Source organism: Rhyacophila brunnea, unplaced genomic scaffold, assembly GCF_057557595.1.
Source record: "Rhyacophila brunnea isolate RB1 unplaced genomic scaffold, BYU_Rbru_1.0 scaffold_11, whole genome shotgun sequence".
NCBI lineage: Eukaryota > Metazoa > Arthropoda > Insecta > Trichoptera > Rhyacophilidae > Rhyacophila > Rhyacophila brunnea.
In genome coordinates this window covers 18,471,285-18,543,373 of record NW_028232763.1, presented here as the reverse complement: position 1 = coordinate 18,543,373, position 72,089 = coordinate 18,471,285, and the positions used below count along the sequence as shown (strand labels likewise).

At 30.5% G+C, this 72,089-nt stretch overlaps 2 protein-coding genes across 7 annotated transcripts; one reads left to right on the top strand and one right to left on the bottom strand.

Annotated features, from left to right (window-relative positions):
* Positions 1-4,977: 4,977 nt before the first annotated feature.
* LOC147078442 (uncharacterized) lies at positions 4,978-8,258 on the top strand. Its single transcript, XM_085960474.1, has 3 exons — positions 4,978-5,130; positions 6,468-6,644; positions 8,091-8,258. The coding sequence occupies exons 1-3, from the start codon at positions 4,978-4,980 to the stop codon at positions 8,256-8,258; spliced, it is 498 nt and encodes a 165-aa protein (XP_085816600.1).
* A 6,428-nt stretch (positions 8,259-14,686) lies between these two features.
* LOC147078441 (uncharacterized) lies at positions 14,687-54,485 on the bottom strand. Of its 6 annotated transcripts, none has more exons than XM_085959673.1 (13): positions 54,423-54,485; positions 53,478-54,144; positions 37,584-37,880; positions 34,406-34,741; positions 32,301-32,395; positions 30,536-30,749; positions 27,729-27,945; positions 26,735-26,875; positions 25,625-25,839; positions 22,816-23,057; positions 16,285-16,669; positions 15,182-15,302; positions 14,687-14,928 (listed from the first exon to the last, which is right to left on the bottom strand). In XM_085959673.1, the coding sequence occupies exons 2-13, from the start codon at positions 53,533-53,535 to the stop codon at positions 14,922-14,924; spliced, it is 2,328 nt and encodes a 775-aa protein (XP_085815799.1). In that variant the 5' UTR covers positions 53,536-54,144; positions 54,423-54,485; the 3' UTR covers positions 14,687-14,921. The 6 variants fall into 6 exon arrangements, with proteins under 6 accessions (XP_085815799.1, XP_085815780.1, XP_085815787.1 ...); XM_085959654.1 differs by having other exon boundaries at positions 14,687-14,909; XM_085959661.1 differs by having other exon boundaries at positions 14,687-14,909; positions 53,478-54,063.
* Positions 54,486-72,089: the final 17,604 nt, after the last annotated feature.

The window sequence follows — 72,089 nt, the reverse complement described above, 5'->3', positions numbered from 1 at the left end:
GTACATAACACAATGTGTAAATACAAAAAATATTAAGTATATAGGTACAAGGAAGTACACCGGATGAGTTTAGCAGACCCTATAAAAACAAAACCAATTAAAAGCAGAAATTTGTTTTTTATATAATACTATTGATAATTATTTTTTACAAGAAAATATACCTTTGTAAAAATACGTTGTTTCTATTATGCAGAAATAAACTGACCAACAATAAATATTTAAAATGATAAATAATAGGTTTTAAATTTAAAAAATGTGAATGACACAATTAGGATAAATCAATTTGACAAACTAACGCAGTATATTTTAATATTTTACTAACTGTTTTTGTTGAATTACGAGTTTATATGAAAATGTACATAAATTATGAAACATGAAATCTAATTAAATAATTATGTCACTTTGAGTACCTAGTCGAATATTTCACCACCGAAATAAGAATCATGTAACTTTTTCAGCAAAAGTTTTTATGAAACGATAACGTTGCGTGAATTTTATTCTTAAAAAATATAAAATCTCATTGTAGAAACATTACGAAAGCTTTGAAAAGTGTCATTAAATTAAGGTCACGTATAATTCAATATATCTTTAATATTTTTTAACTTTTAGGCCTTAAGCAGTAAACGTTAAGTTTTATTTTATGTATTTTTTGTAAAATTTAAAATCCATTTCACTGTTTTCCTCGTGACCTTTCCAGTATTTTCATATTTGGAGCAAATTATTTTCGATCAACGTTTGTCCCACTCTCATTTACATGTTTTCCGTTTGTGTCGTCTCGCTCTGCGCTCTTTGAGGTTTTCCCGCGTGAAAAAACATCAGAAGGCGCGAAGGAATAATGACACCAGTTCACGTTATGACGTTACGTAATTGGAATTTTAATTAAAAAACAAAGAAAGCGCTGGAAGGGGTGGCGCCGGCGTACCCCCGACGGGGGGCAGAGGGGATTGGCTAAAGTGTCACATCGTGCGCCGCTTTGACGCGCACTCACAAAATTTAATTTTAATTAATCCCCCCAGGTGACTTTGTCGCAACAAAAGTTACGCAAGTGCCTTTGCCTCTCTGCGAAAAGAGCTCATCACTAAAACGCCGTAAGCACCTTTAAGCATTGTTCCCTGCTGCTATAATAAAACACTCTTATTATGAACCCTTTTAAAAGTGTACGTTTTAAAGTTGTGATTAGTTTCATGCTTTTTTCTGCCGTATTTTATGCAAGAGTTTTTTCAAGCATATAAAAGGGTATTATGGAGCTAGTTTCTCTTGTGTTTAGATATTTTGGGTAGCGTGCGTACGGTTGAGCGTTTTGTGTCAAGTTGCAAGTATGATTAATTCAAATTGGAATACCAAAGTTTTCTTAGCAATGGTAAGTTTGTCGTCGAACCATTTATAATATTTTATATTCATAGAAACACGAAGATCTTCGCGTCTAACGATTTTTAGGGTTTTAGAGAAAAATTATTACCATTATACATGTATTATAAATCCTGAAACTAATAATAACTATTAATTTAAAATGCACACTGAAAATTTGATTTTCGACGATTTAAGAAAAGTCAATTTAAATTTTTATAGTTCCAATCATTATAAAAAACGCTGGGGAAAATGCACAAATTGAATCATTTTTTATAAGCCATGTTTATAACACTTTTGATTAAATCGCTGAAATGAATCGTGAAACCTAGTACAGACTTACAGTGCATAATAAGTGATTTAAGCTTACCTATGTTAAAACATTTAAAATGCTTTTTATATAAATGCCCATGCAGATGTGATACACTTGCAAATGACTAATAAGCTGGGGATTTATTTTACTATGTCCGGAAAGAATGACGCGTGGTCTCGTAGAGTGTTGTTTTGCTTAAAGTGCTCAATTTTTTACAACATGGACTATCTAAACTACATTTAATTTGCATGAAATATTTTCAGTTGTGAACATGTATTGAGTTTCAAACAAATGTCTGTGTATATTGTATATTAGTGTAGTGGCAAAAGTTTACAAACAATTGAATGATTTGATTGTGGGAAGGTGTATATCAGTCTGGAGGCACTAGGATTAAGTGTTGAATGATGATTATTTATATGATTTTCGTTATAAACTAGAAATGAATGTCCGAGATTCGAATATTAGGTATAATAGATATTTATTATTTTGTATTTAATTCATATTCACTGATGTTGGAATACTATATAATATATATATATATATATATATATATACTATTAAAATTTGGGTGTAAACACGGAGTCTATATACAACGAACTTCCCGATTTTTTATTAGTGATATTATTATCGATGTCAAATCAAAATTCAGAAATAAATATGCTTGCTACACTTATGTATCATATTCAGTGGACACTGATGCAATCATATAAAAAGTTCACATCCATGACGATGATGTATGTACGATGTGTTTATTATTTTACATTTAATATTGTATCTTAATCTTGATTTCATTCCTATTAACATTATAATCGTTACTATAGATTCAATGAACAAAGACATATATTAGGATGGAAACATCAAGCGGTGTGTTTAGTAGTTCCCATATATAATATTTTTTAGTTTTTTTTTTAACATATTTTTATTTATTTTTAATCAATAACTTTAGGTACCTAATCATTTTTATCTTCATGTCTAACATTTATCCGCATACCACAAATTAATGGTTAATGACCATCAAACGATACGAAAAATGTCCATGTACCTACCTACTTTTTAGAACGGTAACAATATATTAATGATTAATTAATTTATATTAAAATGAATGAATTTTATTAAAATGAATACTCTACCTACCAGACGCACCTACCGGAAAAATAAGAATCTTGCACTTTGACTCATTTTTTTTATTCACATTTTAAAGTGTTTAAATTTATAAATACGTATCTAAAAACGTTAGTAAGAAAAATAATTTTTATTTAAAGTCAAAATAAAACTATCAATTAAAAAAACGTTACAAAACGTGAATTCATTCAAGGATCGTATCTTCTTATTATATATTATTTTGTGGTGATGTTTATTATTAAATTAATAAGATATCATGTTTTTTTAAAACAAAAACGATGATATAATCAAAAATCTTTTCTATACGTCAAAGAAAACCTTATAATCTAAATTTTACTTATAAACGTGACCATAAAATGTAATAATAATATGGGATTTTATAATAATGTTAATATCTTGACATTTCGTTGTATTATCTACCACAAAATTGTAATGTTAATTCCTCAGTGATAGCAAAGTCCTTGATAGGAAAACAGTGTCAGTTATATATATATGAGTAGATAGTCAAAAGTGCAAAGTGAATAAGTTATAAAAATTCAAAACTGTGTTGAATTACTTTTGATTGCAGCATTGCAAAGTAATCATGTGGTAATAGGACGCAACATGCAATGTGTGCATTCATTCGCTGTACCTACATCATCATTCTATTCTATCGTTATTATGTGATATTTGTGTTTTGTTTCTGTTAAAACCGTGAGATTTTCCGTAATTAACCACTCGTAGATTTGTGAATACCTTATGCATTTGCAATGAATTCACTTTGTTATGATTTATGTTTTCCTCTGTAACAATTGAGAACGTTTTCAGCGTTGTGTGTACATCGAAATTCAATATTGGTATTGTCAATCCAAATTATTATTACATATTAGGTGCTATGTTCATCAAAATTGATTCCTTTGAGATGAGGGATTAAAAACGCATAATTAGAATCCAATGCACAACAAAAAGGACGAATATCTAGACATCAAACAAAGGCTTAATAAAATATGACTCCAAAGAGTATTTACTGATAAATTTCTTGGTTATATAGGCAGAAAAGAAAACAATAATTTAGAATGAGTCATCGTCAGTGGATATATCAAGGGTCGAGAATTCTGAAGAAATTATCGGAAAAGGCCAATCTCGAATCTCAAGAAATCAATTTTCCGAAATTTCAAGAATTTTCATTTGAGACATTGTTAGGTTCTAGGCTACGCAACACAACCGGAATTCAATCGAAAAAAATAATGGAATTTCTAAACTTCTCAGTAAAAATAACTCGACTTTTGTACTGAACGGAATTTCTTAAATATGTAGGTAAAAAATGGCAAGAATATCTAGTAATAAAAAAAATCGGCCAGAAGAGGTAAATTCGTAATAATGTGGATTTCTCGAGAATCTCGAGAAGTGCTTGGAACCCGGTGTCGAGAAGGACCTGCCTAAAGAACACAATAATAATGAGAATGGGTTACCTTCTGGGCGTGGCTGTAAGAAGGTATATTTCTCGCGTGTGGAGATAATGGGATAAACTATTGTCTATACCCGAGTTATATACGTAAACAACTCAAAATCTCAAAGTTTGGAGTTAATAATGCCTTGCGATGAAGAGAGGTTTCTTATTTATAATTGAATCAAAAAATATATCAAAAATATTAGCAATGTTTCAAAAACTCGAGAATTTCTGTCTGGGATTAATTATTATTAATTCATATAGGAATGTCTGGGTTCATACCGTGGTGAATCCAAAAAATCATTGTGCATTTTCAAATTACTTATCGTATAATGCCTACTTATCTATGACTACTGAAATCAACTAATAAAAAGTTAAAATCTTTCAAATAGTAACAAAAACCATTTATTTTTAATATCTTTCTTTGGTCATTATTTTATGTTACTTACTTATAATATTAAATTTGATAAAATAATAATATTATAATATATTTATGTATAAAATTATGAATAAGTCTCTCGCCTTTCCAAAAATTCATTATTTTCTGAATAAAGAAAATAATATTCTAATGTATATAAATTGTTGTAGGTACTTTTAAAAAGATTTTTTTTATGAAAAAAACTTTTCCAGATTTTCTTTTGACATCCGTCCATTGTGTTCCATTTGGCGGAAAGATTCAATAAAGCCATCCAATCGACCGCGAAATATTTGCAAAATACTAATATAATAATATTATTATTACTTTCTTTGTGAAAACGTGTTCCAGATGTGGACTATTGTGACGGTGGGTCTGGTGTCAATTGTATTGGCAGAGCCTCAAAGCAAGGACTACTTGCCCCCGAAGCACGGTACAGCGCCAGCTACTGCGCACCATCTACCGGCCGGCGGAGCGAGACCGGGGAGTGTTGACGGGCCCAATGTAAATAAAGTTGCCTATCATCTTTTATAGAAGGGTTGCAAATTATCCTATCATTATTGCATTGATAAAAACAATGTATGTATTACCAAGTTTTATATAGTTACAATAAATATCATATTTAATAGTATTATTATATAAATGTATCTCGGATCCAAAATATGTAGATAGTTTCTTATAACATTAATTATCTGACCCTTTTATAATTTTAATTGCCAACATGAATTAATTATAAATTTCACCAAAGGAATAAACCGTTATAACTTGACAGAGAAAATGAACGACATTTTATATTTGTAATTAAAAAACGCCATCCTGTTTTTGGCGTTTATAATTAGTTCCTTATTAAAATTTTGTTATTTGCAATTTTACGCGATTATTAATCTAATTCAGTAATACAATCTTACCGATACTTTGACAAATTATCATAAAATATAATAAATGCTGCGCCATGGAAAAACATCCCGTGAGTTACATGCGGCCCGCGGGTCAAGGATTACCCATCTCTGATCTGAATAGGAATGATGGATCTTTAAAAAATATATTATTAATATTGTTATTATATATTATTATATTAAACTTGCCACACAAATTTATAGCGTATTTATCTCAGTGCGACTCGGGAAAATCAATCTCAGAGTACACATTTGAAGCTTATAACATTCGACGTAACTGTAATGCAAAGAAAATTTCGCTAATTAGAATTATTAACATTTTTCAGTTTTATATATAATTATTTTTATGTATGAAAGCTCCGACTACAGGTTTAAATAATGATTTTCCTTAATATTTTAGCATTTCTTTAATACAGAAAATATTTTTTACCGGTAACATTCCCTATTCGTGTATTTAATTCTATATTAATTGCATATTTGTGAGCTAGGTGCATCCGGTATCATATTAATATGTCCAAAAAATATTAATGTGTCGGGGAAAATACAGCTTAAATTTTGTCAGCCGTTTGATGTTTGCTATTCGGCGTTTTGGTTTAAGTAATTTTATTTCAGACACTTTTGGTAGGTACAAAACCTACACTTCCTAACTAATTTTCTATAGAATCAGAATATATTGACACAAAGCTCGATATATTGACACAAAAAAATCAATTAGTTGATCCAAAGTATTAATTTTATTTACAGTGAATAGTTATAATAAAATGAGAACCTCCTTGTTAACTATAAGTAATTAAATAAGTACCAGCTGCTTATAGTATCATATTCATTTCAAGCATGAATTTATTAAGTACCTAAGCAATACATTTATCAGTGATTAACTTAACTAACTTTTAGGTTACTAATCTCTACTAATCATTTATATTATGTGAAATTTATTTAACACAGGAGCCTGCAAATTATGACTTTTCCTATGAAGTCCAAGACCCGTCCAACAGCTTGGATTTCGGCCACAGTGAAAAACGCGTCGCCGATCAGACTTCCGGTTCCTACCACGTGCTTTTACCGGATGGCCGTACGCAGATTGTCGACTATGAGGCAGGCCTTGACGGATACAGACCACAGGTTCTATAAATAATATTTCTCATACATAGCAGTAAATAGTAACAATTTAATTTAATAATTAAATAACTAAATGCGCTTTTAATAATTTTTGAAGAGTTCGAATTCAAATAACTTTTAATGAGTAAATTGATTTATTTTTGTATAATATGTCATGATTGTGATATATTTCAGAGGTTCCATAACTTATTCAATTCATATGTACGTTTGATGAAGCCCAAGGCTCAAAAACTCAAATTTATTAGTACGTAATTAAAAAAAAATGTTTATATTGTCATAATATTTATTTTCTCCCCAATCTGATTACTGCGAACTATTGTGTATTTGCGTCATCCTAATTTAATTTGTATTAGGTACGTTAGTTGTGACGAGAATAACTGAATTGCAACATGAGACATCTTCAATATGATTATTTGATTTGTCCATAAATTATTTATGTGTTTCACCGTGTGACCACGGAATATATTAGTAGCATTATTTTAATTAACTTGTCGGTCCCGGGACCTCTATCAATTCGGGGACACTGGACTATATAAATCTGGCTTGTTCATGGGGGAATGGGACAACTGGCCGCCAGGACAATTGGACGCCGCACTGTCGTATATACGTATACAGAACGTAGACGAGGAATTTTAATCAGTTTCTATCTACTACTCAGTAGATTTAATTCATTTTCGTCTTAACATAATGTTTTTTATTGCGGATTGAGAATTACCATGCCTAAGGCTTTATATAAAAATAAAAAACTCTGTTTTCGTCGGAACTTAAACATAATATGCACGATTAAATCATTATTTACGTGTTCATATTTAAATTCTCACCAACTTTTAAATCATAATATAATAATTTAAGTATAAATAATAATTTTAAATATATTTTTAAAAATACCTATAAGTACCTAACGTCTATTTATTTTCGAATTGCGTGGCGTCCAGTTGCCCCGGCGCCAAATTGTCCTAGATCCGTTCATGGCGCCTTTGATACATCAGGATTTTTTCATGGTAATGGTAGCAAAAAAAACTAAAAATGCGCACACGCTCATTTACTTTTCCACGTTGATGTTTGCACAATAGTTATATACAATGGTAATATAATATATTATATAGTAATGACTATAGTGCGAGAAAAATTGTTTACAAAACAATCACAATAAATAAAATCATAATACCCTACTACATTAAAAATAAAGATATAATTTATTTTGCCTGTCGTTGGTTCGGTTAATCTCTGAATATAAAGAGGATTTATCTGCAAAGATAATAATATATTACAACACGGATACAATTGGGTTAAATAAAGGCTATTTTTGTTTTACAACTCCATTATTCAAATCGAAAGTTATCTCAAAATAAAAGTTCCGGCGGTGTTGACTCAACTTTTCAAAGCACTTTATCAGGTAACAAATTGTTCTTCCGGAACGCTAAATCGAATAAATATAAAATTCAACAGGTGAGATACGAAGGACAGGCGTCAGCGGGGGGTGGTGGCGGCGGCGGTGGCGGCGGAGGCAGAAAGGGAGGTGAAGGAGGGTACAATTACAATGCAGCGTCTAACCAACAACCCGTCAGGCAGCCCGCCCCTAAAGCAACCCCTTCACCTGTCTCCAAAACCACTTAGTTGACTATCAACCCCTATATCATTGCCTACTCAAACGTTTGATGTAAAGAAAAGATTATAATATTACAGTCAGAGATCTTTTATTATCTTTTAGAGATATTGTAAAGAGTTTTTTCTATATTTTTATAACTAGATATATATAAATATTTAAAAAAAATATTGAATTTACTGACGAACAATTTCATTAAGATTTATTAACTAACGTCATAACAATGTGCATTTTTTAAGTATTTATTTAACTATAATAATAAATAAACATTGCAGTTTATTAATTACCTACATATTATTATATCACGAACTTGTAGTATAGTAGGAATAGCATTACTGCTACAACCAAAAAGATACCACATTAATATGGGTTGTCCATATACTTTGAAGCTAACCGACAAGCAACCTATTTAAGTGATTTTATTAATAAAATATTATTGTTATTACATATTATATTAGACAAATTAAAAATATATTATACGAGTCGTGTGTATTACTTGCCTTTTAGTTATATGTGAAAGGTATCAAATATAATATAGATATTAATTTATTGTTTTTGAATCATTTGGTTACGTATATTATATTATAATATATTCATTATTATGGTAACATAACAGCTAGTAGAATCAGCGTATTTTGTACAATAACTCCCTTGTACGATACGTTTAATAACGATTTATTTTATATATTGTTAATATATTGTTCACCATTTTTATACCTATGTATTTTTGTACATGCAAAGTTTACATGATGTACACAAAAAAATATAATTTTAGAAACTCATTTCTACCTTTGAAAAAACAAAATAAGTGTCAAAATAAATTTACGATATAAGTACATAATTATATATATAATCAATAAAATAATAATTATAAAACTATTGATAAACTATCTCAAGTATATAAAATATCTCCTCTAGTCATCTGGATACCTCAAAAATGCCTTACCTCTTTGGACTTCTATGCTTATACCATAGAGGTATTAAATAAAGCTTATACGCTGTCTCACGTTATCAGTTGAACGCACTCACCTGTATTATCAGTCAAGCGCTGACTTATCTCAGCCACCGTCTCCAAAGTAGAAGGTCCCCAAGGTCCATGAGTCTTGAAACCCAGGGACAGACACTATTTTTTGGCTTTGTTAGATTCAACCAAAAGAGCTGCTGAGCCTGACGATTGAACCGATTTATTCAGGTGAGATGCCGCAAGTGTATCCGCCAGTTTGCAGTTGGATATGTTCAATTATTACCAAAGAATAATCAACCGGTCGCAGATTATAGACCTAATAGGATTGAAGATCTAATGAAATTAAGCCCACTGGTCCAGATAGCTATAATATATTATAGTATGTGAATTCGTTGAATATAATCAATTAATAATATGAATTAATTAGAGAAAGCCTTTCTGAAGATGGATGTATAAGCCTTGACGTAAATGCTTAAATTAAAGTAGAATTAACAAAAATATTGTTGTTTCAATACCGTTGTTTGAATAAGGCATACACATTTTATTTTAATTAATAATTTACAGCAAAAATTGACAGTTATCACCAATAATAAAATGTCGGATTTGACAATTATGATTCCACAAAAGTTCAAATTTTGATATATTTCACCTAAGTTGCTGTTTTCCTCAAAATGAATACATAAATAACTCATTCGATTTCTCTAAAAAGAAATTTACAAATAACAACATGTAAGTAACAAAAAAAGTTTCTATCAAAATTTACTGCCTACACGTCGTTGTCAGGATACACTGTCAGCTTGGTGGACTTAGTTTTCACGAGGTGGCGGAGAACGGAGCAGTCTGATCCCCGATCCTAGTACACATTTCCACGTCTGGGAATTGTACAGCCCTGGGGGAGGCCCCCGCGTGAAAGTTATTTTCTTCTCCGCTGGTTCTTCCTTTGTCAGCCAGACGCAGCTTTTATCCAGTAGGTTTTGTAAGACTTTCTGCGTGTTCTCTTAAAAACGTATTTGACGCTGTACTTGAACCTGTTCGTGGTGAACCACTTTTGTGATAAATCTATGCATGGATATTGTATATTATTAGTTATCCATATATATATATTAATATAATTAAATAAATAAAAAAACGAAAAAATACGTTTGTCAATTTAACTATACATCAAATTATCAGAAAATTACACAAATAGTTTCAAATTTAAATCATAGGACATAAATTTATATTATCATTCTATATAATAATCATTATTTATCACCCACGATGGCCGCGTGGCTAAAGCACCGGTTTATAGTGGCGAGGGTCCCAGGTTCGAATCCTGGGTCTGGCAAGTACACATATTGTTTTTCAGTTTGTGTATGAGTCAGAGTATGGACATAATAGGTTGAGCATGTGGCTGATATCCATTTCTCGTAAAAATAAAATCTGTTAATACAAACCCCCACTCTGTGGAGGCCCATATGATCCTATTAGGATCGGACATGGTCGAATATAATAAAATTCTACAAAGTAAATTACCATCATAAATCATCCGGTGTCCGAACTTAGAACTAAGCTCATCACAGAATGAAAAGTATCGAATGATATGTCAAATGTTAGCATATTGTGGCACCCTCACTCTGCGGACAACTTATAAAGGTGTTTTAGAATTTTTAAGTATAGTACTTATAATTTAATCAATTTAGTGGATCTATTATCTTCTTCTTCCGATAGCGTTATGGTCCAATATGAGTCATGGTCGCTTTCATCGTTTCCTCTAGTCGCCACGATTATCTGCGGTATTTATCCAGTTATTAACGTTGATGAGAACTCTTGCATTACTTCCCACACTTATCGATCTTACTACAGTTCATCTTTACTAACATCTCTTTTCATGAGCGAAATATTTACGGTACTGGTATGCGCTACATATGACCTGCCCAGGTCAGCAATAAGAGTTTTATGAAAGTTTAAATGTGGTATATTTTCTAATTTTCTCTATGTCTCATCCCCTCCTTTACTAACTTATGACCCCATATAAGATATGTCACAGAATCGTACAAGCTTAATCTCAAAACTGGCAATCAATCTACATATTTTAACAACTATTGTATTCATAATTACTCCCTTCCTATAATTATTATAGTAACCTCTTCGCTCGCTTCCTTGCACCATGCATATGACATTTTTATAAAAAACGAATTTGCTATTTTCACTTCTTCAAATAGTTTTTTTTTTATTATATTGAATCCTATGTAGATAATCTATCAATAACCTAAGTAATTTCTGTTATATTACTCTGACGTATAACTCAAGCTTTTAAATTAATTGTTTTGAGCAGGTATATAATATCTTTAATAGCGTACCTTACACAATGTTGGTGAAAAAGCATTGACAATTATGTTAATAATAGTTCTAGCGATGGAAATACTGCTTTTTGTTTATTTTTCTAATTGTTACCTTCTTTTGATTCGTATATCGATTGTTTCTCTTCTTGTCACTATTTGATAAATAATTAATATAGTCTCGTAATCTCTAAAGCATAATAATAGGCAAAGTTATATTGATCGGCAATAAACTTCAATACATAAATTTATTGCTTTTGTAGTGTACATACTTATCATATTTTATTACTATAATCATATTTTTCAGGGTTTCGCTAATGTTTATCGATAAATAATTATAAACGCATTCGATTAAATTTAATAGGTATAACCAAATGTAATTATGGGAAACACTGGATTAAAATTCGTTGTCAGTACCTACCCATCATCCACGTAATCTATTTAATTCTGTTAATTGTTTTTGCTTCATAAGCTATAATATTACAAATCAACTATTTACAATTAATTATTTGTACCTATCATGTCTCTCTCTGATTTAGGCATGCATCTGATCAATTGTATGAATTTATCCCATTTCACGGAAATTTTTCAATTCCGTAAATGAGGTACTTTTATATTCATTAAACAAATTGAATACAAGCCATTTTCAATCAGTTTATTTTCATTTGATTATAAAACTGATTATATAGCAGTATGCAGAGATATTTCATTTATTTCCGCTGAATATTTTATTCGACCTCGCTTTATTTGTTTGTGTATTTCGATCAATGATTTTTTAAATAAGTAACTAAGCATATTTTTTTAAATTAAACATTACAATATTTATGTAATTCTTACATATTTATATAAATATTCACTACCTGAGATTATAATATTACACTGTATCTGCAAAAAAATAGGTAGGTACTACAAAATATCAGTAGTAGACAATATTTTAAGCTTTGGCACCATTTAAAATAAATAGTATGTAATACTGATATTTTTTCCGTCGTTTTGAAACATAAGTAATATGGGAGGCGATATTTTTTATTTTCTTCCACAGAAATATCTTTTGTTAGTTTGGGTAATTTTTTTTACCATGTCCGATCCTTAGAAGATCACAATAGTATGGGCGTCTACAGGGTGAAGGTCATAATATTAATAAATTTTTGTTTTTACAAGAAATGGATGTTGGTGACTTTCTCAAACTATTAGATTCTTACTCTGGCCCAAACAACATGTGAATTTCACAGATCCGGGATTCATAAGTCAACGCGATAACGGCTTGGCCATTATGGCTGTAGGTACTTACTAATATAAGTTATTGAAATAAATCTTATCATATATAATATTATATATTGTATAATAATATATATGTAATCAATATATATCTTGAATAAAAAACAAACAATAATTTATATCATTAATAATATTTTGCTAACGCTAGACTCGTCTTTAAACAAAGTGTTTTGTTAATTTTGTTAATAGCTGTTTGTATGTAATAATGTAATAATTTATGATGGTATGTATTTTGGCCGATAGACACATCATCAGAACAGTACAAAGGTTATTTACTAGATTACTGAGATTAATGAGAATAGAACGGTTCGATGATAGCAAATAATGACAACGGTTAAAAAATATTTATTCGGAGTGATGGGTAACCCGCGAAGTGATTTTCGAATACAGGATGGTGACGTAAAATTAAAAATAATTGACAATGAAAACTATATAATAATATAATGTATACTTTAAATGTCAATACCAACCGCGAATACTAAAATTTTCATTAAGTATATATAATCGTGAAAATATTATACTTTTTTAAATGTGAATAGAAATCGGAAAAATGATATTGATATAAAACAAAAAAGCTTTCGACCTCGTTTCTGGACTTTTAATTTTGTGTATAAATGCACCTCCTCGCCCAATGTTGTTGGTATTTAATTTAGCTCTCATAAAAAAGGTTGTTTATTAGTGATAATATTGAAAGACCTCAGTTTATATTAGATGTGGAATTTTAATAGTGAGAGATAGCTTTAAGATAAGATTGAATTTATATTCAGATTACTTGATTAAGATGATCTTCAAGCTGTTGTTATGATCCCATTTATTATTATTAATGTCGACTGACTTAATATAATCTCGAGATAGACATTATGGACAACATAGATGAATAATATATTATTATGTACGTGATATGTTTTCTTAATGATACCATTCTAAATAAAATATCACTCCACCACAGTTACAATTTATAATCTGTATTCCTATAATTTATGATAAATTATTATTTCCCATAAAATGATGTAAAACTTTGGAAATGTTTACGTAGAGGCAATTCAACTAAAGGAAATGTGTATAAATTATCATAATTTTACTAATTTTAACCGTAAATCATAGTTCTTAACCGTCCTTTATGGCTGAGGAAGCTACCCGAAAACATAGTCGTTTTCTGAGCGACTAAAACTCTCCGTCCCTCACGGTCATCTGTCTCTCTCAACGCAGAGCTAAGGCTGCTACCAGTAAGCTTTTTCACTTCATCTCACCAGCATGCCAAACACTCTTACTTTGCTTCGCCTTCCCTGGTGGCTGCCCAAAGCCATCAGTCTCTCCAGGTTATCTGGTCCGCTTCGAACAATATGAAAAAAAACCTGCAGAATGCGTCTCAGGTATTTCATGTCGAGAGCTATTACTTTATCTGGAGTCTCGGGATGATTGACTGGCTCGTCCTGTAGTCTATCCAATAAACACAAAGCATTCAGGGGCCAAAACTACATTTCGAAGGAAATAATTAGCATTCACCCCTTTACCTATTATTCTCAAAGTCAATGACTCGTCACCAATGTTCGTACAAGCATCATTTTTGTAACAATTAAAATTACTCGATAGTTCCATATAGTGGTAAGAAACGTCATCACATTTTAGCAATAAGTGTACTTTCTTAATTCGGCTTCACATCTGCCTTTTCTACTAATGGTGAATCTTAGATATCGAGTTTGTCTAGTATTTCTAGATTTTGGATTGTATTTTCTGCAGGAAGAAGGTTAGTCCGATTAATAACCATTGTTATAGGAATAAGACCAAGTTGGTCGTATTCCTATTAATAAGCAAGTCATTTCTTAACTCAGTGTAGCAGCTCTGTAAATTACCTTTCATAACAATTATAATAACGTATAGCTACTAATTTATTTGCTAAAATACACACTATTTTTAATAATAAATTGTTAAAAAGCTAATTAACACTGTATTTTGGTCTGGTTTATGATGCATGAAGTATGTCGACATTTTGATCTGGCCAATGAACTCTTCGATTAGTCGTGAAAGCATCAAACCCCAAATTATCAAACGAATGATAGTCCTTTTGGAACTGGCTGTCCTCGGCAAAGCTTCTGTATCTAGGGAAAATATCAAGGACTACCATAGTATTATAATTCATTCAATCAATATTTTAAACATACAAGTATAATGCTCACTGAATACGCAAATATATTTTCATGTTTATTTTTAGTATATGCAACATAAGTGTATAAATAACTATATTAATGCATATAACTGATAATTTAATTTATAGAAAAAACTGTCTTCTTTTTAATATGATGACTTAATACTGATGAATAATAATTTTAATATAAAATAAAATCTGAAAATAAATTGAATTGTTAGTTACCTTTTGACGACAATCAAACAACCAGCTAAAATCAAAATCTGCACTAGTAACCAGACAAACGTCACTGTTATAAACAGGGCTTCATGAATGCATATCATATTGTGATTGGTTTTTGGAACATCTGAAATAAATATTTATTTTTATGTTTGAATACAAGTAACCAAAAATAATATCAGAATAAAATAAATTTTATATTAAAAAATGTTATAAATTTAATAGGTACAATCAATTAAGTATAAGTAAAAATGTATCGACATCTTTCTGGAAAAGTAAAATTAATAATGAAACATTCTTTCAAAAAATCAATTTTCTATGGAATCCAAAAAATCCGAAAGTTACACATTTATTTGATAGTTGCATCGATAGTCCGTAGACGTAAAATAGGAAAAAAATCTTTTGACAGATTACATTAAAAAAAAATGTGTAACCACCATAAATGCAGTTATAATAATGTTGAACAGCCGTAATGACAACAGTATTTAATATATTTTTGAATCATTAATTATTTTTCAAGAAATGGTATATTTTAGAACAACTATTTTAGTATAAATACTTGAGGTTGTTAATTCCAAAGTCAGTAACCTCTATCCCACCATTTTGAGATAATCGCAAAAAACATTAAATGCATTTAAGTTTGCAAATAATAGGAAATTTTCTTTTTAGAAACATATTAGTTCATAATCAGAAAAAGCGAATAGCAAAATAAAATATTCAAAATGTCATCTTGTTTAAAATTTGTCGTGAAATACAAAAAAATGGCGGCTGATAAATATATATGTATATATACAAATTTAAATAACAAATGGAATTAATTCGATTTGATATTTTATGAATTATACGTTGGGAAAATGCATTATTTTAAAAATAAAAATAGAGGTTACCGACTTTGAAACTAATACGGTCACTTAGTTCATTATACCCAAGACCGATTTTATTCTAATGGATATTTTCAATATTGAAAAATCTAATTTTTAGTAGATACTTATCAATTTCGATGAAATCGGTTTAAGGATTAATATCATATTTGTGGAATTAAGTACTTATAAAATTATAATTAAAACATTTTGGAGTAATAAAATAATATGATAAAATAATTCACTTACCAATCCCGCCAACGAGTATCTTATCATTTTCTCCATAGATCAAACTGTCAGCTGTAAAAACATCATTAGAAGCCACAATGAGAGAAAGCTCAAGCGGAATTTTCTTATCCGCCCCACTACTAATTTCTTTACAGATTTCTCTGGCCCTGTTTCCTGTCTCACTGCTAGCCACAACGATGTTACCATTTCTGAGGGACTTCCCCTCGCCCAAGAGAAAAGTGTCTAGGAATGTTATACTGGCATTTTCGTAAGAGGCATCGAAACTCTCTTCTGGTAATTTTGATAAGTTTCGCTCTGGGGAATTGGGATCATCCGGTTTTTCCAGTGTAGTGTTTGCGCTTCTCGATTGTCTGGCTTGGCCACCACGTTGAGTATCACACGCTATCTGTTTGAACGAGAACGTGCTTTAGTGATATTATGCTATATTATGTTGTTATTATATATTACGTTCTCACTGTTATCTAAGTATAGTGGAAAGGCAAAGTTTATTTGTAATAATTAATTATGTTAGTCACTAATTTTTTTTTTTTGAACATATTTTCACAATTTTATTTTTGGTACCTACGAGAACGATTTCGTTGTTTTTAAATAAAATAGTAATTTAACAATATAATATTTATAATATTTTCATTGACTCAAACTGAATGTTTTAGTCGACGGAGAATGTATTTTTATCAAAAGTCATATAAATAGTAATGATCAAGAAATCGAGCAAGATCCCAATAGAAATGCAATGTAGATTTTATTATAATTTTATATTCAATACTAAATTTAATAATTAATTTGTAAATTGAGGGTTTATTGCATTTCTTATAAATTTTACTGATAATTTATATTTGAAAGTGATCAAGAAAGTAAAAAGTAAAAATACATCTATTTTTAAAAATTTAATAGACAAATTGACTTTTTAAATATTAATAGACAAATTTAATGACTTTAAAATATATTATATTTGAATTAAAATTCACTATTGATTCTTTAGAAAATATAAATGTGTGCAATTTGAAATCCTTTTAATTTATATTGTAACGATTTTTGGCCATGTGACCTTACCTAATATCTATCTATGCATGATATAAATGAAAATAATTTCATGTTATTCACATTTTTATCCGTTAAAAGAATAGATGTTTTTTCATTATAGCGTGGCTATGCACTCCCTATTAAAAATATATCAATTATATTAAGTTATGTTGGTACCCACAGTCAGTATTTGCAATGAAATTTGCTGTTTCGAATTTATTTCATGTTTTATAAACAAAACGTAAATAACATATTATTTTCTTTATTTGTACAGTTTTATTAAATTTACCAAGTATACTAGTGACATCTCGTGCCGATACGAACACGGCAAATTATTGATAAGCAACAACTAAAAAGAACTATAAATTCGAGCAATTGATAGCTAAAGTTTTAGCAAAGAAGTACCTAAGTATCTATCTTAAGAGACTTGAATTATATTTTATGATATTATAAGGAAAAAAAACAATAATTTTACAGCTTTGGTAAGAAAATAGAAATACATATTTTCTAGGTTAAATAGTAATAATATAAACGAATAAGTAAATCAATGAATTTTCCACAACTGTCATTTTTTTTACTTTGAAACAAAATTGTACGTACCTCTTAGGTAACGAAATCTGTGTGTAAGTACAAACACATAATTGAAAATTATCTCTTATTTTACCTAACTGTATTATTGAACTGGGTACTTTTTAACTTGATATTATATTTTAATTTTCATCGGAATATTCAGTTACTGTAGCTTTGAGCTTTAAACTATATAATATTATAACTGTACTAATAGAACATCGTATTTATTATCGGTTACACTTTTTTTAATCATAACATCATTTCGCATACAAAATACCTTTCAGACATAATTAGATCAAATTTTGGCAATGTTCAGACCTGCGTTGTAATTGATTATATATGACGTCATCATTACGTATCATTTCACAAATTAAAATAAGGTGAAATATCAATAATATATCTGTATCATCATCATCAGCTGGGGTCGATCTACCGCTGAATGGAGGCCTCTCCTAGCTCCCTCCACTTTTCTCGGTCCCTAGTTCATTGTTACCAGATACATCTACTGAGTTTTATGAGTTCGTTTATCTAGCAGAATTTAAGGCATCCCTGTAGGCGTTTAGTGTTCCTTGTAATACATATATAATATTATGTTATATCATTACGGAAATAAGCATTAGTTAAACGGTAATTAATATATGTGCTCGTATTAACTTTTATACACATATTGGCAGATGACAAAATATCTTAATTTATTGAATGAAACATTCATGAGCTTCTTTTAGCACACATTGCGCATAAGCATGTTGCGCTCTTGATGTGAGCAGAATTTTGAAACCCGTTTCATGTTCGTTACACCACGATAAACGTGCGATATTAAAAATTGGAGACATGACGAGTATTGTTTATTTTCAGTTTTCTCCGATGATGGATATATCACACCGTGGTGTAGCCTTAACGCACAAAGACGGCAAAACGCCCCCTTACATCAGGAACCGCCCGCTATTCGTGTACTGGCGTGATTCCCATTTATCATTCACAGAATGTGAGTTCGATAAATCGTTTAAACTCGTTTGTTCGTTCTTCATTGTGGCACGTTATCATGTTATCCCCGCTTGTATTCAGTATTCTAATCTTGTCTATGGTTTGTTTATTTACGAATCGATTACAGCGCTAACGCTACATTTTCTCCAAAGCAACCCTTTCTGGAAACTTTTAACCTACGCATACAAGTGTATCATTAAATTTTATCAACACAGATTATTATAAAAAATGGTGTGACTGAATTTTATAAAAATGAATACCTGGATAATGTCAAATTTAAAATATTTGGTATATAAAATGAATATAATATATTAAAATAACGATATGAAAAATAGTCGTATAGAATGTTTTAATAGTTATTGTTGTATTAATAATGCAATTCAAAGCTATAAATATCCCAATACTTAAACACATAATATTTTAAACTATGTAGGTAAATAATATATGAAAATTAGGAATAATTTAAGCATGGGTTTCCAACCTTTTTTGAGTCATGATCTCCTTTTGCAATTGCCAAATAACTAAATGGCCAAGTTGCAAGATGTTTTGGTACGTTGAAAAAGTACTTGAAAAATATTTTACATTTTAGATTATTACTACAAAACATCATCCCATTTTTTTCACGTAAATATTTTTACAGTTTTATTCACTTCTCTTGTCGTTATTTGTCTATTTGCCATTACACTTTTCTATTATATTTGGTATTACTTGCACATTAGCAAACACCGCATTTTGGTTTCACTTTACCGACTATTTTTTGCACCGGTAACACTTTATATTTATATTATTCGTTACACAAGATATAAGTAAATTATTTAAGAAGTTAACGACGTTCAACGGAAATGTTAAAATTGTATTTAGTTTCAAAATCTACTCAAGTCCAAAATTGTTAAATCTTGAAATATGCCCATATCCGCACAGCAAAATATGACGTCAGAAACAAAAATGGTCGTTTTATTTTTCATCCAAATAGTGAGAGAATAGTGATAGAATAAAACATCATTGTATGTAGAATAGGTACTACATTTGTTTTTAATATAACCTAATTACAAAAGATTTACTTTTAAAACCTATTCAAAAAAAAATATTGAGTTTTAAGTGCATTTTAAACACTACCTATATAACTTTTTCAAGGTTGCTTCTACATTAAAAACTCGATAGGATTAATGTTAATATTTATTTCTTCATTTCTTATATATTAATTATTAGGCTTATAAGTCTTGTCCTGTTTGTCAACAATTTATTTGGTGCGTGGATATAGAGCAAGTTTTGATCATAAGATGCAAATATGAGTTTTATCAGTGTTATAATATACTATGTTCTAGCACTGATGAAGCAGTTTTAGTAATGATGTAAAAGCAGAGGTGTACCTTAAACAAATTGTTGTAATGGTTCTTCACGAATGCTGGTTCTATTATGTTCGTGTATCATGTGGATTAGATTTCTTACAAAAATTCTCACTAAGTAAATCATATTCTTGCTTTATGGTTTCTTAAAAATTAGGACAAAAGGTGACTGTCGCCGTGCTTATACAATTCCCGTCGAAATAGAATACCTAAATTACTTCGAAGGTATTTTAGCCATGCCAAATTCTTCCACTTACCATTAGAATATAAAATTAAGGCATGTTGTGGGAAACGCAATGCAACATTAACGCTTGAAACACGAAAACACTCTTAGCTGGAGGAAATTTTGCGCCGGAAAAAAGTACAGAGAAAAGTCTCGTTGCTCTTACTTACGCTGAAAAATAGGTGGCTGCAAGAAGAAAATTTAACGTTGTAAAGAAGTAAAGCGAAGGTTGGATGCAACCGACTCCTAGTTATAATTACAAAAGTTTCAGTTTTAGCTTAGAGTTGCTGTCTGGAACGGAAGACGGGCCTTGTATTGCCGCGGCCCCCGGTTGACACAACAGGCGGAAGTTAATTCCTTGACAATTCACCGGTTCGCCAGCGAGCGCAGTTCTCGGCGTTATTTTAAAAGTAAAGTTTTTCCTAGCGAAATTATTTCACTACAACTTTGCGAAGCACCATTCAACACGCTACCTCATGCAGTTAAGGGTTTAGTATGAATCACTTTCATGTGCGAGCGGCCTTTTCGTGTCGCAGTCGCTGATTAAAAGTTATTATGAAGTAAAACCGAGTAAGTTTATGTATTTTTAGCTTTATGCATCACCTAAGTGAAAGTTCACTGCCTTCCTAATCACACTGTTAATAACCGTATTGTGCAAATAAGTATATCACTCATAGAGTATAATAATGCGTCACCCGAGAAACAACATACGCAGCTATGTTGTATATATTTTATTAAATATTAAGTGTTGATTATTATAATATCAATAACAAACGGCAGCAAATATGGTGTACTGTATTTGCTGACAATTAAACAATAAAGTAATGTATTACTTTTTGATATTCAGAGACTTTCGGCGCATAGTAGTAGACACTATAATTATATTATAATTAAATTAAACTTGAAAAAATTGGATGACAAATCCAATTATGATTCCCTTATATAATATAAGCAATATAATATAATCCCTACAGTAATATAAATGGGGTCTTAGTTAAGTGAAATTAAACTCACTATGTGGAATGTTGAATGCATAATTATTGTTAACATTCAAATTTTAAAGTAAAAACAAGTGAAGCATCTGAAAATAAAATGAAACTGAGGGTAGCCTTTATACATTAAACCAATAGACGTTGTGTCATAAGATGAAAGTTGATATCGTCTCTGTTCTGGCAGAACACACTAACTGGAGAATACTAGTTTTGAGTAATTTGACTTTGAAGTTGTTAAAATGTTTGAAATGGTCTATCATGTGAGTTTATTAAGTAACCGTAAAAAGGATAACTTTAAAATAAAGATTGTCTATTTATTAAGAAGGTTTCCAGACGGTAAAGTTTGAAATAAGGAACATCTTGGTATAACTAACTCAATGTGTCATTTTTTCGAATTAGTGTCTTCTGCCAGAACAGTAACGATATATTATAGGTACAACAAAAATCATTGATTATTGCAGATACATCATCATCATTGCCATTGGAATTAAAACCTAACGTGGGTATTAGCCACCTTCGGGAAATACTTACTCTCGTTTTCCGTAAGCTCGCTCTACCACCCTAGCCTCAAGAATGTTGTGTCTCTTTCTATACAATTAACCCTCCGTTGTTTATGTCTACATATCCTTCAATTTACTGCAGTATTTATGGAAAATGAGTCGCTTCAGTTTCAATACAAGTCTTTGCATCAATTGCATTTCATGTCTCATTCTTACTGATTATGTCATCGAGTCAACAATGACAGAAACGCTTTCAATAAATATCGTCTGACTCGATTTATTTTAAGAGTGCCTAGAAAAGAGATTCACTTGATGGAAATTGAGTTTTTAATCATGACGTCTGAATCAGTCATGTTGCATGCGCGCAAAAGCTGGTATACGACTGTTTCGCGGGCAGCCTCTGACTTACATTTCTCAAGTCAGTCGTACATGAACGATGCATGTACACTCTGCAGCTCTGTTGAGGAAGAGATTCTTTGGGAGTTGGGTGTCTTCTATCTTTGAGATATAACCTACCCAATAAAATCACCTCACTTTCTCGCGTGAAACGTAAGAGGATCGTCGTACAATGCATATTATAGTTTGTGTGTACCTTCTTTGTATACGGCTCCTCTATTACTGCTACTATTCTCATTATATTCCTTTCAAAGTTCTCTGTTTTCTCTCACCTTATTTGCAAACGCTATATCGTCATAAATAAGTATTAATAACTTGCTAATTATATTAGCGTATACCCACCATATCTTAAGATTGCCGCGTTTTTATTTAATTATAATGTACTCGTAATACGTAAGCAATTACTAGTAAAACTTAAAATAATGCGCCTATATAATATTATGTATGTTATTATATATTTATTATCTAAAATCAAATATAATTGTTAAAGTCCTCACCATTTGACATCTACCAGCGCAAAATCGCACCATCACGTTGAACCTCACGACATGGGAGTTGGGGAAACGAAAAGCTCTGAACCGCGACGCCAGACGAATACCTCCCCCATATAGCCTGCTACGAGATAGGCTGGGAAAGTCCACCTGACCCGTGGGACATCCTCGCCCATCCACCAACAGGACTGAGCTGTCACCGAGCTGGGAAGATGCGACGAGATGATATGCCTGTATATCCAGTTCACCTAAATAGAAATTGGAATATTACACTTTGTAAATAGATAACGCATAATTGAAAGTAATATTCTTAATTGCTTTTCTTAAGTTAAGTTAGTATATCCCATTTAATTTTATATGTATCGAAGTGTTTTTCATACTTCATAAATAATAATGCTTAATATGATATTTGGCACATCTTTCTACATCTTTATATTCATAATTATTATAAAATAACACACTTATTATAAAATAATATATTTCGAAAAATATTGAAATCGAACGGGACTGAACCTAGATTCATTAGATTCCAACCAATGTGCTTTATTGATTAAACTATAAATGCCTTTATTTTCGGCCATGTTCGCCCCTTAGGTGGGGCACATGTACACGTACACTACACGGCACCTCCAAGAATCCTTGTCGCTCACCAGTCTTCTTGCGGCAACACAGGTCATACCAACATCTCGCAGCTCCGCCGTATACACTACATTATATCATATAGTATTAAGCGGCCTTTCAGGACGCCAGAATTCGTTTGGACCAAAGAGCAGTCAAGCCAAGTTGAAGTTTTCTTCTGGCAACAGCAGCACGTTGCCGAACCATCCAAAGTAGCCTTTTCACTGTAAGCGTGATGAGAGGCTGCTTGGTTCAGTTTCTCATCCCCTCGTTAGTCCTAAAGTCATACGCACACCTAATATCTATCGAAAACATCATTCTGTTCTCTAGGCTCAGTATACGGTTTGTCTAAGTCTTCGTGAGGTGCCATGATTCCTTCCATACAGCATCACCATCAGAATAAAAGCGTCCAATAGGGGGCATTTGGTTTGGTGTGCATCATACATAATTGTTCCAAAATGTAATACTTAAAACCTATGTGCCCGGAGTGTTGCGTCAATGTTGTTATTTTTAATACATATGATTGTGAAAAAACTGGTGACATAGATATAAGAAGATAGGTTAATAAACCATTTCTTTCATTATGTATGTAACATGTCTTATGAGATATGTTTATAGATGTTTTAGAACCTTCCATTACGAATAACAGTAATATTTTTTTATTACATATTAAATAGCTGAAAATATAAATTTTTATTACAAAACCTAAAATCATCATTGAATTGATTTGATCAGAAATTCCACATTTTAATACAACTTTATACAAGACAAAATATACTATTTCATCTGTGCACTAAAATATAATAATCGACATAAGAAAAAAATGTTAAAAAAATAGTATAGATAACAAAATAGTAGGTAATTAAAATAATTACTTACATAAGCGATAGAACTGCAGTACTTACAAAGTTTTCATTCGTAATATTTAATTGTATGAAGCGTTAAAAATCCGAACACGTTTCGATATACTCACCATTTTCATAGAAAATCTAATAAAATCATTTCAAACTCCTTTCAACAGTTATTTTATTTTAATTTACATAAACTATAAAATAAATTAAGAAAATTTTATTTGTTATTTGAAGTATTTACTTGATGCATAGTGTACGTACGTCAAATTAATGTTCTGTTGTCACAATATCTTAGAAAAAGAGAAGATATTATTGGATAAGTTTTTTTTTAAATTCTTAGTAAATATACCTACTATCGGCACCACTTGTGTAAATAAATTAATTACTAATTGAAAATGTGCTATAAATATTCACGATAAATATGAATTTTAAATGATATTTATTTATAAATTGAACACAAGCGTTTGTTTTTTTAATCCTAAAAGTAATGGCATACCCTTTATTGTAATTAATTAATTAATCCAGTTGGATAATATATTTATTTTAATATACTTTGGCTGGTCGATGCAACAGGCCTAATAATATTTTTTTTAATATTTCACGTTCAATATAAACATGTTATAATCATGGATGATTTCGAAAATTCTAAGAAATATACTTATTAGACAACATCCTAGAAGATGGACCAGGTGGGATTCGAACTCATATCATTCGGTGTCCAGACAAATATTCTTAAACTTTAAGCTATCGATATGTCTATGACATATGCGTATTATTATTAATAAGTACGCTATCTGATATTTCAAAATCCAAAATTTAGGATAGTCTCAAAGGCAGCTATAAATCAAATTAGCAATATCATTTTCTTGATTTAATTTACAAAAGTTCATATCCTTTCTTTGGTGTAAGTTACGTATGCTTTATAATAATATGAAATTGTTACATCTTAATAGTATGAATATTTAGAAATAAATAAAAAAAAATAAGTATGTAATAAATTTATAAACTTTGTGTGATTTTTTTAGAATTCTAGAATCTCTAGATTTCCCTAGAACAATCTTGGAACTAGTATATTTCAAACAACCATCTTTTGCTTTCTGGGCGAGACTTCTTACCACTGCATGCATAATACATTTTCTACACTGTCTGGAGGATTATGGAGAGATCTCAGTAGTATTTGTGGACTACAAGAGATAAAATGTTTAATAAATAATTTCATTATTTTTATGTCTCGGTACCAATTTGCTGTATTTCACGCTACGAATCATAGATGTTTTCAATAATGACAGTTAAAATGAACCACAGAAAATATATAATCGAACCCAGTGAGACCAGGACATATGTACCTGAGGTAATAGGTTCAGCTTCTATTCTCAACTCAATAGTTTCTCCAAGAGCTACTGCTCCTCCGGTAACCAGGTTTGTTTGTTCTTGTCCATCCGGTTCATTGATGATATACATCTTCACTCTTGGAAGACTAACTGATCCAGTTGTATTAATAATTGAAGATGCAGGGATGGGGTAAGACCCGTCAAAATATCCGTTATTAGTATGTGTTACACTAAAAAATTAAGAAATAATATTTTTTAATATTTTCCCAATAGGTTTTATAAAAATGGAAACTACAATTATTGGAATATTATTTAATTAGATTTGTGACCGTACCGAAGCCCAGTTTGATAGGTATAAGAAAGATTTTAAATTAAATATATATTGTTAACTTTCTTGAAAATCGATGTGTTTAAACAAAAATAAAGATAATAATCAATACGTAGCAAAAAATAATTTAAAAAATGTTAAAAAAAGATTTACAATTTAAAAAACATCATATAATTTGTGCGTTCAATGAAAACTTGATTTAATTAGTAAGTACATAACTACATATTGTTTTATAATAATTTTTATTCAATATGATATTATTACTAAATTATTGTATTTAACTATTTATATTGAATCGAACATTGGCACGGTAACAATTTCAAAGTTTAAATCGACCTTATTAAAAAAGGCTTAAATTTATAAACATTTCTGTTTTCTAGAAATATTGATGTTTTTTTTTCAAATAAAAAATCGTTAAAAATAAAAAAAATATGTACATTTTATACGTTTTTTTTAGATTATTTTTAATGAAAGTTATCAGTCACCCATGATTAGATTTTCATATTATGTTTATTGTATTGTTTCATCAAATATAAATTTATTAAAGTAGAAAAATAATTTCATCTAATTTATCAATTATTAACATTATACAATATTATTTAACAATATATTTATTTATGCATTCTAACCATTTAATCATAATAATGTACCTACATACTTAAAATAATCATGCATTTACATCCGCATACATTATTACTAGATGGTTATTTATCATAATATTAGACATATGCTCAAGATATTTGCAAAGTTTGTCGAAGTGTAAAGTGAGTTATACAATCAAGTAGGTAGACACTTACCTGTCATTTCCTACATTAATGGCGGCGCCCAAACTCAAGTTGTAGGCGGGGGCGGCCACACAGCCTACTCTGACGAATCTATCACCCTGCGCCTGGATAATGGGATTGTTTTGCACTACCAATAATGTGTACATCAAAGTTCTGAAACAAGGTAAATACTTCATGTCTATTAAGTACGATATTATTAACGACATCAGTTTTGTTTGAGCATACTAAAACTATTATAGTAATGAGGAAATGTAATGAAGGTAAGTAATTACTCACATAAATAAATTTATAACATATTACTGGTATCTAATTTTTAGAAATTATTATATTTTTAACAAAGGTGGAAAAAAGAAATATGTATACACATGGAGGGGTAGTTTCTCTATTTTGAAAAATTCTCACTGCGCGTAATATAAGAAATCCCACTGTTTTAGAAAATAACGATTAATAAATCACAATCACTGCTGACCTTTTAATTACCTCATTTAAATATCACGTTAATTATATCTAATGGCCAAGTGCTCCAAACGCGCCAGTCGCGGTGTTAGCACTAAATGAGTTAACATGATTAAAAAAATATTGCGGATGAAAAAAGATTATGTAGCTAAAAATCATTAAAAATCTGATATGACCAACAATGAGTTATGAGTGACACAATTACCTGGGCACATTACATAATTATACTTTAGATTAATTTAGATAGGGAACCTACTAGAAGTTTTTATAAAGACTAAAAAATGTTAATAAAATAATACCCACTGATTATAATACGAGTATTACCACAATCACAATAAGGTTGGTCAGGTTGACACGTATAATTAGGGCAATCAAAACAAGCAAATGTGAAACTTTGCTTTGAAAGAAACGATAAATAATAGCTTGACTAAAAAAAACATTGCATTTCTCGATTAACCCACTTTACTTCCCATGCCCAGAAATATTGTCTACGAAATGGCAACATTAACAGAATGAGGGGTAAATTCTCGAACAATGAAACATCCTTAACTTGTTCTGGCCGCCTTCTCCACCGTCGGCCAAAGCGTAGGCCTGGTTGACGCCGCATTTTCCGCCCTGGAAGGGCACTACAAGTGTCGTGGGGTGGAATTTTCCCGCCCCGGCCGCAGCACACGTGTCTGAGTACCCGCTCACGTACAGCCTTCCGCGGAACTCCGATCGGGGGTGATACGTCACAGTCATATCGGACGGGGTGCACTCCACGCTAACTGTCATTTAAAAAGAAAAAAAATGTTGGAAGCTAATTTTACAGTCGTATACATAAATATGCACACGTCTAACTGCTACATATTTATATAATATACCTATCAAGAGTATTGTTTTAACTAACAAAATAGGAATAACAGTAATGTGAAAAATTTCGAAGTTAGACATAATGGCAATTTGCGTAAGCCAAATATTATAGTATCATGTCATCACGTCTATGGCAAAACGTCTGAACAGAAAAGTATACAATTGAGTTTTCATATTATCGAATTTGTATTTTATATCAGGATAGAAGGCGAAAACGTGTATATTATAACAACGTATAAAATATTTACTGAATTTCAACTTTTATTTCATAATTATTACTATTAATGTTTTTACGGTAAAAATAATAGTTTTATCAAGAATTTTCATAGCGAAAATACTTATGAAAGGTTTTGTCGTGGACGCGACTATATCTAAGTATACGACAAAAAAAATATTCAAATTATTATACTTACGTGTATGAAAGCCTATTGTAACGTAAAAACAAAATATGCCTATTTATTGTATCCAAATCAAAAAATAAAATTTTCGGAACACTCTATTAACTCTATTAAAGACCATTAATGTTAATGTTCGCTGTGTGTGAAACGGAATCAATCGACCTTCTGATACACTGAATATAAGGTAAAGGTATTTTATTTTTTATTATTAATTATTTCATATGTAATATTGTAAAATGGCAACAATATTCTAAAACTTTTCTATAAAAATCGAATCGCATGATTTTTTCCTACGTCAATTTATTATGATTCTGCCTAAAAGTTATTCAAAATTTTCAACAATTTACACGAGAAATAGCGTGTTTTGTAATAAAAATATATCTACTGGCTGTATCGTTCGTTACCAATCGCCAAAAGTTGTATGCGGTGGCACGAAAAGCAACAGTGTAGCAATCACATTATTCAATGTAAAAGTATGACGATGTTTCGTTACACGGGCTCCCGTTTCATCCATATTTCATAACTGGGCCATTTATTCAAGTGCTTAACAGAACACTTGAATTATAATGGCCCGCCGTTATTTGGATTCTAAGAATAAAGGTAGGGAAATATTTATATAGTTGTTTCTCATAATAATATTGCCTAAACTTGCCGCTTGATATGCAAAACAGTTGGCCGCTGTACCAGAGTAATTAAAATTTGAGACACCCATTTATTATTGTCTGATAACGAGTTTTAAGATTCTTTAAATTGAAATGTTTGCATAATATCTTAAACGATTCCTTTCATTAAATGCCTTTTGTGGACAAGACATATTGCGGTCGTAAATATCCACAATTACTCAAATAAATAATAATAACAGATATTTCAAATCATACTTAATCATTAATTTAGCATTAAAAGCTTTTAGTTAATAGAATAATTTCTCATGCCAAATAAATACTTCAAAAGCATTCAAATACATTAATTTTATACTTCAGTTGACTGTACAGATTCAAATAGAAAAACATAAACTTTAAATAATAACTTAGGTACTTTCATAACCATACCCATAACATTTTGTTATGTTAGAAATCACTTAACAACCACTAAAATATTATTACCTACTGTTGATCTCTCTGTTGTAAAACTATTTATCATGTAGGTACATATTAAAAACATCCGTTAGAATATAAATGGTCTTGGATATTATAATAATTGTGAAAAGGTACCAAAGAAATTAAATTATAACTAAACATTTTGTGTGTGTTTGCTATTTCTAATAACCAATAAGATATTTGAAAGAAATCTAATTTCCTAATTAAGTAGCCATTGAACATTAATAATAAGATATTTTTTGTCTGATCCAGAACAAGATACATATATCTACAAACATATTATACAAATGTATTTGAACATTTTTGTTCCAACATAAATATTCGTGCAATATAATTTGTTTAACACTAACGCACGTCCATACTCACAAAAATTGCTATCAAATTAACTGTAGTTAACTTTTTACGAGATTACGACTCACTACTTCTGATGAAATACTATTTTTTTCCCCCAAACATGCCCACGCTTACTTGTATTTAGCACATGTTTTCCACTCGCTGTGTCATATTGTGAACATCCTGAATTAACAATTTGTGAAGTACTCAATGTGTCTTTTTTAAATAAATGAATATTTATACCTACTATCAAAAAAATTCAAATATTAAAACAGTTTTTATACAATGTTCATTTGGTCATGTAGTTGAATCTTGGTCTCTACCGAGCATTACACAAAACTATGAAGTCATTAAATAGGTAATTAATAATAATAAATACAGTGGTACAAATATTTAAACACTTACTGACAACGGATGATTCCTAAAATGGATCTTGCAAACAAAAAGTAAATAGTGACAGATGCGTAGTAAACATTTTTTACCTAAGTGAATACAATAAATGAACGAAATTACTAGTAGGAACTTGCCAAGTTTGTGTTATTTCTGTGTACCTAATCTACAATCAATATGAAAGTTTAATACATAATACCATTAATGTAATAAAATAACATAACATAAGTATTATTACCTATAAAATAAGTAATTAGGCAATAAATAATCAAAGTTACTTTACTTACTATTCAGGCATATAACTCTTCTGTAGTAAATGGCTCCGGATTTTTTTGTTAAAAGCCATGACCCATGTGTGAGTGTGTCTTCACTGTGTAGCAGACATGTCCTTATATTGGGACTATAGTAAGTTACGTAGAATTGATTTCTGTTTATTTCAGTCGGCATTGTAGTGAAACCCCTACAATTAAACTGGTTTTCTCTTTCGCATCTTACTTTGCACTGTAAATATTAAAAAGTGAAAACAAAAATTACAATAATTTTAATAATAATATTGTATTATATTATAATGTGTTTGCTACATTATATCAATAACAGAAATAAAACAAAGACATCGGATGTCATCATTCAAAAAACAGAATAAAACAAATAAAATTTTATTTAAAATTAGTGAAGCCTGTTCATGAATTTTAAAAACCGATCCTCTGTTACGTTTGCCGATTAAAACAGTTGAATAATATTATCCATTGGTCATTTATTTATGAGAAGATGATGGATAATAATAATACTTATAGTATTAGACACGGTAGATTAAATTTCAGTAGAAACATCTTTGCATTAATATTCTATGAAATCAATCAACCGTCTCCTATCGCTTTAGGATATTTCAACTGGAAGAGGTTATATAGATTATTTTAATTGTATCTAAAAACCGCGAATATTGGAACTTAAATAAACCTTGAATAGAAATACTGTTCAGTCGATATATATTATTGATAATAAATTTCCATAGTGTTTTATATTACTACTTGTACAATATATTAAATTAATTTATAGGTAACGAATAAAACAAATGATTAAATAAATTACCTAGTTAACGCTTCTGTTGTTAGTTTAGTCTCAGAAAGTTTCACAACAAGAAAGATCCTTTTGAAAAAAATGGAAATATTTCTTTATATTTTTTTTTGTATTCAATGTTAACTGATGAATCATAACACTTATCATTCACCCTTAAGTATGAACAGAATAACAGAGTAGAATATTGTGAGAATAGTTTAAAGGGTAGTGAAAGAATATTAAATTTGAATGTCTAGGAATAGAACCGTTATGCTAGCTAGGTGCAACAAAAAACCGTAAAATGTAGCACTTTATGTCAATATTTTAGGGGTGGTTTGGACATGATTGTTTATAAAGCAACCCCAAGGCCGCTTTCAGAGGAAATGGGAGGATAACGTCAAGAGACATGCAGAGAAGTGAGTGTGACAGACTGGAAGGAGAGTGCTCGGGATAGAGATTCATAGAAGATGGCTGTGCAGTGGGCTATCGATCCAAATGGCTTGTAGCGCCAGCTTGTGTCGTATGCCTATTCAAGGTGTCCAGTTCTCTTAATTAGCCTCGACACCCCCATCCAAAAATATTCTCATGTCCATCAATCTTTCATAGATGCATGCACCGTAAATAAATGTTCAAACCATTGCAGAAATATGCACAGAGATTGCTACTACTTGCCTAAAATTTTCGGTTACATCTATACATAGAGGTGGTAATTTGCGGCGCGCCATAATAAAGATATATATTCATATATAAATAACTTGAAATATAATGGACCAGTCACGCTAGCCATTAATAAGGTAAGCTTAGTCAAAATAATCTACTCTAAAGCTGCAACGCTGAATTGTTCAAGATGGAGAAAGTTTCTGAAGAAGGCCAAGATTTATCAAGGGTTGTAGAGCCAAATGTAAAAAAATCAGATAGGAAATTGGAGTATAATATATATGTATTTTAATTTTGTTATGATTTAAACATAATAATATATTATTAAGATTTACTTACTTCTGTGGTAGTTATGCCGTTTATAAGCACGTCATAATGCTTTAGTGTTTGGTTATAATACTCCTCATATGAACATCGATCGATTTGCTTTGGAACTGAAAACACAATTTAACACTAATGCAACAGTTAGGTAACTATTGACATCAATATGTCACGTTATTTTTATAAAATTTAAGTCTTATCTTAATTAATGTAGTTTACGTTTAATTCTTGTATATCTAATAGGTATTTTACAAGACAAACTAAGCAACATTATCTTACATATTATATTTGTCTTGATTTATCTGTATGCTTGATTTATACGCATGAGAGAAAATATAATATGTAAATATGTAGAAGAGAGCAAGACATAGAGAAGGCGTTCGTATTGATTAGAGTAAGGTGAAACAAAGATACACGTAAATACAAATTCTATATTTTAAAAATAAACTAACACGAAAATAAATAAATCGTTTATTTTAACCGGGTCGTGAAAGAAAACAAATTATTTGGATATTCTCATAATAATAATTTTTATTGCAAAACTCGGTTATTCCAAATTATTATTTTAAGGTTATTAACACTGCCTACTGGTATTTTTTTCTAGTTTATTAAAATTGCCATTTTTACTGATCCTTTTTTATACATGGTATAGAAAAATCACGAATACAATGATTTCGATTAATGTGTAACAGAAAGTATGACAGCTAGTTTGTTAAGTGAATAACGAAAATACGCCACTGGATGGGGTTGAATTGCCAACCTTTTGATACAAAGTCGACCCCATCCACATCCCAGGCTAAGATCGGCAAAAATACCTCTTGTTATACTTCGTTAAGTATTATTTAACACGAATACTTAAAACAAAGAAATAACGCCCCGAGTTGTTTTAGACTTTAGAAGTTTTTTCAATAACATCAACAAATAAACTATTGAAATTTACTCAAATAAGGTAATATTAAAATTTAATCGACACACATTTTCCAAGAAAAGTTCAATCAAACACACAAAGAAAATAAACCCAATTATTAAAACTAAATTATACAATTAGGTACCTTGTTTTCTAGAAATGATTAAAATAAATGCGCTTAAAATAGTATATTGAATGACTTCATTGTTGTTCTATGGAAATTTATTTTCAGTAGATAATGAGCTTATGAATTACTGTGTTACTCAAAATAAAAATGAATAAGTACCTTACTTATTTTTTAGTAATAAGAGTAGATAAGTTACAGTAAACTTGCTATTAAAATTTAATAAGTATTTATTTTAAGTATGTAGGTACCAGTGGCGAAGACTCCATACTAGGCGATTATTTAAAGCCTACCTTCTTAAGAAAAATATTTTTTAATTGCATATTGACATATTTATATACTTAATCACTTCATTATTTTATGTTATATAAAAATAATTTATTTTGCCAACGAGATCGCATATGTAGGAATGTATTACAGTATTACACAGTTTACAAAACAACTGCAAAGGTATTAAAAAAACCACAGCGCGCCGCGCCGTAAATTAAATAATAAATGCCGCGATTTCTCGACGTAAATAAATTTCCAATTATGTTTGGAATAATTCTGAATTTTTTTTGTATGGACTTTACGTCTCGTAACCTCAGGAAGTCTGCTGATTTGTACGAAATGAGGCAAGCTCCTTTCGCAGAGCCTAAAACATTCGCGCATAATATTGTTGTCACGACTGTGCACTTTGTCCAAAATCATTAATAATTAGATAATTAAAAAAATAATTTCAACGGCATTTAATCGAATATTAATAAATAAGTAAGTATAGATTGTTTTTAAAAATAAAAATAAATTTTATCTAATGATTTTTGATGGGTATACATGTTTTGAAAAATACGTAATTTAAACACATCGCTCATTTTTATGTCGTCAATGAGTTTTTGAAGTTTCATTGAATTAGTGTGTCGTTATCATTTATTAGTGTGTGCCTATTCATTAGTAGTAAATATCGTACTATTCTCGTAAGTATACCTGACAAGTGTGCTCTTTTTATCATATCTCCACAGCCTACCTCTTTCCAAAAGTCACCCTTCGCCACTGGTAGGTACTAAGTCTTTTTTTTGTTATTTCAAACGAAAGCGATGAAGAATATTTACTCACGATCTTCAATGCATTGATTTTCCTTATAATACGAATCCTCATTCGCCGCCCTGAACGATTCGGGTTGTGTGAATTTATTTTCATGACTCAGTACACACTTGCCCCTAACACTCAAATTATTTCCTATTTTGTTAGCCTCTACGCCGTAGCTCCGTAGAGGCAAAAAGTGCGCCGATCTGCTTCCGTTCGCAGCATCCGGAAAGGGTTGTGTTAAAAAGCGGGAGCATTGGTCTCCGGTTATATTATCAATTATTCTCACATCTGAGCCATCCGATATCAAACGAAACCCCACTGAGCTTTCGGTCGTCCAAAGTTTCGATTGGCAAGATACCGGAACTGTAAAATTAAATATTTATACTCACACAATTTTATATATAATTCAGCATACTATTTTCACTCTGAATACCTTAATACCTAAGTTTTTAAATTGTTAAACAAATACTAGAGATAACTATATATTTTAAAATCACATATTAATCATTTTCTTGCTATGCCATAATAAAGGCTGGGAATTATCAAACTTTTGAAATGATCAAATGTACTGGCAGTTATTGGGTGACGCTGTGAATTTATTCAATATGACTGAGCTACATACATTATCAGCTTTGGGTTTTATAACTAAATGAATTTTGGTAGGCGGTTAATGACATAGTATGTCAACCGTGAACTGCCAATATCTTCTAACTAGCTTTTTTATATGACAGTGATTTAATGTAGTTTTGTAACTATTTTTAAAATGCAATATATTAAAAAATATTATATATCTATCACTTATCCAAATATTTAAAAAAACTAATAAAGACATTTCCCAAGCACCAAGAATACTTAAGGCAAAACAAGATTTTTTCTTTGTCCTGTAAAATTAAATGACTTATAAATATGAAATTAAGAAAACATGGTTATTTACGGGCGATGTATGGTATATAGTGGTAGATAATATCAGGAGGGGCCCGGCGAGGCGAGTCGACCAGATAAGTGAGATAAACATACATCACAAATTTGCTTGAATAGTAAAAAAGTCGCCTGTTGCGCTATTTCCCTTCAGTAATATTTTTATTCAAAATTATGTGGTTGTACGATATAATTTTTAATTGTGTATCAATACTCGACAACTCCTTCAACTTCAAATGGATGTATTAAAACATACAAAAAATCACTTATTATATACATTAATTTTACCGCGTACCTACACCATTTGGAAAACGCTACTGTAGAGCGTCACACTGCCTTTATCTTTAGCGATAGGCAGGGGGGGGCGCCAAAGATCCTAGGCTGGGGGCCCACTTCAGGATGTGGGGGCCATGCCTACTTCTTAGTCTATGGTTTCTTGGGCTACTTTGCATTTACATATTCTGTAGGCCACACTTCACTGGGAGGCATATATTTATTAAAATTAAAATCAGTCGATAATGTAATGCTAAGTACACGAACGCAGTTTTAAATTATGTGAAATGGGTATTATATAGTGTATCATACAATGCCTTTTCGCCAAGAATTGACAGTTGACAGCATTAAATTAATGTATATATTATATGTATGGTGTATGAAGTTGCTCAAAATGTTTGCATGTTAAAATATGAAAGGGTAGGTATATATTATTATTACCTATGCATATTTTATTAGCGGATTTACTCATCATCATACTGTGCATAGCTTAATGCGAGAAATCAATTTGAAGCCATTCGTAATAATATTACGGGCCGTTCACTCTATGAGTGGGACTATATTAAAGTCCCACTCACAGAGCGAACGGCATGTGTATAGCGTGAACCTTGACCACGCTTACTGAGATACATATTTTAAATAAATTTACACTGAAATACATTAATATCCCAATAAAATCAAACTGTTACCCAACAAGGAGTAGGTATTTAGTAGGGATCTAAGTAATAAGAATTTTGAATTGAATTGTTTACATCTAAGTATTTTTTGCAGATAAAATACCATTTTCGTAGGGAAATACATTTTTAACTACCTTTTCCATAATATTATGAATACCTTCATTTTTTTAATCAAATCCATTAACGTTTTCAAGTTGCTTTGATATAAAAAAAAACCTTTCATACAAGAATGGTACCCGCTGAACTTACTAAGTGTTGATTGACAGGTAATTAATTTATATTTGTACAATGGAAAAATTGACAAAGCCAGAATTCATAAAGGGGGGAAAGTAATTTAATCTTGCATGGCGAATAAAATAAGGTCATTAACTTGTCGGCTGTGTTTATAAAAAAAACACAGCATTATAGCTACGCATAAAGAGTTTTCGTGAAACTTTAAAAGCTTTGAAGAAAACTTTTTAAAATTTAACAAAGGGAGTTTTGTTGCCAAATTATAAGTTAACAAAAGAAAAATAACTTCCGAAGAATAGTTTTAAAAAGAGCCGATTTTTAGGATTATTATCAAGCACTTAGGTGGGTAAATTACCATACATAAATATTTTTAAACTCTTGTTACACAACCACATTTATATACTTACATAATATACCATATTAATTGAATCTCTACTTTTTTTTAAAATTGTATTAGTAGCTACAAAGTTATAATGGAAAATATACCAATTAATCATTATTTTTTAAAACTTTAAAAGAATAATCAAGATATTATTATTAAGTATATTGTATTGAAAATACTTTGACGCTTAACGATTATAATACTGGTTCTCTTGTATAATTATAATATAAACGAAAACATAATTTTTTCAATAAAATAAGACATTTTTCAGTTAATACAGTGTATTTTCTACAAGCGTACTTCTTAATGAAGCTTATATTATAGAATATTGAAGTCGAAAATTTTTTAATAAAGGTAAATAAAATGTTACACCATTTAGAATTATCATAAAAATAATATAATATTTAGTGAAAATTATTTTAAATGGGTGACACCCATTTAAATCCATCCATTAGGTAATTATAATCATTCGGGTTTCTTATCAATATGCTTTTTTATTATTAAGGGATACTTTTGTATAGATCTTATGTAGTGTATCACCAGTGATATTTTGAAATCAAGCAATAAAGAGTTTTATAAATTTCGCAAATTTTCTAATTTAATTTCATTTAATATTTTTATTTGACTCGATCACTTTTTTAACCATCCAGTGTAAATTCTTCACAAAATCACCGTCAGTTTATGTCAAAGAGAGACTAACAAAAGTTTTACAACGCTACCATACCTCGCATGCACAGCTTGGCGAAATAGCTCGCATCGCTGTCCGGGGTGAGAGAAGCTTCCTCGATATACGGTAGACCCGTACACTCCATATCGCCGTGCCTTACAACTACGCTGTAGCAGGTGGAGATTGAGAGGCATTTTCTGACGCATTCTAGGGCGGACCAGCTGGTTTGTGTGGCGTCACCTGACCGGATTGTGAACACGGCGTTTGACGGTATTGTCCGATTGGAAGGTCTTACTGCTAGTTGTTTTTCGAATGTTATCTGGTCGTTGGGCGGGCATTGAAATGAGTTTGATCCTGTAAAACCATCAATATAATAAACATAATGTATATATTTTTCTTTAGATTTGCAATATAATTCCGCAAACGAAAATCCTGAAAGCAGTAAGATAACTATAATTAATTACATTACCATGTTTGATCATAAAAGGATCAAATGAGCCCCTACAGAGTAAAGGTTATATTAACAGAGTTTTGTTTCCATGATAAATGAATTAAACCCAAAAATAGCATGTGAATTTACCAGACCCGAGATTTGAACCTGGTACCCACGATATTATAAGCATACTATACATTACCGCTCGACTATCATAAAATAAAAATACTAGATGCATTTTAGAAGAACACTCAATAAAATTAAATAACAATTACCTAACAATAATTGTTCCTTCTTTGATGAAACTAGCTACGGTTTTGACGCTTTTTAATTATTTTGTATGTGTCAATAGATTTCAAAATCAGCTAAGTCCATAATAGATGAATAGGAAAAAAACAGCTTTTTGTTTTCTCAAATATACAGTCACAAGGGTGAAAGTTTATATTATTTCGAGTATAGAATATTTAAAATAATAAATTCCACATTTTGATAATGCAGAAATGTTAGAAAGCAGTAGTTCTTCAGCAATTAAAAAAAAGTCAAATACATAAAGGTGGACTTGGCTGATTTTGAAATGTTGCGATACATATAAATTAATCAAAACATTTTTTTTTATTATTTGTCATACTTAATTAAAACACATATTCAAATAAATATTTTATATTTGTAATATATTTAAACGGCTGTATTAATTCTGTTAAAGTCTAATATTATCATTCAGTGCTAACACTGCGACTGGCGCGTTTGGAGGACTTGGCCATTAGATATAATTAACGTGTTATTTAAATGTGGTAATTTAAAGTTCAGCAGTGATTGTGTCACTATCATCCACCAGGAAAAATCCATTGCTGGATGAAGACCTATCCTCTACTTGCACTATTCAGGCGTCCAAATGCACTTCATACTAGTTAGGTTCTGCGAGCAATCTCGTCACAAATAGCTCCTTATGTATAAATTAAGAAACCATAACTGTTCTGGATCATAAGTGAATTATATATACAATTATATTTATCGTTTATTTAGTTTATTATACTTCTGAAATGTCAAATCATCAAGAATTAAATGTCAATAATGGATATTGAATATTTCAACTTAAGTAAGCACTGAGTATTTATTGTAAATCAAATAGGAAATGCAAATAATAATTCACTCGTGAATATAAATTTTATTTATGTAGATTTGTATGCTTTTCAAATAAACTTTCAAAGAAATCAATAATATTCCGTTAGTGGCATGTCATACGAGTCATGTCAGTTTTATATTTATATAATCATATAGAATATATAATATATTAGGGATTGCAATACTATAATATAGAATTTTCAATCCGGTATTGCTGTTGTCGATCCCAGGATTATATTCTTTTCTCTATCTTAACCAAAGTAAATAATATATAATTCCATGCAAACATAACATTCAGAGAAATACTAATACATTTGTACGTGCACACATTACAGACGTTAAACTTTTCATGACGTTTTTAATGAAATTTGACTCAGCTTCCATTCGTTAACATATAAAAATCAAGACAATTATTAGTTTATAAATTTATACAGTTGATAATTGTACTTAACCCGCACCCAATAATACCACTCCACTGGTACTATTTGTGATGGATTATTGCAATTGTGTTATTCGACAATGGTTGGATATAGACGCGCATCACCATCTCGACCAGCATGACAATTGTTATCACACCACTCAACCGCTGTTATCTAACCACTTTACCAAGTGCGATATTTTTGAGAGTTGTCACTTCAGAACCTTTTGAGATATCGAAATAAAATTATTGATACGATTAGGGGGTAGAATGCATTCTATAAGATGCGCAAGCTTCATCAATAATGGGTCAGTCGTTTTTTAGTTATAACCGAATGAAACCAGAAAACTTTTTCATTACATAGGTCATAGCTGAAGAATCACTTCTTTTAACGCGCCTAAAAAATATTCGCTTCAAAAATATTACGATTGATGGAAATAAGTTTATAGTTAAGTAAAAGTTGCTGACCCCACGATACTAAGACACTACGTGCTTACTTTGCTTGATCCAACATATTTTTATCGGAAGATATTATTAAATTTAATTAACACTTTATAAAAGGCGCATGCACCTAAAAAAATAGCCTTAATATGAAATCTAATGTGTTATATATATACATATATCAGTGGCACACTAAACTTTGTCGGTTATACTTATTTGTTTTCATTGAACTAAGACTAGGTACAATATAGTTTGTTAGTTTTTAAACTTCAATTAAACCTTATATAAACGAAACCATAATAATTTAGGTATGCTATGGGTGATACAATAAAAATAGTGCACACTTTTCAGTCATACTTTTTCGTTTTCGTTGAATTAAGAATACACAGTATTACAGATAGTGTTCGTTAGTTTTTTTAAATTCGTTAAGCCCTGCCTATACCAGACAATAATCGATAAAAATATTATTCTATCTATAAAATATCTAAAATTATGTATGGTTTAATGGCATAATTTGAGATACTTTATAGATATGCATATTAATATGTTTTGACTATTACCTACTATGGCTTGGATTAGGCAGGGTTTAATTGAATTAAAAAAAACTAACAAACTATATTGTACCTAGTCTTAGTTCAATGAATACATTTGACTGACAAAATTTTGTGTGCACTATTTATGTAGGATCTTAACAGCCTACCTTCACCCTTCACCACTGATATATTATTATAAATATATATTATGATTACATCAATCACCGATGACTAACATATCAGCGCACGAACAACTCAAGTGTCTGTATCGTGATCATGTATACCAGATTCGACATAGATGTCAATTCTCAAAGCAGAAACCTTTAGACCCTGATAAGACGGTACCTATATGTCACAAAAATACAGGAACACAGTTAGCACGAAATAGCTTTTGGTCCTCACAAAATACAAAGTTGATCTCCGCGCGACCCTAAATAAGATGCACCGCCTAAGTGGATTCCAAGTTCAATACAAAGATTAAATATGAAAATATGCTTCACGTGGCTTGGAAATTTGTGTTTTGGATGCCTTGAGATGTTTCGTACTGTTGTTATACAGCCCAGGGCTCGGTCGCTGTGACCAACCTTTCTTCACCGTGCAAGAATGCGAAGAAAGAGATCTTTGGTACTCTTTTTAAAGCTGCAGTATGCATGATAGGAGATGCGAGATATATCGAGGAACCGAGAGAAATGATTTAACCTTGTACTTGGCTATAATATGCATCAATACTGGAGCAAATAGGGTGAATTAGATTAGTATTTAAAAACAAAAAACATGCTTTCAATACGAAAACAAAACATTCCAACAAACTAATTCCGGGATGCCAGTATATACAATCCCGGAGTTCAGTGATTAAATAATTCAATAGAATCCCGGGATTGCAAACCCTAACGCTTATAAATAAATATTGAAAGAAATTTACCACTTAAAGGTCATCGATCATGAAAATAATGGAAACAAATATAAACAAATCCACATAATGTTGTATACTTTGTTGAAGCACTATTAGGCTACTGAAAATAACATGATTACAGTGTCTATTGCCGCAAGCAAATTTCCCTTTTGATTGTGGTATGTTGGCCTACATATTATGGTAAACAGATAAGCAGTATCTAGAAACGTTTTGACATACAAATATTGCATAATACGTAGTCCTCATATTATAATAATGTTTTACTGCGAATCGATATGAGGTTTCCAATCTGCTAACTAATAGTGTTATGTTATATTATAACATTCATGGCGTATTGTTATAATATAACTTGACTTGCTGAAGCCAATCATTGATGTTAATTGCCACCATGCTTTGAATAGAAAAGTAAATATGTACCTAATCAAACATGTGATAGCATTGCTTTATCCAATATAGGAATATGGCATAGGTACACCACCCATGTCCAACTTCAAATAGGCATTAATCCACACTATATTATATTATTTTTTGTCTGAGGACACTGCAATATCTATTACAACTTATACATTATAATAAAACGTGTGTTTCAGCATCATAATAATACCCAATATCCCATTTGTCGTGAACAATATTGGTAATTCTCTTCTTTTAGGCTCTTATTGCAATCATAGAAAAAGTATTCTATAACATGCCAAGAGTTTACTGCGCGACGCTAAGAGGATACTACGCTTAAAACGTGGGAATTCGCATTTTGTCTTCCTTTCACTCCAGCGGCAGGCTGTGAGTGATGCAATACGATAATAAATGACACGACGAGGTCACACGTGATTCCAGTTTCCATAATTAATTTCAAAACAACATCCACGTATCTAACCCTAACAAGAAAATAATGGATAATGCTTCCCATTGAAAAGCATACTTTATTACTAGTGAGTGTACACACATTTTACATTTTCACTACTCAATTTGTATGCGCATAATATGGTGTGATTGACCAAAATCCATCCAGTGATCGGTATACACTATTTTCAGAAAAAAATGATGAACCTGCTAAGGTAATTTTCAGTATTTTTTGAGGACCTTAATAATACTGCGTCAAAGCGCATAGTGCATGAAGATTCACAAAACTTCAAATTCAAAAGTCAATTATTGGAATTTAAAAATGGTACGAGTAGTTAAATAAATGCCATAGTGTTCGAAACGAAGAATTTGAGCGTGTCCATAATGAAGATTTTTTTAACCACCCTGTCAGGATCTTTATCTGCAAACTATAACACAATATGCTAAACAAAACTACGCTCTGGCACTATTCTCCCGCAAATTACCTACTAATTAATAAATGGCTCATAGGTTATTTTTAAGAATAATATTGCATTAAGTAATAATAAGTCCTTGTATCTGTTCAATGAATTGTAATGTTTTTTGTTCTAATAGTGAGGTAATGAGCGATGCACTTTAGTGGGTTATTCCAGCAATTCGTCGTTAAAACCAAACTGACAATCTGCGCACGTATATTATTGCCATGCTGATAAGTATAGAATAAATATGCAGTAGGTAATTATGTTTATTCACTGCTAGAGTAGTAGAGTGGATCCGCAGATACATGTATGAAAACTGTATTATAATAAACACATTAAGAATTTAACATTATTCTTTATAAAGTCATTGATTTCTTTTACTGTGCTAACTGCCAGTTCATAGTGGAAATACATTGTATTATTGATTTACTTTAATAAAACGTATTTTCTTAGTATTTTTTTCACTATTAATAAATAAATCTGGAGTTGAAAATGTGCCTCTGAGGCGGACAAAACCGGTCCAGATTTATTTATTAAAAGTGGAAAAAGTACTAAAAATGCGTTATATTAAATTAAACCAATAATAAAGTCATTGATTATTTACCTCATGACAAAATAATATATTCTATAAAATATTTATTTTATAAAGACTCGTCACTCTGCAGAGTGCATAGTAGCGATATATATTTTTTTAAATGTGGTACAATACGCACGCAGTCGGTAGAGTAAAGACGCGCTTTTGTGACATACATGCACTATAATAATATACTGATGGACATGTTATGCATAATAATAAACAATTATATTTACTTCTTAATCTTGAAATATTTATAGCTCAACCAAACATCAAAGCGTTTTTATTTATTCAAATATTTCGGTGACAATTTAAATTGTAAGTCTAAATTATAATATTGCATGGTCGAAGATAACATAACAATATTTATCCATTATAAATAATAATAGACATTTTAAAAATTTTAAATAAATAATTTATCTTGTATCAATGAAATGTAAAAACAGTATAAGTACAGCTAAATAAGCCTGATAAGAAACTTTGTAACCAGAAAAAAACTCTAAATATTGAAATTTAATAAATCTGATATATATCGGATATAATCATAAAAATATCTGTTTTTTTTTTAAATAAAAGTATTTTTAATTTAAATGAATAAAACTTAACATCTAAGTAGATAAGTATTACATTTAGTATCCATTATTGAATATGCATACATCCAGAATGCGGTGCTTGTGAGTTCAGGCTCATTCGGTGCATTTTTTTAAATACGTAAAATGTTTCTGGTGTGTTGTGAAAAATTATGTATTTTTATACTTAATTTTGTGACATTTTCTTTTGATTTGATGTCATCAAATATGATATTAAAATGCTTATTTTAGGAGTCTTTCTATTATTTAATTAATTTATTGAGTTTCAGCGAAGTCCTTCAATAAGGCGAGGCAATTATGATCGAGCACCAATAATAGGAGATGGCGTTTTGGTACTGAAACCGCATCCAGATCCGACTAGAATAGGAATTCACTGAATATAATTAAATCAAGATATGCGAATCGGAAACTGCTCCAGGCAGCAAAGCGATGAATACATGAATGCATTGGCTAAATATAATTTTATGCCAAAGCTTACAAGCGATATACAACGTACCTATTAATGTTATCGAAATTGAAATAGCTAATTACATTAGGACTAAAACTAAAGAAATACATACAAGGTGGGTTCTGAGTAAACCACTCGGACCACCGCACTGTTATTGGCAGTGGCGAAGACTCAATATTTGAATGTTAACTTAACTTAATGTTATTTAATTAACTATTAAAAATTAGGTAACGTTATTATATTGTATTAAACTATCACATAAAGTAGTGAAATTCCAAAGTAATATTTTCAAATTGTATTAAATTTTTTATGTTATTTTTTTGCAAGCACCGCATTCTGAAGAAATAAGAGAGATTTAAATGTATATATATACATATCATATTATTTAAAATAGGTTTAACATGATTTAGAAAAGGGAAGAGGGAAAGCGATTATTTCTGCGTAGATGTTACAACTGAGTATTACTCTGATTCTCTTTGGAATATACTAAAAGAATATGGTGAGTATATTCCGGCGGGATTCAGAAGCAGGAAATTTAAGGGAATATTTTAAAATTTTTCAAGGTGACTCTTGATCGAGTAAAGGTACTTAATTTTACTTTAAGGAAGCTTTCAAAGGCATTTACGAGTATATTGTTTGGGGGAATTAAATAATCTGTCCTCCTACATAATATGCAACATCACCCAGAGATTCATGGCGTAATAGGTGCCTATTTAGTAACACCTCGTAATTACTGCCATAAACGCCACAATTGTGAGGGGAAAAGAGGATATCGAGATAATAATATGCCATAATTTTTGGCACTACAACTCTTGGCGTGAGTCTTCCTCCAAAAACTTTCTCTATCCTGGAAGAGTCAGCACCTGCACTCTCCATTTGCTTTGAGTGAGTATTCTTAATTGGCTGTGGCACAGCTCTGTCATATCAGTTTCAGCAGTTCACGGACAGTGTCCTCTTTAGGGATGTGCAGATGGCCCAACATACTGGTAACTCATTCTGCATTCTATGCTCCTGGGTGATCGGCGCAGTCTCTGCATTTTCAGATCCAACATGTTTTTCTGCCCCCATGAAATATGTATAACTCTTAATTATGCCTCAACTTTCAGATGCCATTTTCTTAAACATCCTCAAAAATTCTTCTCAAGATTTCTCTCTCAAAGATATCCATATTTCTCTATTCGCGCGTTCTGAGTACCTATTATTATGATGTATACTGGATGCAGGAGAGTTTTATATCTTTAGTTGAATAATTTATATCTAGGTATACCTATTCATAAAACATATGTTAAGAAACCTTCGGTAGACTCAGAATTCACACCAAGTTATAGACTGAATGATATAGATATCCAAGTAATACAATTTAAAAACACTAAGTACCCACTGTGACCCACTTAGTAGAGTGGTCGTCTCTGAAATGAGTCGAATGCATGACTTCTAGATTGGTACAAATGTAAGTTTATTCAATATTTGTTTGATCCAGTCTAAAAACATAATGGGCTTAAAAAATGGATTTAAACAAATCACTCTTAGTAAAAACGCGTAAAAAAAAGTCTTTTAATATGGAGAGTAGGTACTATACTTAGGGATGTTATGATAACAATGAGTTATTTATTGGCATTTAATATTATTTAGAATGTATTTTTTAGCCTTCCAAAAAGCGTCTGGCAGAGTTATTTAATAATTAAATTAGATTTTTGGCAGAACATTTTTCTAACGGAAAATGTATGTTCTCAATTCGTCGAGTCACAAAATGTGCTCTGGAAATGTTAGAAATTCCTGTTTTATACAATTTCCTGAAAAAATGGGTATTCATTTGTACCGTTTTATGTCAGTATATCGTAGAAAAAATCAACAGAGCTTATTTTGACACTTAGAGACTCATTATGATGAATCCAATACAATTATTTTTTTTCAAATTAGTCCTGTGCAAAGTTGTAAATAAGTGTTTCCCAACCTTATTTCTGCCAAGCCCCACTTCAACGCTTAAAAAATCTATATGCCCACCTATCAAAAGTTTATAGTTACCTAACTAATTCTGAAAAAAATGAATTGGTTCAAATAAAAAAATATTACTATTTTACCACATTTTTATTAGCTCGTATTCTTGTTTGTCCGGTACAGATTTTTTCTTGTTTGTCCAGAAATTTTAACTAACTTCCCGACTAGTTAGACATTCGAAACTTTTAGATATATCAGAACACGACGACAATGCATTCTATTAATACTTTTGACCGTCTTTAAGCAGAATTCAAATTCATTTTCAGTTAATTCTGTTTTGTATGTTTCGGAAAAAAATTCGTTAAAAGTAATATTTACTACTCACTATTATTGGTTGCTAAGTTGGTCCTAGCAACTAAATTATTAATATATACGTGCGTTACTATGGAAATCAATATGAAATGTCAATATGACATTTCAGTATTCTATAATATTTATTCAGTATTTCTATCAAGTACAAAAAAAAGTGTTTATTAATACATAGAATTGTCAAGTGTATATGATTCAACAAAAAAATTAAAAACGTGGTATATAAAAAGTTCTTTTTATCTTGTAATTATTTAATTTAACTTTCGTAAGTAAATATGTATATTATGTTACATGTACAATTCGGAAGAAAATTAGTGCGATCCTAATGCTATGCTTCGACTTCAATTGATTTTCAAGATTACCTTGTTGCCCCCCAAAACATTCAAATTGCCCCCCAGTGCCAATGGGGCATACGCCCCACGTTGGGAATAACGATTTACAATTTAAATCATCACTAACTGGTTTACAAATAATTTCACTGTTTGGAGATTCGTATGCTCCGCTTAGAAGTGAATATGGTAATGATTTTTTTTAGAATACAATATAAGTTTACTAATTAATTACGTGGATAGAAAAAACTAATAGGTACATAATAATATGCATATTTCTTAGTCAGTAACAATAATTAGCTTCACTACATGGAAACCAGGAAAAGATTATCAAGAATGTTATATTTAAATTATTGTTATAAATAGAGCCCTTGGACAGTGTGAACTTTGCCATCAATGAATAAACAGTAATCCTATTAACAATACCACTAGAATATAATAATAATAACAGGTACCGTCCGCTATAATAGCGTAACATAACTTTGAGGGACCTTGAAAATTACTACGTGGTTCATCAACCATGACGGTAATGTGAGTTAGTTGTAAGTAGATACCAAAATACTTACTCACTTGATACAGTAACTTTGCAAAATGGTTCGCAGTTAAACTAATAAGTAACAAACATAATACATTGAAAGTATAAGCCCTAACGATCATAGTATCAAGTATAATTTTACGAAAGCGACGACATGGTAAATTGATTAATCATTATTCTATAATCCAAATATTATTATACCTACATGTAACATAGTAGGTACATTAATTTTATACATAGTGTGTAACAAGTAGCCAGGAAATAAAAAAAAATCTTGTAGTTAAATATTATAATAATATGTAAAATATTCATTTTTAATTTAAAATATTTTTTATACCTTTTGATTTTAATATGATAATTTTGGGAGCTAGGGGAGGCCTTCATCCAGCAGTATATCGACCCCTGTTGAGGATGATAATTTTAAATATTTTTTTTACAAATGCTCTAGTAAAGATTGTTAATCTGGCTCGGCAATAGTACCTATATCAAAATATATAACAACAATATGTGCTACATAAATTATCTACTTTTCAGGTATAATTACAATGACCATATTTTTGGTGGAGATAAAGAACATTATTGTTTTTTCTGAGTGTACCTATATGTAAAGTTTTTTTTTTAAACCAACTCGATTTTATATTAATTATGTTCTTCTCGAAAACAACTTTCCGTTATCAAGAATTAAAAAAGAGATTTTTTCCCCAAATAAATTTCTTCAGCGGGATTCAAATTCGAGTTTTTCTTTTAACTATTCATGCCAATCCCTGGTGACAATCAAAGAGGACGACTACATTGGTGAATGGTCAACGTATGTTAAGATAATCTAAATGTTTAAGTTAAAAATAAAATAGATAATAATAAAATTGCACAATACTATTTATATTTATTATAGTGATTAAAATAAATAGACTCTAAAAATATACAATTTATTCATCTTTCAATTGATACAGAAATGTTTTTTTTATTGATATACTACATACATACAATAAACTTATTAAAAATATAATTATAATTGCAATGGACGTAATGAAGTTATGATCTACCCCAGTTTCATCCGGTTGGCTAAAGGGATATTGTCATTAATGACAATGTACTTCCAATAATCTTCCATTAACAGAAGCAGACAAAATCAGTTCTGGTCTCCATTGAATTATATCTTCGAATGTGTATAATTATATTTAGTATAATAACTTAGTTAATCAGTAGGTACCAATAAATGTATAATGGGAGAAATATACATTAAATTTAAGTAGGTAAGTATCTTTTATTAAAAAATATAATACCTAGTTATATTTTAAAGCCTCCTATTGTTTACATATTATATTAGCATTAACATTCAAATCTACATCCGACGGTTTCTTGACTAATCACTGCACTTGATAATAACGTAACTATTTACACAAGTTAATCCAATTTGAACTACTATTCTGATAAATTGCATAATAGGTCAGTTTCTATTCATTCGATCTGACAAACACCATTGTCAGGCAATATAATATATTTTAATCAGGTACCTACCGAATGTTCCCACGATATTGTTAAAAAGGCGCGTCTCTTCAGTCTCAAGATCACAAAGTAGTTTTGTTTACAAATAAAGATAAAAATGTGATCGTGTTTAGTATTAATGATAATTTACATGGAATTATTACTAATGAAAACATTAATGTAACTATTATTGTCTACTCTAATGTATAGAGACATAAACCTAGCATACTGATAAATAGATGACACTGCTTAAATTTCAAATATAATTTCTTTTATTTTGAAAATAAAATTCACGTACTCATACAAATTAACGCAGTTCAGAAATGGACCCTTATTGCATAGATATAGTTAATGTCTCCGTCACTTTCATATCTATTTATCTGTTTATTATAAAAGAAGAAACTTTTAATGGAATATTTCTGGTGAAGGCTTCGAACCGGAACCGAATCGAAAACCTGAAAAACCGTTATTTTTGTCGGAACAAAAACCGGAAACGAACCGAAAAAATACATCGGTTTTTCGGTTCGGTACATATTCAAACACTCGCGTTAACATGATCTTATTCCCCACTTATTTATAAAAAAATATGGCTACGGCCGTGCGATAAAGCATAACCATTGGTTTAGGAGCATGGCGCCAGGCTATCATCAAGTACCATAAAATGTTCTAAATTATGGTAGATAATATTTTTAATGCAAATAAAAACATTCAAAAATTAATAAGTCGGAGCTGAACCGAAAACCGGAAAAACTGTTATTTTTCGGAATTAAAACCGTATCGATAAAAATTAACGGTTTGAAGCCCTGGTTCTGGCACACTAAACTTTATAGCATACAATTTTTTTAATCATTTTATTTTTCACACACACATACTACCACCCAGAAGTACCTACTGTGAAAGTACACAGTAATGCAGTGATACTCATCCAACATCGCATTGATTCCAGCCAATGATGATGATAAAATAGTAAAATAGACAGAATATCGTTGTTATTAAAGTATAATATAATATGTTTATAACATAATGATAAAAATATGCACTTTTTTGATCATTTTATCATGCACTTGTGCAATGATACATCAATTACCGTCAGCTAATTATTATATTGCATCACGAGATAAAATGCATTGTTTTAGCGTTATTAAATCAGTACCAGTAAGATACTGTCAATAATTTTAATTTATTAATATCATTGATTACTTAATGGCTGGCGATAATAACATTGTAAAAATATAAGTTTCTGTCTGAAAAATTACAAAATCGTACCTAATCCAGTTAATTTCTATAACCATAGTGTTGCCAGTGCATTTTTTTTTTGACAAAATATTTTAAGAGCCTTCGAATGTTACAATGAATTTGTAATTTGTATTTATATATTTTATATATTATTTATTATGTGCATGTATTATTTTCTCTCGTATTTTTCCTTCATATTTATGGTTTTTATATGATTTTCCAGAACGCAACACCATTATAGATTTATTGCCACAAGAATAATAAAATAGCTGTCAGAACAGCGGTCCATGAAGTTTCATAATAATAAAAACTTTTTAACATATTCGCGGCTTTTTTATTACAAAGATTGAAAAAAATAGCAAGCATGTGCGTAAATAAATAATACGCGTTCGTTTTTTTTTATATTAAAAACACCGGAAAAAATATGTTAGGTACATTATATTAATAAAATTGGAAAATTACAACAGTACACGTTGTATATATTATAATTATTAAGTACCGTATTAATAGTATGGAAAAGTTTAAGAACTTATTTGTCGTGTTTTGAAGTGTCATGTAGGTATAGTATTTCTTTGAACATTATCACTAATTTTGTTAATTGCATTGAAAGGCCAAGTAAATAATTATTGTCAATTTCAATATTTAAAAACAGCCTTAAGTATTTTATCATACAAGTTATTATAGCCGAAATAATCTTTAGATGTAGATTGATCGGTTTAAATAGGCTTTAAATTAGTAATAAATTTAGGTACATAATACTTCCCCTTAAATTTACAATATTACATATTATTATGATAATATTATGGCAAATAACACAATAGAAATAGTAAATAACTGGTAAAAAATACAAAGAAAAAAAACATCAGAAAACAATTACACATTTATATTCAAAGAAGGAAACAATTTTTGGGGTTAAAAATACAATGCCAATCTTTACGGTCCGTTTGAAGATTGCTGTGAAATTCAATTAAGATTGAGAGACTCTGCTGGCTAGGTTATGTCCACTTTATGAACGAGCCTGCAAAGAACGCACTGTCGAGCAAGAAGGGGCCAAACGACAGAAATCAAAAATTGACTAGCTGGTTAATTGCTGTTTTTGCCGAGGGTGCCGAACTATAAAGCGGCTAATTTGGGATAGAAGCAGGTGTAGAGAGTTGTTAGAGAAAGCCAGGACCCATCTCGATTTGACGGTAATAATTATTATGGCTATTTTATGTATAATTCAACGTTGCTAGACGTCGCATGACCTAATAACAATTATCACATAAATCATAAATCTCCGGAATAATTACACGTATAAAAAACTTGTCATGCAATGAATGACTTTTTCGCAAAATATGCTTCGTGACACTTGACATATTGTACAGCAATGAATACGAAAATAAATTAATTTGAAAAATATTTTTTGGCAAAAACCTTGAATATCTCGTTACAAATTCTAAGAGGCTCTTTAAAAAATAGTGCCTTTCAAAGGTTGTAATATATTAGCCAAATAAAAAGTAGCTACCTATGAAAGTAGTAAATTCTTCTTTATTAAGTTTTTCAATGACATGAAAAATCACCCATTTACCTTCTGAACGACGTATAATAGCCATTGAATGTTTTATTAATCACCCCGTTCATAAACATATAGAAAAATATAGTAGGTACTCAATATTATGTAGGTAAGTACTATGGTACTAAAAATCCAAGATGTAGAATTTATTGTATTAAAAAACGAATATATGAATGAATTTATTTTACAGATGACCTTAATTTTAACCATTAAAATTCAGTATTTTCTGTAATGTAAACCTAATGTATGTACTACCTGAGAGCCAGAGTATCGAATGTTTAAAATCATATTTTCGGTATAACACAATTTAAAAAAAGACGCTTGTTATACTTTCGGCTTTTTTAGTTTTAGGAATTTTGGATTTATGTTGTGAATAAAAAGAAAAGTTGAATTCTGTATGAAAGGTAAATAATAATTTAGGTACAAAATCTATATATAACTCATTTTTCGAAAAAAATCTTATATATAACGTACCTACACTCTGGCTCTGAATTACGGATATTAATTAGTACACATGAATGCAGGTTCGACTTCACTAACGCTATATTTTTAAATCTTGTGCATCATTCATTGAATAAAAAAATGTTTAATTAAAAATAGCGAGTGCATGTAAATTTGGACATATCCCTGTACCATCTAGAAAATAATTTATTAATTAATGAAATAATTCTTTGTGTAGTTGAAGTAACATCATGCTTACGTATTAGATTTAAAAAAATGTATTTTTCAGGTGTTATTTTTGGTGAATTATTTAGTAATAAATATACCAGAAATTAAATGACTTTGGTCACATAAACAAAATAGAAAATTAAAATATTGCACATATTCCACTTGTGGATTCAAAATATTTTTAAATGTATAGGTATCGTATTCGAAAAATGTATATTAGAAATTTATATTCATTTTTCAAATATTCTTAATCATTCTTAATAAATGTAGGCATAGTAAGTATATTGAAATTTTTAAAATAATAAGCCGTCAACATTGTAAGGATTTTATCATTTTGGTGCTTGAAAAAGTCATATCGTTATTAACTACGATTCATAATTTGTCGGCCAAAAAAACATGTTGTTTTTCAATGTATGTTTCATCCAGTTCCAAGGACCCACTGGCATGGGCGATCACTGGGTTGAATTGAGCGGCCGGCCAAAAAACATGTTGTTTTTCAATGTGTTTTTCATCCAGTCTAACGGCCTAATGGTTTGGGCTGTGCTTAAAAATCATTAATCGTTAAAAAAATCTGTTAATATAACCTCTACCCTGTGAAGGCCTATATGCTCAACTCACGAATGAAGATAATAATTTGCTTTTTAATATATCAATTCAATGTATTTTACGACCTTACTGTATATTTTAGATAACTATTTGTATTTTTATTAACATTAATAATTATTAATGGTACTGGTTTTAAATTCCTTGTAATGCAGGGAAGATACAAGAATACTGGAGAACAACATTGATGACCTTCACGTAAAGAGTGGAGATGTAAAAATAAAAAAAGATAGTCTATTAATAAGTTTAATAATTACATACATAAACTGATCGTGTGAAGTTATTGGGTCCTTTTCACGTTTTTATGATATTCAGTCGTATTAATTTAAATGATTGATGGAAATTTATTTATTTCGCTGGGCTGTATTTAATAAAACGGTTTAAATACGTCACGAAATATTCAGAATATACACATTTGCCACCAATTTGATAGAAATAGCAATAAATCATCGGCATACAGACCTGATATAACCAAAATTGCGCCCAATAGCAATATGATGAAATAAAGTTTTTTTGTCATTTCCAGGCGTGCGCCGCCCCGCCTACATTCGGTCGGGATATTAAATTGAAAAACAAATCTGTCACTCCGGAGCGGATTACTCTATGAAAAAATAATCACTACAGGCGAATGCCGGAAAACGAGTCAGGTGCCAGTGAAAAATAAAAAAAAACACTCACAAAAAATGATATGGCTACGGAAAATAATTACTAACTCGCGGCATCTACCTTGCTCGAGTATTGCAATGACTGTCGGAAAATTTGCACTTTAGGAAAATCGGAAACTTTACTACGTGCACATACGAACCGCTGACGTCTGCATTTTGCTTTTATATAGTATAATAATTAAACTGTTATTTTACATAGCTCATAACATTGTTTATATCAAATTAATGATGGCATGTATTCACTGTGGTATTTAAAACTTTTGAAGCTAAAATTAAATTATGTATTATCATTTTATTTTGAATTTAACACTATTAGATTTTACACTTCTAGCAGAAATTCACTTTGGTATTATTAGTATTAAATTAAATTATGCGTCATTAAACTTATTATGAGATTTTTAAAAAATCTATGTAGTTGCACTTTTACACATTGATTACTTATAGTATTATAATACATATACCTACTTTTAAATATTATAAAATCAGTAACGTTATCCGTATACTATTTATAACTAGTTGTATTAAGATCAATTTATTATATTGTAAAAAAGGGAAAAACAACACTTTGGTATAAAACTTAATATTATATTTACTACGTTATATAATAATTATTTACGATCACTGTTGAAAATAAACATTAATTTAATAGCAGTAGTAGTGAAATAGTTTTTTATAGATTACTTGCACTAAAAGTGCACTTTGATACAAGTTTAAGCAGGTAGGTACATATTATAATAATTACGCGCAATTTTTTTTAAAGCGATGTTCGATATTCTCACGTCCGGAGCGACGACGTGTTATCACTGTTATCATGAAAATATCGTCGATTAAACATAGGCTTCGGTTTACCGTACATCGTAAACATAATTTGACAGTTTCACATTCGGTCCACAGTCGGCTTACGGGACCGATGGCATCAATCACTATTCCGATATTTGCACAAATTCACCGATGTATCCAAACGCCGACCACAGTGAGTGACAAACATCGAAATATACACGCGGGAATCACTTAAACGTGGTAACTATCGTATACTGATTAACATAGATCGTTGCAATAGATATTGATACAAAAGTATAGGTACGTCACGGTGCATCTGTTTTGACACACATTATTGCTATTATCACTGCAATGTGTATGTGCTGTCGCGAATAGAGGTATACTAAACGAATAATAAAACTTGCATGTTATCAGCGACTGTCATTTTCATTGTGGCAGTAGGTTACAGCTGAGGGTCGGCGGTACATCCATTCTTCTGTTTAATGGTTTTGTCTTGTGAATATTGCACGGCGCTGTATAGCCATATCCACGGCAACAATGCGTTTAATTTTTGTATTAAAATATTAATTGTTGTTTAATAATTACAATGTCGTGTGATTTAAATAATTTATTCAAATACGCCTAAATCAAAAATAACAATATAATCTTAAAAGGAATATGATTGTTCAAGAATAAATTCTGATGTGTGAACTTCGTTTTATTCACGAACCTTTCAACCATATTTTATTACTACGATATTCTAAAACGTGCTTTATAAACTATTCAATATCACGGTCAGGCCTGAAATTTTATAATAAATTGGAAAATTACACACATTTTCACAAAAATGTTCGACGAATCGAACTAGTTTATTCGTGATAGAAGTCTATTACGACGATAATAAGCAAACCTGTAAAGTTTTTTTCCAGTAGGTATAAAAATATTTTATTTTCTTTGTTACATAGGTATATAAACCATATTATTTCTTCTATATAATATAAAACGTATACCCATGTTTTTATTAACAAGATAGATAATAAGTAAACCAATATTCATTCATCGTTACCTTTCTTTCACATATATTATTTAAAGAGTAAAGTTTTCCTCAACGTCATTAGTCCAACGTCTAAAAATTGCAGGATGGTGATTAAATCCTTCGGTGATGATGACACTGTATTGTTACCCTAGCCTTAACTTGGTTTAGGCTTGATCGATTAATTTTGAGTTAATCGAGTTTGAAGATTGAATTCAAATATATACTATGTCATTATATTATGAGTATATTTGATAAAATATGATAATGCCAACTGACAGAAACCAAAACTACATATATTTGCGATAACTGTTTGCTATTTAAAATAGTAATTTCCCCCTTATAACACTTTAGAAACAGGGTGACGGTGGTTGAAAGGAAAAGGCTTCTCAAGTCAGCCATTGTGATATTATGATTCTATTCTAAGGACAATAATTCTCTTATCTTTCAAAACGATCCCATGGCTAGTGAAAAGGTCTATTCTCAACAAGTTTGACCATGTAGATTAAATCAGACGAAAATACACGAACACCCTAACACAGGCTAACAGATGTCTTAAGAGTTTGCTCCTAGAGTCCTAGGGTAGGTACCTACGCCATAATTTTGAAAATAATAATTATATGCTATATATGTCCGCACCCATTCGAGAATACACTTATGTAAAATACTTTTTGACCAATACTTCGATACTTTGGTATCCTAAATTCCCTCACTAATAAGCATCAGTTTATAATATACAAGTATTAATTATTATTTTTGAGCGATACTTTGGCATCGGTATGACACCGGTACCAGATATCGATTTTTTTTCTTTGGAAATGATGGCCCAAACTATGACCATTTTCCAGACCACGACACGTATTATTATGTGGGTAAATAAAATATGAAGACTGCTCGAAAGTTGTAATATGTCAAGATATTATGAACGATATCCACATTGTTTCACTACAAAATAACGGTTAATAATACGAGTTGGAGTGACTTCTAATTTCAAATAACATTATGTAATTCTAATTTAGTGACAATAATTGTATTGTTCTTTTTATCCATTCCTGAATGCATCAATTACAAATTAAACAAAGAAATGGTTAAAAAAATCTGGAATTAAAATATATCTTCGTTCATCGTCTTCGATCAGTTGACCGCGTTGGTTAATTTTCGATAAATCATCCACACCATACGGGTATGGAGACGTAGCGATTGACAGAGTGGGGAATTAGGAGTAGATGAACTAAAATTAAAACAAAAAAAAAATATTTTGTGTCTAACTATCATGGCAATTATTCGGAACACTGATCAAAAGGAAAATATTTCGAAATCATAGACGTATACCTAAATTTTAATTATCAGTTTATAAAAGATTAAGAAAGAACTATTCGAATTTATTTATTAATTTAAAAAAAATCTAAAAGTCTTCCGAGATGTTAATATGGAAACGTATATGGATGTGATGTGGTAACTGGCCAAAAAACTGAATACAAATGTACGATCAGTCGACAGAGAAAATACATTTTAAATTTTCTGATGGCACCTAAATTATTCTGCTGAACCAATAATACCATCACATGCCTGCAGGTAGGTCCAATCACTTCGGTATAATTAGACATTATGCTGCGGTAGTGCATTTAAATTTCTCTGAAGCAGGTTGTTTACCTGCCCATACCATATGCAATATTGTTAAGTGAGCAATAATTCTTATACCTAACTAAGCTGAATGAAATGTTTTTCAAAGAAGACAGTGAAAATAATTATATACATTTCAAAAATTCTCAGGACACCCGAGTAGTTGTTACGACAGGTTTTAAAACTTGTAGCGATCAATAAACAAAAACACGCTTTAAAAATGACACTTTCTGATATTAGAGAGTACATTGTCATATAAACGTATTGTATGTGCAAGTGATATGAGATGGAATAGGTACACATTCATTTTTTTAATCTTCCATAAAATGAGTGTATGGTATTTAAATGACATTATCTATGACCTCTTTTTTTAATTTTGTATAAAATGAGAGGATATCAGAATAATGCGTGTTGAATTTGGAATGGTTACCACATATTATAAATAAAGTAATATATATCGGAAAATACCCCTTATAAGTTTACTATAATATATGATTATATATATCAATTATCTCACAAAGGGGTAAACATAGGAATTTGCCATAGACTATGCGTGGAACGTTTTTAAATCTCAATAGATACTATTACAGAGATAATTGAAGCAATAATAAATGTTTGTAGTGAGAAAATCGATTTGTGAACAGTAAATTTAATGAGACTCTTCTGCCGTTCTGTCAATTAGGGGATCGTAAAGGAAAAACACTTATAGGACTACGGAAAACAATTAACTTTCACGTAGATAATTTTCCCCAATTTAGAACCGTTATCAAGTTTCACAATTAATTTTAAAATGGCCCGTTTCTCTTCCTAAATCGCGTGAACGGTTTACACGTGCTGGCAGCCAGGGAAAACAATACCCCCTACTAAAACAGTTCTTTAAATGGCTTCTTTTTAGGGTTGTTTGGCAAAGTTTGCTAAATATAATATTACATCAACAATACAACACGTAAGAAAGACTATAAAACTCTGTTTAACTTATTTGATATATCAGACAAAGGGGTGAGTAAAGGATGCCTTCATAAATAACGGAAAACATAATACTATAATATACTTATGAAGTTATTTATATTGCTGGGAAATACATTACCGGTTTCTATTTCAATTCCGAGAAGATTTTTTAAAACCCCAAAAAGTTTTGTATTAGGTATATTATTTGTAATTAAAATTAAATATTTAAATGAAACAAATTCAAATATAACTTAAGTGAGTCAAAAGTAAGCTTGAATAAGTTACTGATAGTTATTATCAAACGTTGGAAAACGGTGGTCTTTACGAGAACTTTTCTAACATTTTCTCTTCAAAATGTTAATTTAAATTACCATCAAAGAAAGATAAAAGGCAGCATAAGCGTGGGTAATTAATGCATCTGGTACATGACAAGAGAATGAGCCCACTGCAATTTTATCGCTGAAATTCGATACGAAATGACAGTACATTAAAGCTGACTACGTTTGACGCAGATTTCGCAATCGATTCGTCAGAATATTTGAAAGGGAGCTTGAAACAGTTCAAACCAGTCATACAATAATTATTAAATTGCATTGAAATCTTAAATAAACATGTAGGTATATTAATTTTATCACAAATTGAGTACCTATATAGAATGTTACTCAGGCATCAAAATCCCTGCAACTAGTATCAAGATGACCATTCACTTACTTGAGATGATACTTACTTGTACCCAAAAAGATGGCCCACTAATACTATTACGTATGTGTCATAACTCTCATCTTCAATAATAATAATATACTTTGATATTTACTAGGTACGTTGGTAATTGGAAACCGTGGTTTTAATTTTTTTACGTGTGGGGCCTCAAAATCAGTTAGTACTCTTGGCCCCCAAAGTCCCTAAAGCCGCCACTGATAGGCAATGTTTCACAAAGACAGCAAGGTTATTTTCTATTTATTTACATTGACGAAACATTAAACAATATCTACTTAAATCGTTATAACCTTCGATAATAATAGTTGGGCAATAAGTCTTCCAACTAAGGCTAACTATCGTTTCCTCTTGTCACATATTATTATTAATATTAGATACCGTCAATTTCGTGCCAAATGACATGTCTATTGTCCGTTGACAGCAGAAATTTTCATCAAATTACGTCAGTCACTCAGTATGTAAACGACTCTACACTTGAACAAATTTTTACCGGTATTAATTTGCATTTTAGTGAATACTAAACATATGCTAGTATGAGTGTGTATTTTCTTTATTTTTTTGACGCAACCTTAACTTTTCATTGGATTCCGTCAGTCGACCGGCATAAGCCCAAAACAATTTCGACATCATTACTTTGTGACCCGATTTTTGTTTTAACAGCTTACAGGTTAACCTGTAATTTTATACGTGCCACTAAGCACAAATATTTTCCCAGCTTTGCTAATGATTTTGTCTAATTTTTTTATCACCATACAGAATATAAAGAAATAGTCATTTTGACTTTGCATTATAATTATATTCTGCATTAGTCAGATCGAACCCGTAGTCCCTGGACAAGGAGAACCCAGTGCTATACTGCGTCAATACTGCTTCATACGAATCAATCAAATAAAGCTAAGTTTTATAAATAGTAACTATATATAAGTACATATTGATTCATTATTATATTTTAAGTGCGTTAAAACTATTTTTTTAACTTCACAAATATTGAAGACTCAAACAAAAATAATTTATCAGTTTGTTAAGATCATTCCACGCTAAATATACCTATATTCCGTAATGACAAATTGAAATTCACTCAAGGCATAATTCTGTGTGTGAAGGGAAAAGAGAGATAAGACTAAAATCACTACGTTTCATAAGTGCAAAAAAAAGAGTGGGATTTGGTCCACATGCTTCAACGTGAAATTTACTAATTCAGAGTCGTTGATTCGACTCGTTTCTTTTCTCAGTTATGCATATAATATAACTAGCAGTATCACCTGGGAGTGGAATGGTTTAATATTTGAATATTGCATTTAAATATCTTAAAAAATACTACATATTCAATTTATTATTTTAACCCTTTACTGCATAATTTTTTTTTTTTGAAAATTTTTATTTTTTCTTGGTGTCAAAATGCCTTGTGAATGAAGGAAAAATAATAAAAAAAATATTTTTCGAAAATTTCATTAAATTTTGTATGTTACTGCGTGGTGTCGCAGATTTACGACATTTGGAAATCTTAAATTTCAGTATGTCAAAATACAAAACCAAATGAAAACAATTATAAAAAACTAATGTACACACCTTATTTGATGTGTAGATACTTTTATTCAACCAATTTTAATCTTCTGTATATTTTTTTTTATTTATTTACAAATGCGGATTTTCGCGTACATACGAATTCGTCAACTGTCAAAGCAGAAATGCAGAGACTATAATGCAGAAATGCTTTATTTCTTGAAATGTCGAAACAAAATCGGTAAAGTAGGATGTTTATGGTAAAACAGTTTTCTAGGCATCGAAAAAGGATATTATTTGATAATTTACACAGATGGCATTGACTATATCGAAATAGTTTGAAATGTCGCAAATTTGCGACACTATGCAGTAAAGGGTTAAGGCATTTCCGTATAATATAAATATCCATCCATAATATAAATATCAAAACCAGCATTCCAGGGCTTTTCGATATAAGTACAATATTTGTGGCTTTTCCATTTGGTGCCAAATATATATGGATTTTTACTACTCCCCACTCTTGATGCCGCTACATACAATTGTCCGTGAGTGAAGCATTCCAATCTAATGTGGCAGCACTGCGTCGCCCGCGCCGCGCCAGCTCGGTTGGCTCCCTGCCGATTAGCGATTCTAATAACACAATTATTTGCATCTAACTTTGCCATTTGACCTCCGATCGAGCTGAAATAAACGCCAATATTTTTTAAAAGTACGCATTCTAGTGACATTTTCAATAGAAATGGGGGTTGCAGCATTAGCTTCGTCGTTTCCGCAGCGGCCTTTTTCCGCAAATACCGCAAAACTGTCCCCGGGGTACAATGGGTTAAATCTGAAATTCGAGACCCCGCTCTCTAGCTCTTCGGCCTCAGTCTACTCTCTAAATTTTGTCGAAATCCGACTGCGCGTGTGGATTTGTATAAAGAAAAACCGACCAGGACGGTACATACAAACATCCATATATTCTTCAAATAATTATAGTATATATAGGTCTGTTATACTGAGGTTAATTTAGCATATAATTTTTTTTTTTTAATTTTTCTAATACTAACCTCCCTTTTCTTCCTCCCTTATGCACAGAAGTACCCGGCTTACAATACGTTCATATAATATGTTACCACTCCTAATTAATCAGAATCTAGGATTAGAAACGTCAACAACGCATACTTATACTATGTATTTAACTGTAGGTACCTACTTACATAATTAGTTTTCATGAGTTTTTATGTTTCCTATTTTGCTTGTCATATTTTTTATATTTTTAGAATTCTGATATAGGTATTGTTATGAAAAATGAAAAATCAAATTTACTCTGGTCATAACCAATTATTATGACCAGGTCTAATGTCTCGTCAACAACCTTTTTTGATGAATGATTTAAGATGCTCACTTACTTCTCCTGGATGAATGAGTATTGATTTTCTAGTTAGACTAGATAGAGCGACAGAAATCAATGTGGTTATAATATCTATAGGCGTTAAGGAATGGAATAAAAATATGTAATTATATCACGCATATAGTTTTCGTAACGGTCGGTGATTAAGATAATATATAGGTACTTCAAGGTCATGTATCTACCATAAGAGTAACAACGCGAATGTATTATTTTCGAACTTTAGAAAACTTAAATTGTCTCTACTGGTCATGGAGAATGCTCTTATTGAATATCGACATGAACGATAATTTGGGAGATGTGAATAAGCTCAATGGTAACACCGATAAAAAGGTTTCAGATATCTGTTTTTGTAATCGTGTAGGTTATTTTTGTTTCAGTTATATAATTCGAGTATGTGATTCAAATACCATTGGTTCTTTACAACTGATACAGTATACCGTCTACGGTTAGCCTCGTATCGATGCCATGTGACGAATGATGATAAACATACACAATCATGACGTATATAGTTCGGGATACACCTACATGTATTCCTCATAATAAACATCGAAATAAATTGAAGACAATACCGGGAAAGCAAGTAAAGTCCAATACATAATTATAATTTCAAATAAATTTCAATTTAAGGTTTGCACATCAGTATAATTCGGACACCAAATTTATTTAATAACCATAATATGTATTTGTATCTTACTTATATTTAAAATAAGTACCTACGTAATTGTCCATATAATTACACAAAATACTTAGATTTAAACGACAGTTTCCTGAGAGCAGTTTTTATACATGCTTACTACTTTTCATACAAAACAGTTCGGTACATGTGTCTTTTTTTTCTCACGCATAAATAAATACCGAGTAGGTACCTATATATTATGTATTGATATAAAAACGATTGCTAACACATTTTTACTTATATTATATCACTTGTACCCTTTAAACCTCAGTTCTTCAAGAATTACGTATATTCTTCTGCTTATAGGTTACTAATTTTGAACAGGGTGTCACTGATTCTATATTATCATATCGAGTCTGGCAAGTCAAAGGGGACGGTGAACATGAATAAAGAAATAATTATCAATTAAATATCCTTTAACGGCCCACATGCTCAGCGTACGTCAAAATGGAGCTTTTATGCTATTTTCAAAGCATGATCCTGGACATTCCTTAAACGTTGTTGATAATCTATTTATATAATTTTGAAGCCTTATTATCTTTTATATTTATTTTAAACATTTGATGACTGCACAAAGTATTTTTATTACTTAAAATAGTATTCTTTTAAACCTCTCGCTCTAATGTTTTAGAATATAGTCATATTTCAGTACGTCCATGTGAAGTGGTGTTAAGATTTTTTATATTTATTAATTTTTAAAAGCATTTATAAAACTATTATTCAAATTTATGTCGACATTATTAGAGTGAAATATTTACAATAAAAAATATATTGATAATCTCTGTGATCCCAAATTTGACAAGAATTAGGCATTTTATTATTCAAAAAATGGGCAAGATTTACACATTTAAAGATACTTTTAAAGATACTGATTATAAGCTATGTTTTTGACCATTCAAATGTGATAAACATTCTACGAATAATGTTTGCTTTATAATAATTATTGACCTAACAAACTTTAAGCGTGAGAGATTTTTTTATTCTGTAAATTTATACATTTTCGAGTCACGTGATTTCACGTACCTATATGCTTTGGAAGGGAGATACGAATGACAGGTAATTAGCATAACATTTTTGCAGTTTTTATTATTGAATGTTCTGGTGGTTCTATCGTATGTATTCACGTAACGTGATGTGATAACATCCTGTTTCTGGCGTACGCTCTTTTGGCTTAGAAACCTAGATATTCTCAAGGATTTTTTTATACAGTTAGCACATTTTTATGAATATATTATTTATTAAAGGAACTGTCTATTAACTGTGCTAAAATGATAAGATTATGTACATAACAATGGTGAAGGGTGCCAGCTGAAAGTGGTAGGCTGTAGTAGGTACTCGTAGATAACTGAAAAATAGTTCTAGGGGGTGCCGGACGAAATTCCGAAAAATAAAAAAATACAAACAGCAATAATTGCGCAATCTTATCACTTATCTTGGATTGCGCAAATTTTACAAGAGGGACAAAACCCCATTTTTCCACAAAAAAATGGTTTATTGTGTCTATATATATCTAAACTAATTTTCTTAAGAAGGAAGGGTTTACATAATCACCTAGTATGGAGTCTTCGCCCATGGTATATTATAAGCTTGTCAGACATTTAATGCGATTTTCGAAATGTGAAAATGTGACTTGTCTTCTGTTGCCCGCTTGGTCTCCAATAAAACTGATGTACGCAGGTGAATCTATTTGTACTGACATTTACGGATTTATTCAGGTATATTTGATATCAATCACGATTCCAGCGGCAAAGCTATTTATTGAATGGTCAAATTCAATTAACAATTGACAATCCGAAGCCGAATTAAAGGGCTTGGCTCTTTGATCACACTCCACAAAACTCACTCGAATACAATGCTTGGTATCCTTCTGCCAGAATTATGCAAACAGCGTTCATGTTTTAGAATAGATACGTATTTTAGAAGTTACTATTATACGTTATTTTTACAATCTTGCTATTTATCTATTTCGATAATAATTACTGTTCATTTATGAACTTAATTTGTCTACAAGCTCGGTGGAAAAAAATAATGTATGTGATATTTATAATACTTACAATACCTTTTATTATTCCCTCACAATTTGAAAACTTGCCAAATGGAGCATTGATCATTCCTATTCTAAACGAGTCTAATGTCTTATTTTATAAACCTTTTTATACTACGTATCATTTAAAATACTTATCAACAATAACTATTATCAAAACGTTGTATAGTTAATATCCAAAAAGTATTTTAACGTACACAATTATTAATTTAGAATACCTCGGAAACCTAACACTTAGAAAAAAATATTTTTAATATTCGTACCGAACTGGACCATCGGATTTCAGCCTATGTATTTTTCTAATTAAGCCACCGATACAATACTAACCACGCCAAAATTAGTAAATAACAAACTACACGTACGAGGTCTTTTAGATACGTTATAATTTAAAATAGGGTTTCTCATACTTATTATATTTTCTTTATATTGACCACAATATACAAAAGAAAGTGACTAGGTAAGTACTAAGTAGTTTGTAGATACTTTAAAAAGTAAGTTAGTTCTCCTTTCCCTCATAAGCGGCGAGCCAACGAGTCATCCAAATAAAAAAATGTTACAAGAAGAATTTACCTAAAATTGTATAATTCAATATTGTTGGACATTGTTTAAAGTTAGTAACTGAACGTAGTTTCACAAAAACTCACCAAATTTCGAGATTTTTTTAGAATGGTAAATAAGGTAGTCTTTATAATATGGTATATTTTTATACTATTATAAAGCTGTAAATTAACGTATCATGTTAGTTCCTAAGCGGAGCATCTAGTTATTTACAGGATGGGGCTCATAGTATAAGCAAATTTTAGTTTTACGACGAATGGTTGTTAACAATCCACTGAACCCGGTGCGGAATTCGGTGCTGGTAAGTATTGCCAGCCGCGGGATTCTCTCCATCACTCACGGCTTCATACACACACATCTAGGCCACCGTGGGTGCAACTACACTAATAAATTAAAATAATAATATAATGCTTATTTCATTTTTATAGTACAGCAGGCGCTCGGTAATCCGGCACCCATATTTTTTGACCTATGCCGGATTGTCGGAAATGCCGGATTATTGGATTTCTATAGGAAATAATTCTAACACAGATTTGCACAGTAAAAATCTTTATTAGTCTATGTAACTGCCGAGCGACTCCGCTCTGTAATCCGGCAGTTTAATGTAGAACCTGCCGGATTATAGAGCAGGAGAGCTGAGTTGTAAAATGCCGGACTATTGGACGTGCCGGATTGGTGAACGCCGGATTACCGAGTGCCTACTGTAGTTTATCACGTGAAGATTTACTACGTTACCTTCACTTGTCAATCGCCCACCGCATCCCATGACGCATCTACCACTCTCTACCTACTACTTTCATTATGATATTCCAATGCATTATTAGGTACGGCTTAAATAATTTTATTGTTTGACCTAAACAGACAAAGTATGGTTTTATTTATTTTATAATTCTCGTGTTTCAGGACAACATTCAAAAATACCAACACATTATTCGCCTGAGCGACATAGCTGGCGCAAAACTCTCGAGACACCTTCTTTTGAAAAAGTCGAGAGTATAGCATGGATTCAATATTATGCCAAATTTATTACCAACATATAACGTAAACTCGTTAATGTAATCGAATTTTATTTCCTACAAGGCTGCGATGTCCTAGTCGCCTATTCTATAGTGATTTATAATGTAACCGTGTTTAATATTGTATCCAATTGTAACTTACTTGTTTAAAGTAATAAAAACAAACACCACGTGGTAAAAGAAGTTTTTGAATATATTATCAAACCTACCCTCTCGATTTATTCGAGTTCGATTGTCTGCTATGTTTTAATAAGTTGACCCGAAGTAATTATTAGTTTACGCTAGTTATTATAATTTCAAAATGTTTTCTTATATAAAGCGAAATTAAGCCTTCGAAAATCCCAGACTGGCTTAGACATATATAGATATTTATGATCTACTCATATATATAATACACCCTTATAATTACTACCCGAAAAGGGTGTAATACTTTAGTTTCCATAATATTTTACGGGTTATTCTCTATTAATAGTAGAAACCTTAAAATAACAAGCAGTATTAATAAACGGCTGATGAAATATTTAATATACCTACGGGGGGAAATCCCTCACTGTATTTTCCGATTAATCCAGTAAAAATTCGTCGATATTCGTGATAAATTTTTGATGACATAATATTTTTGAGTTGTCACTGTAGGCTTTAGACTAGCTTTGAGTGGTGACTGATTTTTTTTTCAGAAATCTGACTTTTTTAATAATTAATACTGTACGGAAACTGTAAATAAGTATAAACCTAAATCATTATTGTATCGTAAATTTGTAAAGTGCAGTAGCGACACTTCAAATTCTATTCCCGCCCCCCCCCCCTTACGTTTTTATTATAAATAATTACAAAATATAAAGAACTTTTTATATACAACGTTTTTAAATTTTCTGTTGAATCATATAAACTTGACTTGACTAGCTTAAACGATCAAAAAAATTTGTACTTGATAGAAATAATACTGAAATGTCATTTCGACATGTCATATTGATTTCCATAGTAACTCACGTATATATTAATAATTTAGTTGCTAGCAACCAATAATGGTGTCGAAATAGCTTTTCATACAAAACAGAATTAACTGAAAATGAATTCAATTCTACTTAAAGATGGCTAAAAGTATTTAAAAAATGCATTGGGATCGTGTTCATCAGAATATCAATATTCTAAAAGTTTCAAATGTCTAGCTAGTCGGGAAGTTGGTTAAAAATCGATTGCAAGATTTGTACCGGACAAAGAACTACCGGACAAATAATAATACGAGCTAAGAAGAACGATGTAAAAAGTACGGATATTCTTTGTAAAAAAATAATATCATCGATTGTATCTAAGTTTATTTAATACCTATATTGTAATTAAAATAGTAGGTACCCAGTGTCAAATCATTATCATACTTCCTCTCCGAACGAATTGTTTTCTGAAAGACTATTCATGACTAAATTTCTTTTGATGATAATTTGGACCTCTTTTAAGTTAAACGACTATTTAAAATTTCTGACAAATTATTATGTATTCAATATGACTCAACTACATAGTCTAATTTAGTAGAGAATATGCATCCATCACGGCAAACAAACCACGTTCTGAGATTAAAATTTGAGATATCACGTAGGTATCCTAAACGGAAATCAAGCTAATGTAGTTTTGAATGTGGTTCAAATAAAAATTATATTATATACCGATTATCTACGTAAACACGATAGACTAACAGTATTAAAAATATCCGATTATACTTGATTAAACTAGATTGACATTTAGGTATTGTACGTATGCGTGAACTGACAAGTATTGCAATAGAAGGAATTTAAAAAAAATATTGTCCAAATACTAGGGACACTTGTATCTGCGGTGTGCACAAGTATTCAATTAACCAGTAATAAAGCAATAATTAAATTCGATAATTTAAAAAAAATAGTAGATTTAACTGAGGGTAGGTACCTACCTACTTGATGGAATTTGAATTTTATAAATATCAATTAAGTACCTTCATATTTACAGTTAATATTAACTATTAATTTATAATTATTATCAAATTAATATATTGTATAGTTTTCATTATTTTACTAACATAAATTTATATAACAAATAATATTTGAAAAAAAAAAGAATTTCAAAATTAGGAAAAATTTTAATTGCGGAAGCAACTGCTCTAATTGTCATTCCACTTTTATCGATTCTATATACCTTTCACCTTATTAATTATTTACTTTTACATAATGTTAATATTCTATGCATGCTCCCCCAGTAGGCAAACAATGTAATATGACGTATTTTATAAAATATTCCTTGTAAAGTTTTGTTTGTAGAGTATTTATTTTTTCCATCACTTTATTTAAATCTTCATAGTCACCAGGTATTGCATTAAAATTATACCAATTAAAAAACAAATTAATAAACTGCAGTATCATCATGATTAACTTCAAAAATAATTGATTACTGGAAGCCCCCTTTTTCTCGTAGGGTAGAAACTTACAAAGAAAGTAGCAGAATATTTTTCACCTATATTTTATATTCTAAAATCAAATATAAAATTGCATTGGTACATAACAACGAATAGATAAATACAGCTTATATGTAGGTACATATTTTATAACTGGTACTAGACAATAAAATCCTTCACATGCTATGTAGCGAATCGCAGTATGACAATCACAACCTCATGGGAATATACCAAAGATGTTGCATATAGAAGATGAAGCATTCTTTAATTCCCCTAACAATATAGCTGTAGCAAACTTATGTTTGTCATAATATTTTTTCCCAGTTGCAATGCAACAAGCAAGCCATATTATTTTGACATTTGAAATCCTTCTTATATGGAAGTAGCACAGACGAACTTATTTTTTAATATGAAAAATTATCGGCACTTTTTTTTTAAATACATGAATTTTATTATAAAATACAAAGATGTCATATTAAGACGAAATCTGGTTCTATAAAATTAATTTAATTTCCATCAAATTTGGCAGTCATTCCTCAATTTACTAGATTACATATACAATTTACGAGATTGACTTATAGCTAATTTAATCAGTAGACAGTAGATGCTATTTTACATTATTTTTCATATATTTAGGCTTATTCTTTGGAATATACTTATCTACCCATATATTATATCGGTTGAAAGGAACGAGTTACCCAAGTCCGTCGGCTATTGCGACCTAGAATCAACAAGGCAAAATTATTTAGGTTTTAGTAAATTTTCAATAAAGAAGATCACTCTTCATTTAGGTTCGACCGAATAATTAATAATATAGGTCACACAAAGACACGTTATTCACCAGGGACTTCCACCATACTATTTTTTACACCACGGTATACGCCTGAAAGGGTGTGGATATGTGGCGGGGGGCAGAGGAAAGTATGCAGCCCTGCCCTTTGCTACAATTATTGCTTAAATGCGTCTATGAAATAATTATGAATATTGGTATTATACTTACGTCGAACAGCATTCACCAATGAACCCACTCTCGTAATGTAAAAAAGACAAGTGGCAAATAGAATTCGGTTTAAAATTCTGATAAAATTCACGCCTAGTACAAACCAATAATATACCTACATATTATTTCTGAAAATAAATTATACGATATTTTATCAACTTTCCCCACTACACAGATGCAAATGCATAATCATTTCTTTGAAACTTCTACACACCTATAAACACATTATATTGAAATAAACATACATTTTAACATTCCAGAACACATAAAACCACACATCGCTACTTATGTGATACTGTAAAAAATTTCCCACAAATATGGCCACAGTCGGTTACTTTTTCAGTACATTTGGACATGTTTTCCATCCGCGATTGAATACAAATAATTACAAGATAAAAGGAACTTTTTATATACCACGTTTTTAAATTTTCTGTTGAATCATAATATAAACTTGACAATTCTATGTATTAATAAAAACTGTATATTGAACTTGATAGAAATACTGAATAAAATGTAGAATACAGAAATGTCATTTTGACATTTCATATTGATTTCCATAGTAACACACGTATAATATATTAATAATTTAGTTGCTAGGACCCCTTAGCAATCAACAATAATAACTTTCCATACAAAACAGAATTAACTGAAAATGAATTCAATTCTGCTTAAAAATGACTAAAAGTATTAAAAGAATGCATTGTCGTCGTGTTCTGATATATTCTAAAAGTTTCAAATGTCTACCTAGTCGAGAAGTTAGTTAAAAATCTCCAGTCATCCATTACAAATCTTGGACAAACAAGAAAAAATTACACTGGACACACAAGAAAAAATCTGTATCGGACAAACAAGAATACGAGGTAATAAAAACGTAATAAAAATACACTCATTTGTACATAAACAATTTAAATATATATATACAATAATTAATGCTTATAAACAGTTTTTATACCTACTACGTTTACTGGGCATTATCATGGTCAGATATCATTTTTATAATATTATCTTAAAAAAATACTTTTTTATTGTCTTCCTAATATTATATATTAATACTATCGACCGAATTTAGTGCCTGAAGATGCCGAAAGGCGAAACCCGGGTAGGAAAAACGACTCAAATGGAAAAGTACAAAACCGAAATCCATTAAAATTATAATATTATATAGTTATAAAATAATAATGGGATCATAGAGCTTTGGAACCTTATAAAAGATCTTTTGGTAATTGTGCTGTAACTTGTGGACATGAGCTTTTATATATATTTTTTTTACGAAAACAGTTTATTCCATGTAGACAATTAGAATAAATAGCTTTTTCTGTCGGCGCATCGGCTTTTCGATCCAATAATCGTTAATTGAAATTTTGAAATTTTCATACATTTTGATGCATCATTATCACAACCTAAGATTATATCAGGTAATATTAGGTTAGGTTTAGTTTGGTCTAAAAAGAAGTTGTAAAATCTCATGTCTACCTCTGCGGCACATTTACCGATCTTTTTAAAATCCCTGTAGGACAACGTCTTACTTACCTGATTTTAGTATTGAATAATACCAACTTACCAACAATAAAAAGCTTATATTATAATATTCAAAAGATAAATATTGTACTTTTCACTCGAGTCGGGGTATTACCTATGTATTTTGTTTTAAATCAACGAAAAGGCTTCAGATATAGGTCAACTATTTTAAGCTGCATAGTAGATGAAAAACGTAATTTGATATTCCTTTTGGAACCCGAATCTATCAGCCTCTTCAAACAAAGCACACACCGTGATTCATGGTAGTAATGAATGTTATGCGAATGGGTTATTTTGTTAGGATACGTTAATTCCTATAACTTCATTAAATTAGCAGGTATTTTAGACTTTTATTAATTTAATTAGGTTATAAAATCATCAGTAATTTTACTGGATTACCTTAAAATGTGTATTTTCCCACAAATTACGACGAAAATATTAGTTAGTAATACTGCACTTTAACTAGGGATCTGTCAAACCAATACGAATATGACAATGTCATTTGTTTTATTTCGCGAACCGTTCCTTTATATGGCGTGTCATTTTATTTTTCAAATTTAGAATTTGCGTCGCTGGGATTCATAGATAATAAGATTGATACCTACATCAAATTATCACTACACGTGTTTCACGGTCTCAAAACTTAACAAATTAATGTTGTGTAAATTGTTTAATTATTTGTGGCCTATAGATAAGCTGTTATTTCTATAACATTATTAATTGGATTTTAGTACAAGTATTTTAATGTTTTATGACATTAGGTACCTAATAAAATTATAAAATCACCGGCGATTTTATTATCCACTAGATTAGTATAGAATTTCTAAACGAAAGACGTTATGTTTTTACCCCATAACATTTTAGATTCAAACCGATTAACCATATCGTCATGGTTATTGTGACGATAAGAACTTACTTACTTTCTTCTCCCTTTCACACCCCAGAAGATAGCATAAGTTCGCGCTACTTCTGTCGACCCTACTACAACCATAAGTTACTACTTACATGTCAAATATAAGAGCAGATCGCTCTTGTAGTACCTAAAAATTCAGAATAAAGAGGCGGGCGTGACGATGATTTACATGATCCACTCACGGTCAGCATTCGGTGTAGGTATATATATACGTGAGCAACCAAAATCATGCATATGTAATAATAAATAATATTGTACAAACATAAATAGTATATTATTATTTATA

Coding starts and splice junctions, on each gene's coding strand:
- LOC147078442 (XM_085960474.1), top strand. CDS start 4,978: ATGTGGACTATTGTGACGGTGGGTCTGGTGTCAATTGTATTGGCAGAG. Junction 5,131..6,467: donor GGAGTGTTGACGGGCCCAAT/GTAAATAAAGTT, acceptor TATTTAACACAG/GAGCCTGCAAATTATGACTT. Junction 6,645..8,090: donor TTGACGGATACAGACCACAG/GTTCTATAAATA, acceptor AAAATTCAACAG/GTGAGATACGAAGGACAGGC.
- LOC147078441 (XM_085959645.1), bottom strand. CDS start 53,535: ATGACAAAAAAACTTTATTTCATCATATTGCTATTGGGCGCAATTTTG. Junction 37,881..53,477: donor CGCAATTTTGGTTATATCAG/GTCTGTATGCCG, acceptor ATGGTTTTACAG/GATCAAACTCATTTCAATGC. Junction 34,742..37,583: donor CGCCAAGCTGTGCATGCGAG/GTATGGTAGCGT, acceptor TTAATTTTACAG/TTCCGGTATCTTGCCAATCG.